This window comes from Camellia sinensis, chromosome 9 (genome assembly GCF_055761805.1).
Source record: "Camellia sinensis isolate YWXY chromosome 9, ASM5576180v1, whole genome shotgun sequence".
Taxonomy (NCBI): domain Eukaryota; kingdom Viridiplantae; phylum Streptophyta; class Magnoliopsida; order Ericales; family Theaceae; genus Camellia; species Camellia sinensis.
The window spans coordinates 46,265,691-46,326,638 of NC_138969.1; the positions used below are offsets into that span (position 1 = coordinate 46,265,691).

At 34.2% G+C, this 60,948-nt stretch overlaps 1 protein-coding gene and 1 non-coding gene across 6 annotated transcripts; one reads left to right on the forward strand and one right to left on the reverse strand.

Moving 5' to 3' along the window:
- Window positions 1-9,114: 9,114 nt before the first annotated feature.
- On the reverse strand, window positions 9,115-9,186 carry TRNAQ-UUG (transfer RNA glutamine (anticodon UUG)). Its single transcript has one exon. It is a non-coding gene; the product is annotated as a tRNA-Gln (tRNA).
- Window positions 9,187-23,090: 13,904 nt separating this feature from the next.
- Window positions 23,091-45,988, forward strand: LOC114287001 (splicing factor U2af large subunit A). Of its 5 annotated transcripts, none has more exons than XM_082888557.1 (18): window positions 23,091-23,413; window positions 24,758-24,909; window positions 25,186-25,329; window positions 29,234-29,301; window positions 29,924-29,997; window positions 30,599-30,652; window positions 30,766-30,825; window positions 33,518-33,578; window positions 34,521-34,633; window positions 35,218-35,333; window positions 36,099-36,197; window positions 36,398-36,473; window positions 36,666-36,754; window positions 38,294-38,360; window positions 38,447-38,545; window positions 38,660-38,741; window positions 39,798-39,868; window positions 45,598-45,988. In XM_082888557.1, the coding sequence occupies exons 1-18, from the start codon at window positions 23,327-23,329 to the stop codon at window positions 45,733-45,735; spliced, it is 1,650 nt and encodes a 549-aa protein (XP_082744683.1). In that variant the 5' UTR covers window positions 23,091-23,326; the 3' UTR covers window positions 45,736-45,988. The 5 variants fall into 5 exon arrangements, 4 of the variants coding, with proteins under 4 accessions (XP_082744683.1, XP_028086040.2, XP_082744684.1 ...); XM_028230239.2 differs by having other exon boundaries at window positions 29,924-29,994; XR_014340975.1 differs by lacking the exon at window positions 38,660-38,741.
- Window positions 45,989-60,948: the final 14,960 nt, after the last annotated feature.

A 60,948-nucleotide genomic window follows, 5' to 3' on the forward strand; every position in this document is an offset into this window, starting at 1 on the left:
AAAATAAATAAATAATGTAATTTAATCAAAAATTTCAAGCCCAAAAAAAAAAAAAATCCCACAAGTAAAAAAAAAAATTCAGTTAATCGCTGGTTGACGGCCCGGACGTCCGGTTGGTCAACTGGCTAGACCCAATTTTTTTTTTTCCTTTTCTTGTAGGGTCCGGACGTCCAGGGTGGATTTCCAACAGGATGCCCAAGGGGACTTTCGGCCAGATGTCCGGGAAGACTTCTCCAGGCATACATCTCTCTCTTCCTTCGCTAACTAAAACGCTAGCCACAGTTAACACACAAGTTAACAGCTGACACTAACATACAACACTAAACACCCACTAACACACCCATTGCAACACCCAATAATGTTTTTGGCTGGCCAAAAACTAACACCTAACACTAACATATTCACGAACGCATCCATTGTGGATGCTCTAAAGGGTCCATGGAAGATTAACACCTAACACTAGTGGAAGATTTTGAACTAACACTAACGGCTGGCCAAAAACTAACACCTAACACTAACGGAAGATTTTGAACTTTTATCAAATCACTGGTCGACTAAACAAATGTTCGATCGATTGACCGGCCAGTGTAAATTACCCAATGTAAATTGCAAAGAAGTGGATGTCTGGGGGACAACCATCCGGCCATCGAATACTCCTATACTAATAGATATTTACAGTAATTTGATAAAAGACTCTAGTCATCCTCAATTTGATGAAAAGTTTTAGACATCCTTAATTTGATACCAAATTGATGACAACATTGGAGCATCGTTTTCATCATTTTTTCATCAAATTTAAATTTAATGAATGATTTGATGAAAGGTTGAAGACGCTATTATATCCCACAAATAATCAACTCCATTAGGTACATGTTAAAAAATTATACATTTTTTATTATTTATATTTTTATAAGATTCTTAACATATACCCACGGTATGAAATTCCATATAATTCTTGTGTTCTCTAAAATTAAAACTAAATAAATGTATTCAAACTCAACTTGATTTGTTAAAATTTTATTTCAAATCAACTTATTATATAAATAAATAAGTTAAATTTAAATATATTTAAAACTTGTAATTTTTTAAAAATTTAATTCAAACTCAGTTCTATAAATTTATATGTATAATAAAATTATATAAAAATCAAATTACTCAATCTATAATTGATTAACACTCATCGATTGATTCAATATTTTTTTAAAAAAAAAAATCAATTTAATCAACATGTTATTCAACTCAATTTAACTCATTTAAATATCATTGAATATATTAACATATTATTAGATTATTTAATTAGAATTAAGTAAATCACTTTGTTGACTAAACTCGTTTGAAGTTAAATAAAATATAAAATCAGAAATGTTTTTTCCCCCGAATCCAACCCCCTCCGAATCCCCCAAATCAAACAGAGAAGAGAGAAAGAGAAGAGAGGGGAGAGGAGAAAGAGAGAGAGGGAGAAAGAGAGAGGAGAGGAGAGAGAGAAAGAGAGGGAGAGAAGAGAGAAGAGGGAATGGAGACACATACACACACAGAGGCCCCTGTATTCCGACCGATCGTCCGATCGTCGCAGCTCGGCGGATCTTCACAGCTCCTCCGGCTCTGCCTGCACCCGACCGCCGTCGCCTCCGCCTCTGCCTTTTTCTCTTCTTCTTTCTTCTTCTCTTCTTCTTTCTTTATTCGTCTTCTTCCTTCTGCTTCTGATTTTCTTATTGAAAAAAGAAACAAAAAAATTAAAACGACGAAACGACGTCGTTTCGTCAATTCGGGGAATTCGAGGGAGCTCGATTCGAGCTCTCAATCGGTTCTGATATAAAATATAGCTTCATTTTCTAATTAAATATATATATAAAAAAATGTAAGTCAATCATTTGGGGCGCGTGCTATTGAAATATTCGAAATCAGAATATTGTTAATTAATAATGTTTTGTTTTGTATAGATGTGTAAAAATGAAGACATTTACGTTGTTTTGTTTTCAATCTCATTAAAGAATTTTGACACATTCTTATAAATCGTCACGTTTTAGGAGTCAACTAAATTTAGTCAATTAATCCTCACCTGTTAATCGTGTTTAACAAGGCAAATAAGGCTACGTTTAGCGCACTCCAAATAATTTATCTTTTTATCTTTTTTTCATCACATCACTTCTTTATTTTTCTGCACATCTTTTCGTAAAAAGATAAAAAGTACACTTATTTAGGTCATCCCAAACAATCTTGACATTATTAACTTGAATTAAACTGTCACTTTGGTAAAAATAATGCTATATATATCAATTAATATACTAACTAGTATAATAACAGATGAGTGTCATAATTTTAAAAGGTTTTGAGTATTTGTAATTTGTATAATGGTGGAGTCAGTAATAATGATATAACACTAGTTGGTACATTAGTATATACATTAATTGGTGCATGTATTACCACTGCTTCTATAATAGTTAGGCTTTTTTTTTTATTTATTTTTTCTTAAAAAAAAAATGTTTTGAAGAATGAATGAGATTTGAACATTATGGTTCACTTTACATTCTATTTGTTTGTAACACATTTTATTTTATTTATTTATTTATTTGTTTTTTACATTTTCTATTGTTTAGTACAATAAAAAATAAAAGTCAATAAATTTTTTTTAACAAGCATAAATCGTTTTTAGGCAAAAGAATTATCAATATTATCACACTGTCACTGTCACCACTTTCACTATCACACCGCCACCTCTATTGCCCCCACCACCACTACCACTATTGTCATCGCTACTACCGTCACCGCCACCACGACGTCCACTTCTACCTTGTCACCATCACTAATACAATTATTAATACATTAGTCTAATATAACCAAACATACAAAAAAATATTGAAAACATTTTTTGAAAAAAGATTCTTATAGAAAATATTTCTCGTTCAAAAATATATTTCATCAAAATAAACCAAACTAACGTTTACAATAATTATCATGTTACATTAACTGCAATACACTAATATAGTTCGGCCTGTTTTTTGACATGATATGTGAGTTGGATGGACTTGGCTAAATGTTTTGTGCATAAATGTCTTTTTCATTAAGTAAAATAATGGTGATATATATGATATTAAGTTCAATGATTTATTTGTTTTGGTTATAAGAACAAAATTTTTTGAAAAATATTTTTTTTTTCTTTCTATTTTTACTCTTGTACTTTTTCTATCTCTATTTTTTTCTCTCTATTCTCGCACACTATTATCAATCATCACACATCATTGTTGCTTGCCCGTTGGTGGCTCATTGAAAAAGTCGTTGCCGGTGGACAAGTAGGTAGTTGGACAAATAGATGAATAGATAAAAAAATTGATAGGAGAATAATATGATCTTTTAAATTATTATTGTCGTTTTTGACAAAAAAAAAAAAAAAAGAATTTGGAGCCATTGCCCTCAAAGTGTCAAATTTAAATTTATGGCTCGAGTGCCCAAAAAAAAATAGAACTAGGCACAAATTTAAGGAAAATAAACTTGTAAGACTGACAGTACAAGAGAATAGAGGTAATTGTACCAAAGAAAAGTTTATGATGAGACCCAGATTTGTATTTGCTTTTTTGCAACAAAAATGAGGTCCAATTTTGTAACTGCCTCTTCTTGTGTTTTTTTTTTTTTTTTTTTTTTTTTGGTAACATCATTTTAGAACAAATTTTCAGGGTTTCAAGACTTAAAATCCATAGAATTTTTTTTTAAAAAATGAATGCTATCTGAGATAAAATAAAATTCTAAAAAGTTAGCTATTTTTTGGCAATAAATAGAAATATTTGTGAACTTACTTTCACAAGTTGCTGTGGAACGAAAGAATTGTGCCTTACTTGAAATTAACCAAATTTCATTATGAAAAACATTAAAAATTGTGAAACTTGTAACATAAAATTTTCATCTTTTAGAGGATGGCAATGTATATGCTATAAAATTCTCAGAAAATCAAATCCTAACTAATCACAATTAAAAACTACAAATTGAAAGTATAAAAAAAACAATACAGTTTATTTTACCTAACCACTTTATTCTCCATGTGTTCCAACACTACTCTTTGTTTTACTTAACTATTTTTATATAAACTGTTAAAAAAAACCTTTCAAAACACTTCCCATGTAGCTAGCTTGAAATTTTTTTATTAAAATAATTAGTGTAGTAAAATTAACCCATTGGAGGAGGTAAAACATCACGCGACAAGCTATAATAACTAACATATCTAATTTAAAGAGTTCATTGGAGATGCTCGGAAGATTGAAGAAGAAGAAATTGATGCAATTTCCTAAAAAGTTTTGAAATGAAAAAAAGAAAGTGATACCACTTAAAAAAATAATGAAACTCTATAATGCCTCCGTTTGAGAAGTGGGTTGGCTTTTTGACTTTTTAGCTTTTTTGGCTATTTTAGCCTGGGCTTAAAAGCTTGGTTTGGGAAGGGCTTTTTGACTTTTTGGCTTTTTTGAGTTTTTTTGTGAGAGAAGAATGTAATGATTATGGGTTGGATGTGATGTTTTGTTTGTTATTGCTAAAATAGCCTATTTTATTTTTTGTGGCTAAAATAGCTAAAAAAAACCTGCAAACCCACTTGCCAAACACAGGTTAGTGTTCTCTCTTTATATATTAGTATAAATATTGCTTTATGTTGATACAATCTCAACTGTCCATTTCCTATTGGGAGATATTTTTGTGCAATATATTGAAAAATCATAAGTTCTAACCATCAAACAAAAATACTCTTTGTATTAAAAGGTGGAATACTGAAAATGGCCATAAAAGCAGAGCCCAAAATAGGGTACATATTTCAGGACCACTGGAGATGGTTTATAGCCATATATCTTGGGGCTGTTTGGGAAGTGGTTTGGGCGGCTATTATAGCCTAAAAAAATTTTTTAGCCAAAAAAATCACTTTTGCAAGCTTTTTTTTTTTAAAAAAAAAAATGGGATTGCACAGCGGCAGTGTAGGCTGTGCCTACACTGTCAGCTACAAAATTTGTTCCATCAATGGTAAATTACGGTTTTATCCCTTGACAACAATTTAAAAATATATATTTTTAGGGGCAAATTTGTCATTCTAATTTCAAACATCATTTCAACACATTTTTCAATACAACAACTCAAATAAAATTCATCTCAACTTCCCAAACACAAAAACTAAAATAGCCTACTAAAATAGCCAAAAAGCCAAATAGCCTACTAAAATAGCCACTTCCCAAACGAGGAGATATTTTTTTAGAGGTCATGGTCATTGTGTTTAATTCATAGGGTTATGGCAGCTTACAATACATGTGTTGTATATAGCCCTGTTTGGTGTAATTGTTAAAATAGATTATAAATTATGAATTTAATCAAAAGTCATTAATTTGTTTAGTGTAACTGTTGGATTGTTGAGTAGTGTTTGTCAAATAAAATGTAAAGTAATTTTTTCAATTAACTTTTATTTTTTATTATTTACTACTTATCTACATTTCTCATAAAAAATAAGGCAAATTACACAAATAGTCCCTATAGTTTGGGACTCGTATCACTTTGGTGTTTGACTTTTCAATTGTGACACATTTGACCTTAAATTTTGAATCTTGTTCCAAATAAGGACAATTGAAGATACTATTGTTTAATTTCAAGGGCAAAATCGTCAATTTAATAAAATATAAACTAATTTGACAAAAATAAATGTCAAAATTTTTTTATTTTTTAAATTTTTTTTATCGGTGATAAAATTATGTAAAATTGATAAAAATTACATAATTAATTTTTTAAAATTAATTTTACATGATCATCATCCAAACACATAATAAAAATTAATTTGGTAAAAAAATAAATAAATGTTTAAAAGATTTATCAATTTTACATAATTTTATTTTTAGTGGGTAGAAATAATTTTTAAAAATTCAAAAATATTTGTTTGACATTTATTTTTGTCAAATTAGTTTATATTTTATCAAATTAACAATTTTACCATTGAAAAATCTAATGATATCTTCAATTGTCCTTATTTGGAATAAGATTCAAAATTCAGGGTCAAATGTGTCACAATTGAAAAGTCAGGGACCAAAGTGACACAAGTCCCAAACTATAGGGACTATTAGTGTAATTCACCCTAAAAAATAATAATAATGTATAATCCATTTGGGTCTTTTTCTATTTTAAAAAAAATAAAAAATAAAAAAAATCTAAGAATATAACCATAAATTAACATGTCTACAGCAGAAGCTGTTAATCATAAGTAAGGGGTGAGGAGCTTCTCAGAATCAGTTTTTTTGAGTTAAAATAAATTATTAGAATCAGAAATTGTTTGAAATAAGTTTAACTAAACAGTTCAAAATAATTTTTCGAAAGTTAAAAGGTATAAGTTAGCTCAAAAAAGCCCAAATAAACACCCCATAAAGGTGAAAAACTCAATCCAAAACTGTGAATCATCCTAATTATATCTATTTAAAATCATCTAAATCTATAAATGTGTGAATGGGTTGCATTTTCTAAACTCAAGTCGTCTAATTATTCCTTTCATATTATATAAAGTGAATATTTGAATTAGTGTGAATGCTATCATATTTTTTATTTTTTCAAAAATATCCTCCTATCTAGTAATTGTCACTCCTTTCCACCTTATAACTGTTACGTTTAATAATTATTAGAATGATTTTTCTCCATCATTAAACTATTCAAAACTGTTAATAAATTTTATTAATGCTTATATTATTTAAAAAATTTAAAATAAAATTACGAACATATCGGTTTGCTCAATGCTAATTTTGGTATAAGCACTTGAATTTTGTGTTGATACCAAACTTGTCCAGCAAATTCAAATTAGGTTTCAAAATCACAAGAAGAAGAGTGGAAATTTGCTTCTATGACTATGACCTTTGAAAAAGAAAGTTCCACTTTCAATATCTTCTCTTTCTATCAATATAAAGTATGAAAATGACTAAATGGTGGAGGACATTTAGAAATGTTTTGAAAACATTGTTAAAAATTAAATTTTTGATTTTTTTTTTTTTTTGACTTTTTAGCTCTTTTTTTATGAAAGAGAAAGTGAGTTAAAAGTTAGGATGTAACATTTAACTTACTTCTTAAAATACTCCTCATATATATATATATATATATATTTTTTTTGGGGTGGGGTGGGAGACAATGATAGACTGATCATAAATTTAAGCATATTAAAATGGTTAGTATTTTAAAAAATTTAGGAAGAGATTTAAGGTTATGAAAAAGCATATGGAATATTCAAATTTATTAACTCATTAATATCTTGTCAAGTGTTAAAGAAAGAAAGAAAGAAAGAAAGAAAGGGTTCATTCTTTTGTAATTAATTGTAGAGATATGTTTATGAACCAAATTGGTTCAATTTTGAGGTGAACCAAGAGCCAAATCTGTACTGCTCCTAAAATTTAATAACCAAACTAGGCCTCGTTTGGCAACCGAACTTTTTAGCCAAAAAGTCAAAAAGTTACTAAATTAGCCAAAAAGCCAACAACCCATACCAAAAAGTCAAAGATTCTCTTTTCTCTCTACTTTTTGCACATCTTTTCGTAAAAAGTCAAAAAGTTATCCCAAACATACTAGTTTTTTTTAGCTCATATTTTAGCCAAATAGCCAAAAAGTTACTACCCTCCGTTTGGGAAGTGGGTTGGCTTTTTGGCTATTTTAGCCTGGGCTATTTTAGCCTGGTTTGGGAAGGGCTTTTTGGCTTTTTGGCTTTTTTGACTTTTTTTGTGAGAGAGGATTGTAATGATTATGGGTTGGATTTGATGTTTTGTTTTTTGTGGCTAAAATAGCCTATTTTGTTTTTTGTGGCTATTTTAGCCCCAAACCAAGTTCCCAAACAAAGGCTAAATTAGCCTGTTCCCAAACGATTGAAACCTTTCTATCTAAATCAAACCAAATTGAAAAAAATAAGTTTGGTTGTGATTTAGTTTTTCTGTTCTAGGATCAAAAAATTCATCACTAAATCTAGACCAACCATTTTCGTAAAGTTTCATTCAACTGATGGAATCATTCTGAAAATTCCACAAGCCGACTTTAAAATTTTAGAATGTCATTATACCACCGGCAACCACCATTTTCATCCTTCGCCTTCAAACCTCAAATCTAATATTGACAACCTCAAATCTAAGATCTATTATCTCAAATCTATATTCTCTCCATCTCTCTCTTTGTCTCCTCATGATGCTCTGTTTTTTAGACAATAAAATTTTACTCTATCGAACCAAATTTGAGGAAATATATGTGCTCTCTTTATCCTTTTCTCTTTCTCTCTATATGTATATATTTTTATTTTACTGCATTTTTTTGTCATTATCAGTTTGAATATTAATTTTGAGATCTCATACGAAATGTTATTTTAGTATGTTCAATAGCAAAATAGTAAAATTTTACTATAATATAGAATAAAATTTTACTGTTAACGTTGTCAATTCAATGTTCTGACTGATTTCTCATTTATTATCTATATGAATAATGGTAATAATTATAGTAAGTGTGGTAGTTAGTGGTAACAATGGCAAAAAGTTAATGTGCAAACAATAAAATTTTATTGTCCAAATTAACAGAGTAAAATCTTATTGTCTAATAAAATAAAATTTTACTATCACCGGTGAATCTTGTCAGAAAATTTTTGCCGACCGACAATTGTCGCGCGGAAAATTGTTGTCAGCTAGGTGGCCGGTGGTGGTCGGTGTGGTGGTGGTAGTTGTGATAATGTAAGAAAATAATAGAAGTTGAGGGTATTATTGTTATATTTTTTAAAATATTTTGAATTTTGTCCTTAATGAATTAAATGTTTTTAGTTTGTCCTTTTGGCAATAAAATTTGAAATTGAGGTCTCGTTTGACAATTACATATTTCAGTCAAAAAATCATTATAAGTTGTCGCATTACTCTTTTTATTTTTTTGCACATCTTTTCGTAAAAAATTAAAAAATTACTAGAATAGCATGTTCTCAAACAAGACTTAATGAAATGTTTTTAGCTTATCTTTTTGGCAATAAAAATTGAAATTGAGGGACTTAATTACCCCAAAAAAAACCCTTTAATTTATTAGAATTTAAATGATACCTTCCCTCAAAAATTGGGATTTGGAAGCAGCATTTAAGAGTTTTAAAAAAGATATTAAATGCCAAAAAGGTCCTACCGGGAGTCGAACCCAGGTCGCTGGATTCAAAGTCCAGAGTGCTAACCACTACACCATAGAACCTATTTGTCATTCGCATTCTAATACATATTTAAAAAGCAATAGCTGTTTTTTTAAAATTAATTGCTTAAACTCATATACATGTTAATAAATGGCTATTAAATTAAACTAAAGTAATTCCACCAAGCTAGCATACGATCCATGGAATTATCTTTTTTGGCAAATGCTAAAAAACACATTTTTAATATACTTTTTGAAAATGTTTGTTAGTACAATTTTTATTTTATTTCAAAGCTAGAAGGCAATGCAAATTAAAAAAGAAATTGTACCAAATTATGAGCAGGGACTTGTTGAGAAAAACAAACACTTTTGTTTTGTTTTGTTTTATTATTATTATTATTATTTTTTTTGTGTCCAAGTGGATTTTTATTTTAGTTTTTTGGGTAAATTACACTGATATTCCTTAAGGTTTATATTTATTACAGTTTTTTCTTCACTTTTTGAAAATTACATCTCTCCCCTGATATTTAAAATTTCATTACAGATTCCTCTCTCAGTAATTTAATTTTTTTAAATACCAATTTTGCCCTCATTGGGTAAGTTACATTGACACCTCTTACATTTTAGAAATTACAATCCCCTCTCTAAGGTTTAAAGTAGCATTACCAATTGCCCCCTCGGTTAATATTAGTTGGAAAAAAATTAATTGAAAAAAAAAATAATTGAAAATTTTTTTTATTAGTAAAAAATTTAAATTTTTGTTTAAAAACCAACGTAAACTCATTTTTTGAATTTACGTTTTTTTCTCAAATTTACAAACTGAGACAACTATTTATAAATCAAAAAAATTATCAAACAAGTTTTTATGATAATTTTAAAAAAATTTGTAAATATAAATTGAAAACAGAAAACGAAATGGTTACCAAATAGGTCTCAGATAGTAAAAATGTCATAAAATTAACAAATAATTAAATACGTTACCAACATAAGAAATGACTTATCAAAAGATTCTTAGGCTATGTATGGTTTGATTTTTAGCAATTTTTTTTAAAAAATTAAAAATTAATTTGGTTAAGAAATAAGAAATAATTATCATTTAAGAGTAAAAAATAATTTTAATTTTAATTTTTGGGCAGGTTATATACATACGTATGGCTGTTTCAATTTTATTTTTTATTTCTTAACCAAATTAATTTTTAATTTAAAAAAAAAAAATTGCTAAAAATCAAACCATATATAGTCTAAGAATCTTTTAATAAGTCATTTCTTACGTTGGTAACTTATTTAATTATTTGTTAATTTTACGATATTTTTACCATTTGAATCCTGTTTGGTAACCATTTCGTCTTCAATTTTCAATTTATATTTACAAAAAATTTAAAAACTGCCATAAAAACCTGTTTGATAATTTTTTTGGTTCATAAATGGTTATCTCAGTTTGTAAATTTAAAGAAAAAACGTAAATTCAAAAAATGAGCTTACGTTGGTTTTTAAACAGAAATTTTAAAGTTTTACTAACAAAAATTTTTTCAATGATTTTTTTTTCAACTAATACTAATCGAGGGGGCAATTGGTAATGCTACTTTAAACCTTAGGGAGGGGATTGTAATTTCTAAAATGTGAGGGTGTCAATGTAATTTACTTAGTGAGGGCAAAATTGGTATTTAAAAAAATTAAATTACTGAGGGGGGAATTTGTAATGAAATTTTAAACCTCAGGAAGGGAGATGTAATTTTCAAAAGATGAGATAGGAACTGTAATAAACATAAACCCCAAAGAGTGTCAGTGTAATTTACCCTAATTTTTTTTATGTTGACTTCAAGTTAAGTAGTATCAGGGAAAAAAAAATATGATTAAAACTTACCAAATCATATCACCTTGCTTGGTTTCCAGTTTTTCAAAACACTTTTCAGAAAATTCTACTTTCTTATTTTTCATGTTTTTTGTTTTTACTGAATTTTTTTAATATTTTAAGCAATTTTTTTACTTTTTAGACACACCTAACATAAATACACCTAAAAAGTAAAAAAATTGTAAAAAAAAATCTTTTAAAAATTTACTAAATACCAAAAAATACAAGAATTCATTACATTTTTTGTATTTTTATGTATTTATTAATTTTTTAAAATATTTTTTCACAAATTTTTTACTTTTTAGATACATCTAAGTAAGATGCATCTAAAAAAGTAAAAAAAAAAATGTTTAAAATTTAAAAAATATTCACTAAAAATAAAAAAATACAAAAATCAAAAAAATCAATTTTTAAAAAATTTAATCTAAAAAACTCAAACCAAACACTGTGATTAAAATTCAATTATAAAAAATTTAATGTAATAAGCGCTACGTTTGAATTTTAAATTTAAAAATATATTTTATTTACTTTTCTCTTCCGATCCTTTCCTTTTCTCAACAAGTCCCTGCTCATAAATCCAAATATAATCTAATATGTGTTTAAATCTTAAATTTGAGAACACATTTAAAAAAAATAAAAAAAATGAAACATTATTAAATTTTTTCCTGTATTTTATTATTTTTTTTCTCTCTAGAGAGAGATATTCAACCAAGCTCAATGATAACATCAGCATGTAGCACCCCTGCCCACCAAAGTGAGAAAAAAACAAAAGCAAATAAACGAAGAAGACAAAGACAATATAATAACATTACCCACTCTTTTTGACTTGAACAGAAAAGGAGAAAGAATATTATAGGAATATTATGGGGTGTTTTAGAAAATTGGTAAAAAATTAATTTTTTTTATTTTTTTAACTTATTGAATCTTTTTGTGAATAAGTTATGTGAGAAGTGATGTGACTTAAAATAGGTAAAAAATTAAAAAATTTTAACTAACTTTTTAAAAGACTCCTATATATATATATATATATATATATATATTAACATAAAAAGTTGAGAAAAAAATGAACGGTTGGCCTCAGTTTTTCATATATTTCGCTTCATGATCACTCACCACGTAAGTAAAAATTTCAGTGAATATATGTATATCTAAAAATATATGCATGATGACACAACAAGACTCGCCCACAAATTTTTTGAAAATTTCACCCTCACTCATTCATCTATACTATATATTAAGTGGGAAGAGATTTTTAACTTTAAGGGTTGTGGGAGTTCTAATCTTTCAATATAAATTTTTTGATTTTTTAATTTTAAAAAAAAATCTTAATATATATTAACTTCCCTCAACTCTCAAGTCTTATTCTCATAATAACACTTTCATACTTTAAGAACAAGCATAAAAAAAATTCTTTGAAATTCAACACATATGCATTCCTTGAAAAGTCCCAACACATATGATTATTATTCCTCATAATAACATGAGCAATGCTAGAGATCCCAAATATTCTACCAAAAATTTTACCAAATGTCTCACATGGGTGTGGGACCCACACCCATGTGAGACATTTGGTAAAACCACACCCATGTGAGACATTTGGTAAAATTTTTGGTAGAATATTTGGGGTCTCTAGCATTTTTGTAATAACATTTTAATGTATTAAGAACAAGCATAAAAAAATTTTCTTGAAAAATCCAACACATATGATTATTATCAAAATATTAAATTTTAATATAATATAATAAAAAAAGACATTTAATTCCTTGAAAAGTCCAACACATATGATTATTATCAAAATATTAAACTTTAATATAATATAAAAAAGGAAAAAAAGAAGATATTTAAAATAAAATAAAAAAAACATTTAAAAATCACAATCTATCTATACTATATATTAAGCAATATGAGATTTTTAACCTCCAAGGCCTGTGGGAGCTCCAATATCCCAATCTGAATTTTCTAAATTTTTTATTTTTTTAAAAAGACCTCAATATTTATTGATTTGGCCAAACTCTCCTGATCAGCATTTATTAATTTTTTTCAATCCACATATCTTTCCACATGCTTGCATTTATTGATTTGGTCAAAATTCCATGATCAGCATTTAAAATCCCCTCAAACAAATAATTATAGATACAATCCGTACATAGTTACTGCAGTACCATTTTCAACTTCTCCTATGCACTATGGTTAATGATAAGATTGTTAAATTATTTTTATAAAAAATCTTAGAAAACATAATTCACACTTTAAAAAAAATCTAAAACAAATATAAATATTTATAATTATTCCGTGCATAGCATGGGTATAAATAATTCACATATATAGATAATTGCAAACACAATTCGTGCATGGAAGCTCCAATCTCCTAATCTGAATTTTCTAAATCTTTTATTCAAAAAACAAAAAACTCAGCATTTATTGATTTGGTCAAAATCCCCTGTTTAGTATTTATTAACTTTTTTCAATCCACATGTCTTTCCACATGGCTGCATTTATTGATTTGGTTAAAATTTACTGATCAGCATTTAAAATCCTTTCATACAAATAATTATAGATACAACCCGTGCATAATTACTACATTACCCTTTTTAACTTCTCCCATACACTATAGTTAGTGATAAGATTGTTAAATTATTTTTATAAAAAATCTTAAAAAACATAATTTATATATTAAAAAAAATCCAAAACAAATAAAAATATCTATAATTATCCCGTACATAGCACGGGTGATAGGCTAGTGCTATATATTAAGCAAAAGGGGGTTTTTAACCCCAAGGCCTGTGGGGGCTTCAATATCCCAATCTGAATTTTCTAAATTTTTTATTTAAAAAAAAAAACTCAGCATTTATTGATTTGGTCAAAATCCACTGATCAGTATTTATTAACTTTTTTCAATCCACATGTTTTTCCACAGGACTGCATTTATTGATTTGGTTAAAATTTCTTTATCAACATTTAAAATCCCCTCATACAAATAATTATAAATACAACTTATATATAGTTAGTGATAAGATTGTTAAATTATTTTTATAAAAAATCTTGAAAAACATAATTTCTATATTAAAAAAAATCTAAAATAAATATAAATATCTATAATTATCCCGTGCATAGCACGGGTGATAGGCCAGTACTATATATTAAGTAAAATGAAGTTTTTAATCCCAAGCCTTGTGGGAGCTCCAATCTCCCAATCTAAATTTTCTGATTTTTTAATTTAAAAAAAAAAAATCTTAGCATTTATTAACATCTCCCAACTCTCAAGTCTTACACTCATAATAACACTTTAATGCATTAAGAACAAGCATAACAAAAATTCTTTGAAATCCAACACATAAATTCCTTGAAAAGTCCCAACACATATGATTATTATCCCTCATAATAACACTTTAATGTATTAAGATCAAGTATAAAAAAAAATTCTTGAAAAGTTGAACACATGATTATTATCAAAATATTAAACTTTAATATAATATAATATAATAAAAAAAAGACATTTGATTCTTTAAAAAGTCCAACACATATTATTATTATCAAAATATTAAACTTTAATATAATATAATAAAAGGAAAAAAAAAGAAGACATTTTAAAAAAATAATAATATTTTAAAAATCATAACTAACATATATAGATAATTGTAAACACAATTTGTGCATAGCACGGGTGATATGCTAGTTAATATAATGCCAAAGTAATTATGTATAATCAAACCTTGTTCCCTGGAAAAAAGACTAAGGGATTGTTTGGGATGTCCTAAATAAGTGTACTTTTTGATTTTTTAGACTAAAAAGTTGAGGAAAAAGTTGTAGTTATTTGGGTTAATTTTTTAACTTTTTATGGAAAAATATGTATTAAAAAATTGAATAAATTAGTGTGTAGGAGAAAATTAAGATTGAGAGTTTTACAGCCATAATTTTTAACTTTTGATAAATAGTGATAACCTTTTAACTTTTTGAATAACTTTTTAACTTTTTAATTTTTTTTCAATTTGTCAAACTTGACTTAAACATTCTTGTACGAGAAAATGAATGAAAATGCAGAGTGGACCTTCTCGAGCCACATTCATGAACATGAGGTGGTGGTGTATGTGTGTCGACCTAGAAATATCTTCAAGGATAGCACTAGTTTTCACTATTACATTACAGCAATGGTAGAGGGCCCAAATTTTGTGGCTCAAATGTGGTTCAAATGGCCAAAACGACGTCGTTTTGAGTACAAAACAACATCAAAATGGCCAAAACGACGTCGTTTTGGCCATTTGAGCCATATTTGAGCCACAGAATTAGGGCCCCCAAACATTTTTCATTACATTAACCAATAGATTGTTAAGGAGAGTTTTTGACACAATTTTTAAAATTTTGTAATTTTCTTATATATATATTTATGGTGACAATATTACAAAGTTCGACTAATGGAGTAAGGTCATGTTTGATTGTTTCACTAAATGGGAAGACATTATTCGATGGGTCCAGCATTTCGCATTATTATTGTCCCAATCAGTGCGAACAATATTTTAGAAATTTTACCAAGATATTATTAAGCCAAAAAAATAACGACTGTATTTTTGTAAAATTTTATTAGGTTGACACAACACATCAACATAATGAGGTAGTGTACTTGACCTACTAAATAACTTTTCTTAAATGGAGGATAAGGGGTAAAGGGAAACTAGATCCCACCTTTGAAACAATTCATCGATTGATTGATGTATTTTTAAGGGGATAAGGGATGGAGGAAAGCCGTTCATTATTTGCCTATCATAATATTAAAATTTAAATAATTTTAATATTGTGGGAAGGATTAATGAGAAGAAAAAAAAAAAGGGAAAAAAAAAAGTAATACTGTAAAAATTGTGGTATTAAGGGGATTAGGCCTTACCATTATTTTTCTTTATCTAATGACAAAAAATAAATAAATCATTTTATATCGTCTTAAACATAATACTTCGCTATGTCTTTTGAATCCTTTATTTCATCTATTTATTTATAATCCGATTCTCCACCCCATCTAATTGCATAATATAATTTATTCCCGATAAGTGGTACAATATAAATGGTGTGAAGTGGACGTGGGTTCGGGTTGCTAAGAAGTCCATGAGGGTTTATCCCGTCTATATTTTAATGATTTGGATCGTTTATATTGTGGAGTACATTAAGGTGGTATTTATTTTAAAAAATTAGATTATAGAATTGGACTATTTGTCCCACCGGACTAATAGTCTCTTGTTTGGTTCATTTTTTTTGCCCTGGACTATTAGTCTCTCATATGAGGGATTATTGTATCCTAAGGGGAGGGGTGAGATTATTTCCATGAGATTGGTAACCTATGAAATTAATGTGTGAAATGTCCATTTTACCATCATGCTATTACTTAGTAAACAATTAGAAAATGGTAAAATAGTTTTTTAAACAATTATAAATTATTTTTTTAGTGTTGTTAATTTAAAATTATTTATTAAATAAAAATTATTAATTATAAATTAAATTTAATTAAAAATAATAAATTAAAAATTATGGCCTTATAAATAAATTTTTTTTAGTGTTGTTAAAAAATTAAATTTTTATATTAAATAAAATTATTTTTTTAGTGTTGTTAATTTAAAATTATATATTAAATAAAAAAATATAAATTATAAATTTAATTTAATTGAAAATAATAAATTAAAAATTGTGACCTTATAAATTAAATTTTTTTAGTAGTGTTAAATTACAAATTTAAAATTATATATTAAATAAAAATTATAAATTACAAGGGTAAAATAGTCTTTTGAATATTTATTCTTATCCAGTCCATCCAACCAAACATTGGATTCATTAAAAATAGTTCAATCTATATATCTAATCTTATGACTAAACAAACATAAGATACAAATCAAATCTAACCGAATAGTCCGGGGACAATGCATCCCATGACTAACAATCCGATGAATTACAATCCCCTTTATCCAGTCCGTCCAAAACAAACATGCCCCAAGTATATTAGTTTTTAAAAAAAAATCACATTAATTCATCTTCTATAATCCATAACATGACCACATTTATTTTTTAAAAAAATTAAATTATTAGTATGATTTTGATAATTTATTTAAAAATAATTAAGACATGGTCATGAGACTACATACATCCGATAAACATGATTTTTCTCATGAATGATATATTCGACAAATCTTATAATGGGTGTTTAGGAAGTGAATTTTTTTGTAGGTTTTTTTAGTTTTAGGATTATATTGGAGAAATTTTTTTTTTGTGTGTTTGGGAAGATAGTTAGGTTTTTTTGTGGTTGAATGTGATGTTTATGAGAGAAAAAAGTGAAATGATTATGGGATTTGATGTGATATTTTGTTTGGATTTGTTTTTTTCTTTTTTTTGTTTTATAACCAATTTGTTTTTTAGTGAAAAAAAAAAAACCAAAACCAAACTTCCCAAACAGCGCCATAATATGAACAGTTTCAAATCATCAAAATATACTCGGAATAAACCTCTATGAAAATTTACAACAAGGATATCAACCCCATATATGGCTTTAGGGGTGTAAACAGTTTGGTTCAATCTGTGTTAAAAGTATATTTAGCACTAAACTGATCTTTTTGATTTTTATGATTGAGAAACCGATACAGATCGTATGCTATGGTTCGTTTTTATCAGTTTGATGTAGAAGAGAAATTTACATGAAATTTTAAAAGGTTTTATAGTAGATTATAGAATTTTACATTGAAAATATATAAAAAATTGCTCTATAAATGTTTTTCTCCCTAATTTTTATCACAAAGTATTCTCATATAATGTTCAAAAAATTACAATATAAAAATATTTAAATATAATATTCAGTTGGTTCGGTTTGCATCAGTGTAAAAAGTTTCAAAACCGAAACAAATCGTATGTTATGAAACACAAACTGAAAACTAAAATTTGGGTCGATTTCGATCGGTCGGTTCAGTTTTATCGATTTTTCTTACATCTCTATCCGGCTTGGTGCTTCAAGACTGCCAAATACACGATAACTCTTAACCTATATTTTTTTGGCTAAAATTCTATCCAAAATTATTAATCAATGGAATAAATTTATTTCATACACAGACCGACGCAACACCGTTTCAAGATTAATCGTACAATCACAATCTGGATAATCTTTTGAAACCGCTTTCTTGGTAAATAAACTTACTACCATCCAGATAGGGGTGATAAACTAGCTCAAAAATAACTATTCAAATTTGGTTGTTTAAAATTTTAAAAGACCTTAAATGAGCTTTCTTCGAATTAAACATGAGTAGTTGAGATTTTTTATATAATTTTACACTTTTATAACTAAGTCGAACGAATAATTGTTTATTTAAATTTGATTTAAAAATTTTAATAAAATTCTAAATATTATTAAATTAATTAATTTATTTAACAATTGAATTTAAACAAATTTTAACGAGACAAAGATGAACCAAGCTCAAAGTATTTGGTTTGTTTGTGACTGTTCCATCTAAATAACATTAAAGGCCGAGTTTGGAAAAAAAGTTTTAGGTTAAAATAATTAATAAAAATAAAATCTGTTAAGATAGTCAAAAAAAAAATAAAGTATTATATTTAAATTATAATTATTATTATTATTTTTTTACAATCATCAAATTAATCAAAAAAGTAATTTCCTTTCTAAATATATATACTTTTTTAACTAAATTAAAAAATTAAAAAAACACACCCCAAATGAGTCAAAAGTGAATGGGGCAAGGCAATCTAGTGATTCGTCAGCGCTGACGCTTGTTGTGGGGATCGGCGTTTAATGGGGCCGTACATTTGCGGCAGGATGAGACAAGAAGAGAGTACTTGTGCTGTGCTGTGCTGTGCTGTGCTGTGGGGGGACCTAGGAAACGGACAAAAGGATGGGCGGCGGACAGTGGGAGGGACACACACGTGAGTCCGTGTGGTTGCGATCGAGTAAGCAGTCAGTCAGTCCGTATCTGGTCCGCGTTACTATGATCTGATTTTTGTGGTGTTCGGATTTGCGATCGAGAAACCAACAACACGACAATCGCCTCATCTCTCGTACACGACAATCGCCTCATCATTAAACCTTATCCGTACGCGTCACCGTGCCTTACCCCGTACAATCGCCTCATCTCTGTTATGTTTTTAAAAAGTTGATTAAAAATTAATTTTTTAATTTTATAAATATATTTTTTAAAAAATAATATAATTTAAAATACATTAAAAATTAATTTTAACTTTTAACAATTCTCAAATTAAGGTCTCGTTTGGGAATAAGTTATTTTAATAATTTTTTTTATTTTTTAACTAAAATATGATGTAAAAAAAATTATGTTTGGGATATTTTTTATTTTTTTTTCAAAAAAATATACAAAAAGTAGAGAAAAAATAGGACTTTGATTTTTTGGTATAACTTTTTGGCTTTATAATTTTTTTAATAACTTTTTGACTTTTTAATTAAAATCACTACTTACCAAACGAGGCCTAAGTCTCTGTCCTAGCTTACGTTCGACTAACAATAGTGTGTTTATTTGATAAGATTAGTTAATGGAGTTTTTTTTTTTTAGATCTTATTTTAATGATTTAAACGATTAAATTTTATAGAAGATATTAAGTAAAATATATTTGAAAAAATTTAAATTAATTGGATATCAATATCATTTCATCAAGATATATGTGTATCTAAAAATTTGAATGATAAATTTAATTTTAAGTATAAATCTGAATACAAATATGACTCGATAAAGGTGTGGTTTGAAAAGTGGGTTGGTTTTTTTATTTTTTGGCTATTTTAGCCTTGGGTGAAAAAAAACCTTATTTGGAAAGGATTTTTGACTTTTTTGTGAGAGAAAAAATATAATGATTATGAGTTGGATGTGATGTTTTGTTGGGTTAAAAAACTTATTTTGTTTTTTTTGACTATTTTAATCAAAAAAATTCTCAAACCCAACTTCCCAAACCATGGCAAAGGGATATTGATATGCGACTAACTTGAATTTTTAAAAGTATGTTTTAGTTGATATTTTCTAAAATATGAATGGTTCAAAACCTTGAAATGAGACCCCCAAAAAACTCCATTGATTGCAAAATAGTGACCGTTGCACAGCTTCTCTAAACTCTTATATAATGAATTTGAATAAAAAATTATAAATAAATAAGAGACAAATGGTAACTTAGGCGTTATTTAGAATGATTTAAATAAATATATTTTTTGATTTTTTACGAAAAGATATATAACATATAAAGATGTGATATAATCTAAACATATGAGTGTGCCTAACATGTTATTATTTTTGTGTAGTGTTGCACCAAAAAGATTAAACAAAATTCAATCTTACCTAATGTAACCTAAGCTCGTTGATAACATTGTAATTTCCTATTTTCTTATTTTTGTCTCCAAATTTTTGAAAATATATAATGAAATATATTTTGGTAATTATTTATGTTCAAAAATATTAGCTATAATTTTCACACTTTTGGAAAGAAGTTTCCCCCATTCCAAGGTTTTGAAAATCGGACCGGACTGGCCGATTCAACCGGTTGAACCGTCGACCGGGTGAGGTTCCGGTCCAGTCAACCCTTTCGAACCGTTCAAAGTCAAAAACCGGTGTATTTAAAGAGAACCGTTTGAACCGCCGGTTGAATCGCCGAATCGTCCGACCCGTTCACGGGTCAATCAAACTGGAACGGTTTTGTTTTTTTGTTTTTTTTTTAAAAAAAAACCTAAATCTATCTCGTTTCTCTTCAGTTGTAGCAGATCTTCTTCAGCAAAACCTTGCACAGCCGCATCTCTCTCTCTTTATCAATCATCATCACCATTAACGAATCACTCAACTCGACTCAAGCTCTCAACTCTTCTTGCAATAAAGAAGAAGACACCCACAGTCCAAATCCATTGTAGACAATCAATCTTCTTGAACAATACAAATCTTGCGAGTCTCGATCTGGTTCTTTGATCAAATGGGTTTCACTAATTCCTGCTGGTGCTTGCTCGTTGAATGAAGTAAATTTTGATCTCTCTCTCTCTCTCTCTTGAATGAAAGACCACTATCAAGAGAACCCATTTTAGAGAACCCATCGTTTTGGCCCTCTGTTTTGAGGCTGAGCAATGGGGTTTTCACCTTTATGAAAATTGAGAATGAGATAAGAGAGAGTGTAAGTGGGGCCTTTTTTTTATTTTTTTTGAGTAATGGGTTTTTCTTTTCTTTTTTTTTTTTAATTTTATTTGTTGTTAGCATGAGTACTATGACTTATATCTAGAATGCTTTTTTTTTTCTTTTTTAAGAAAAACATAACTGAAAAATATTTAAGATTTTTTAAAAAATTGAAAATTTATTATATATTATTAATTTATATTCTAAAAAAAATTATTTATGACGTAATTATGACGTCACGGTTCGATTCGATTCAACCCGACGGTTGAACCAGTGACCCGTCTGCCCAATCCCTTTTCCGGTTCAATCACCGGTCCAGTTTCTAAAACATTGACCCATTCCACTTCCGATATTTCCTACAACTATCTCTCCTTTAGCTCTTCTCTCCGACATTTTCCCTCCCCCAAAACTTCCTCAAAAGCAAATAACTTACATTTGGACAATCAAACAAAATATTTTTAAAATTTTATCTTCGAAAAACTTCCTCAAAAGCAAATGACTTACTTTTGGACAATCAAACATGTGGATGAAAACATCGGGAAATGACGTTTGTGTTGTACCTTATAGGCATAGTATTGTATTGTGAGTCCGTGCATGCATGCTTTAAAATTATTTTAATAATTCGAACTGTTCATCATATAAAGTTCGTTGTGTAGATCATTCATGAAAAAATTTAATTTAATTAGGCATTTGTAATCCACAACAAAATCACATTTATGTTTAGAAATATAAATGGTTAACACGATTTTTATAATTTTTTAAGATTATTATTCGACTTGATCATGGGGTTATACTTGTTTGATTAATTTTATTTTTTCATATGGGTAATATACTCAACGAATCTTGTAGTATAAATGATTCAGATTATCAAAATATGATCAGAATAAATCTCACGGGGTGCTATCAGAACTAGGGCTACAAATGAGCTGAGCCGAACTTTGTTGAGCTCGAGCTCAGCTTATTTATTGAGATTGAGCTTGACTCGTTTATATTAATGAAACTCGAGTTCGGCTCGACTTGATAAGATTTTTTAAATTATTATTAATATTATTTAAAATATAAATAGTGTATTTATACTATTATTTATATATATTTATATGTTGTTTAATATATAAATAATATATTTATTATATAATTTAAATAAACATAAATCAATCAACCCCTTAGCTAGTTGAGCTAAGCCTATTTGTGAATAGATTGGTTTATAACCCTAGTCATAACATCCACCCCCAATCCCAAAACATTTTTTTAATTTTTATTTTAAAAAAATATTTCCTATTATATATTGTCAAAAAAAAAAAAAAAAAAAACTGTAATACTATAGACCAAAAAAAAAAAAGATAACGAAAAACATATTGAAGCCTTTTCCAGTCAACTGGCTGGTTGATTCTAAGTTTGTTTCAGTTATCTAGCCACAACTTTAAAACACTTTTTGTGAACACATTTTTTGTTGTCCGTAATAGGGGTGTACATGATGCGGTTCAGGTGGTTTGAAAGTAAAATTATAAATTTAATGACAGATCGGCTGATTAACAAATTACTGTTTGAGCAATTTTAGGCGGATTGGAGGGTGGAAAAATATTCTAACCAATTATCAAATCTTTGCATAATATATAACACTAACTTACATAATATTTTTCATATATATAACATGAACTAATTTGACATAATATATTATATATATATAACCACTAATTTGTAATAAATTTCACATTTTAAATCTGTCTTGCACTTATTTTTACTTTGATATTTCATTATAAGTTACAAAAAATTATATATATATATATATATATATATATTAATTATAACAAAGTAGAGCTGTTTTGAAGGCGAATTATAAATTTTAAAGTTTAAACCATGGTTAAAGAATAGAGTGGTGCGAATTGATGTAGATCGATACGATTTTAGCGGATTTGATGGTATTTTGCACCGCCCTAATCGGTAACATTTATGAAAATAAAAGCCAATGGGCCCTAACTATGACCGGAAAATGAAGAGTATTTGTCACAACAAACTCTAATGGGCCAGTTGATCTTACTGGGCCCCTGTACATTTTTTTGGGCTCTACGTTTTAAGCCACCCCTCAAATCAACCAACCCAGTCAGTAGCAAAAAAACCGTACAGCTTTCCAACAATCAAATACCAATGGCAATGGCGAACTAGGGCACAGAAATCAGCGAAGAAATCAGGCCTAGGGTTAGGGTTTCCAATACCAGCTTCAATGTCTAGTTACGACGACGATGGCGATCGGTATTCCAGCAGAGGAGGTGATCGTGGTCATGGAGGATCGTCACCGTATCGTCACAAGGTTGTTTTTATTTGGGTCTTTCTTTTGCTCATTGAATGATTAGAAGTATAATTAGCAAATTTGAATTCGGTCGCACGTGTTGATAATTGCTACTCATTGGTGGATATTGATTGTGTAGATCGAGGCAATACAGAATTAATGGGTTTGTGATATTGGAATTTTATTCATTGAATTGTTAACATTCAGGGATACATATAATCTACCAAAGTTTTAGTTTGTGAAATGAGAATTAGAAGCTGACACTGTCAAATGGGTTTGTGAGAATAATTAAGATGAGTGGGGGGATGTGGATCTGAATTAATGCTTTCTCATTGCTTGTTACACTTTCAAAAGGGAAAATTTCATCTTCAAATTATCAAATAATTAAATCAATTTTGGCTTAAGAATGAATGTACGACATTTCTCATGTACAAGTTGGTTTTGAAGATGTAGGAGAAGGCTGTCTTTTTGGTTGCTTAGCTGTAAAAATATACCGTGTAGAATCTCACTATTTGTACTATGCATTGGATAGATGAACTCCAATGGCATGTGAAACCACAAATTTATTCAATTAAATAGAGCCATCTAGGCAAACGGACCATTGTCTCCTGTGCTTGTTGAAAGGTTTGGAACACTCATTTGATAAAATGAAAAACCCATCACTATATACAAGCTACTTATAGACTCATTGGGATTTTTTTTGCAAATACGAGTCGTCTTTCTAAATGCGATGCAAAGTAAAAAAACATTTACTGGTCAATTATTGTGATGATTACATAGTATGTGTGGGATAGAGACTACATGTACCCGGGGCTTAGTCGAGGTGAAGCCTGGACACCCTTGTGATTAAAAAAAGAAACAAAATCAAGTTGTTGTTTGTGCTAAATGATAATGATATTTATGATGTTAGTTTATTTTAAATTTTACCCTTAATTTAATTCCCACTTGCAACCCATCTTTCAATTTTTGGTTATCTCCCCTTATGTAGTGTATATCTTAATTTATATTGTTCTTGTGCCCTATTCGGAAAGCACTTTTTTAGCAACTTTTTTGTTTTGTTAGACCAAAATTCAAATCTTCTTTGACAATATTTTTTAGGTGACAAACACAAGCCCTATATAAGCTTAGTTTTTTTAGTTGTTTTTTCAGATATAAAAGCCAGCAAAAAAAGAAGTTTTTTTTTAATAGTTTACCAACTCGTTTTCCAGCAAATTTTTTTCTGCCGCCAAAAGCAAAAATGCTCCTAGAAAAGCATTTCCCAAAAGCTCATTTAATTTATAGTTTATTTTTTAAGTTTTTTCCTCCCTTTTCTGGTAGGCCTTGATTATGTATGCAAGCTAATGACTGACTGTTAATGGATTGCAGCACAAATCTCGTGAATCAACCCATGAGAGGTCGAGGGAAAAAGAATGGAACCGGGACCGTTATTCCGGGGACTACAAAGAGAGAAATGAGAGGGACAATAGGGGAAGGCACAAAAATAGTTATGGTCGTTCCATGAATCGCGATTATGAAAGGTTGAGATAGGAAATTATTGGTTTCTTCATTGCTATTTTTTATTTTTTTTCATAGTTTGTTATTGCTTTAGAGACATGAGTTTCAGTCTGTGGCATTTTGTGGTCAAAATTGTATGCCGCTTTTCCTACATGATTACAGGTGATTAGGAACTGAAGATACATACATATTTGTTTCTTGATGACACTTGTGATTTGGGTTATATGTTACTTGCAAATATCTGCACCACATTTTTCACTCTTGTCTTGGATGTCGTGTAATAGTAGTTATTTTTGCAGGCATCGTGATTATGATCAAGATAGAGAGAGGCATCATAGACATAGATCACGTTCCCGATCAAGTGAAAAATTTAGGAAGAGATCTAGATCTAGATCTCGTTCTCGTTCTCGTTCTCGTTCTCGTTCACGCTCTCCTTCCAAAAGGTCTTTAATAGCTTGAATTAAGCTTTTATTTATGATCTCTTTGCCGATGACACATTTTTAAAGCTTAGAATGTTCCATTATGAATTGACTATGTATATGCCTTGCATACATTAATTGAAAAACATATAGTCCTACAAAAGGTACACTGTGCACTGTTTATGGATCTTACATTGTTTTCTCAATGCACAAAATAATGGTAGTTTGAGATAAACTGCTGGTGATTTTGTGTTTGTTCATTGACAAATTTGATTACCCTTTGGATTGTTGACATTCTTCGCATAGTCTGGCATTACCTTTTGTAAAAAATGAAGTATTATTGATTGATGTATTGATTGTTCATCTTCTGTATATTACAAATGGTTCCTTATATAGATGTAGGTGTAGTGGATGGTGGTGGTAGGTGAGTGTAGTAGGTGAGTGTGTGGTAGGTGATGGTAAGTGTGTGGTAGGTGATGGTAAATTTTAACAGCCCCCCGCAAACTCAAGGAGGATAGGAACTAACCAACTTGAGTTTGGAGAGAGTTACAAAACAAGAAAATACATAAAAATAAAAAAGGATAGGAGACACTGTATGGTCGTGTCAGACCATTGGTGAAGACACTGAATGGTGGTGTCATAACGTTGTAGAGGACACTGGATGGCGGTGTCAGACCGATGTAGAAGACAGTTTATGGGGTCATGTCGGACCGTTGTAGAAGACAGTTTTATGGGGTCATGTCGGACCGTTGTAGAAGACAGTTTATGGGGTCATGTCGGACCGTTGTAGAAGACAGTTTATGGGGTCTTGCTGGACCCTTGTAGAAACTAACCGGAATCAATGTCGGGACAGTTTACAAAGTCTTGTCGGACCCATGAAGGAGCTAACCGGAATCAATGTCGGGACAGTTTACAGAGTCTTGTCGGACCCTTGTAGAAACTAACCGGAATCTATGTCGGGACAGTTTACAGAGTCTTGTCGGACCCATAAAGGAGCTAACCGGAATCAATGTCGGGACAGTTTACAGAGTCTTGTCGGACCCCTAAAAAATACACTGTATGATGGTGTATATAAGCTGCCCAAATATATATATATATATGGATATATATAGTGAGCCCTCAAAAGTCGCGCCCTCAAAAGGCGCGCCCACTTTATCAAAAGATGTGCGATGAAAAGGCATGCCAGTTTGTCGGGCGTCAAGAGGCGCGCGATGCGCGTGGCTGCTTTGGCTATTTAATCAAGACATAGGCTGAGGCCGAGGCAGAGGCTGAGACAAGAAACTGAGAAAAAAACTCTGTGAAAAACCTCTGAAAAAATTCTTCGTTTTGCTGAGAGAGATAGTTCCTTTTGCTGAGAGAGATAGTCTGTAACACGCTGTTGCCCAGAAAATGGCTTCGTCTTCCCGTGGACTGCTCACCCTCTTTCCCGACCTCAACGAGTCAACAAGAGAGAGAACTAGTGCGGTGGCACTGGAACCTCAACCAAGCGCCCCGGACTTTGCTCCGTTGAACTTTCCGATGCGGTCTGTGGAGCAAAGAATGGCAGTGCAGACGGATGTGGAAGCCAATCAGTATACATTGAAGTCATGTGTAGAAACCATGACTGCGGTTACAAACTTGTCGAACCGGCTGCAGAGTAGGGCAAATGAGGTGCAGCAGTTAAACTCCCAGCTGGCTCTGCTTCAACGCATGTATAAGGATGCGCGAGCAGAGATAAGTGTGCTGAAGGCAGAAAATAAGGAGCTGAAGCGGAAGGCCACCGTGATGTTCCGATTTGGAGGTCCGCCATATGCTGCAGTGGAGGAGTATGGGGGAGTGAACGTGCTCGGCGGCGTGGAAAACACGGAGGCAACACCGTCAAGGACCGCTCAGGACGGAGGCAAGAAAAAGAGACCGGCGGCAGAGTAGAGAAGAAAAATCCCACTGTTCCGATTTGTGTTGGTTTTGTTTTGTTTGTGTTTTTGGTTGTTTTTTTTTTTTTTTTTTTTTTTTTTTTGTGTTGTGTAAAATGGTGATCGGGGTGAACCCCGATATGAATAAAATGAGTTTGGTGTGTAGATCTTCCTGCGTCTCCTTTTTTTTTTTTTTTTTTTTTTGTATTTTAAAGAAAATAAATAAAGAAAGCAAATAAAATAAAAGAAAGAAAGTTGAGCAGTGCTGCCGAGAGGGAGAAATAAAGAGCCCTTTTTTTTTTTTTTTTTTTTTTTTGAATGAATAAAAAAAAAAGAAAGATAAAATAAAATAAATAAAGGTAAAGTGGGGTGAGTGCATGTGAGTAGGCTCGTGGGTGATATAAAAAAAAGAAAGAAAAGAAAGTGGAAGAGTGTGGGAATATATTGATGAGGAAAAGGGAAACCAACCCATGTGGGTGGAGGTGGTGTGTAAAACAGTTAATTAAAAGGAAGAGAGAGAGGGAGACAAGGCCCGAGAGAGAGAGAGAGATTGTGGGTTGGGAACAGTGATTAGATGGGGTACCATAGCAATGTATGACTATGGGAATAAGTTCGAGAACAACCAGCACTATGGGCAGCCGACTCCACCAGTTTACAACATGGCAAGCATCCCAAAGGAACTTCCTCTGTTCCTTAGCCATGGATGCCAGGACGTGCTTTCTGAAGTCAAGGATGTCAAGACACTTCTAGCTACTCTCAAAGGTCATCGTGCCACTAAACTTGTGGTGCAGTACAGGAAGGACTATGCACACTCTGATTTTGTTTTTGGGGTGTTAATGCTAATAAACTTGTGTACAAGCCTCTCATGGCATGCTTCAAGCTCCACTGCAGTTCCATTTGCGGAGGTTCGCGAAGAAGACCAGAGGAGGCTAGGGTTTGAACTTGTCGTCGTGTGGCGAGCTCGGAGAGGGTGACGATGTGGAGGAGGGGAGTGAGCTCCCTCGGCTGTACGAGGTCGTCGGTCTCCGACACCGTCTTCAGCAGCGGCGGCGTGGGATTCAAGCGGCGGCGAAGGAGTCGCCGGGGTTCCAGGGCAGCCCAGGAAAACCCACTGGACGGCGGGAAGGTGAAGGAGTCTCCGGGGCTCCGGATCTGAATTTGCCGGAAATGGAGTTCATCAAATGGAGGTCTGTGGGTAGTGGTTGTCGCCGGATTTGGAGAGCTTCCATCAACATGGAGAGAGAGAGCAGGTTGAGAGAGCTAAACCTCCCACCACAAATGATCAAGGTATGTGTTTGTGATATGTGTTGAAAAACTCCTGCGGGCAGCGAAGGCAAGGTTGCCGGCCGGCTGCCCGCCGGAAAGAAAGGAGGATAGGCCTAAATCTTATAGCTCTGATACCATGTAAAAAATGAAGTATTATTGATTGATGTATTGATTGTTCATCTTCTGTATATTACAAATGGTTCCTTATATAGATGTAGGTGTAGTGGATGGTGGTGGTAGGTGAGTGTAGTAGGTGAGTGTGTGGTAGGTGATGGTAAGTGTGTGGTAGGTGATGGTAAATTTTAACACCTTTCATCTTTCTAGAAAGCATCAATTGTTGACATTTTTTTGCATGAATTAGAGTTACCTTATAGCTTTTCTGAAAATCTTCTGATGTGAGAGTGGCTCTGTTCAATAGGTGATTATCCTTACCAGATGATGTTATCATGTATGAGGTTTTGTGCGTGCTAAGCTCAATATCAGTTTGTTGTCTTGTTTCACCCGTCTTTTGCTTTGCTTACGTCTCTTTTCTTGTAAGCAATCGCATATCATTAATTCCAACTTTTCATTATATTAGTTCTGTTAAATCCCCATTGTGTAGTCCGAAAAACTAAAAAGAAAGAAAGAAGGAAAGAAGAAAAATAGGAAATAAAGAAAGAAGAAGACAGTTTGTCATTTGAAAAAAAGTTATCGGAAAGTTGTGCTGTTTTTATCTTGGTTTTGAAGTTGTTTAATTTGATTGTGACTTGTTGCATATGTATGTTCTACAGCAAGCGAACGAGTGGTTTTGACATGGCACCACCTGTTCCTTCCTTGTTGCCTGGTGGTGCAGTCCCAGGTTAGCCATTTAGCAATCTGATATACAAGCAGTTTCCACTACTTTTTAGTTGTGTAACATCATTACATTAGAGGATTATATGATTTATTTTGCTGTTTGCATATTTGTATCCTCTTTTTTAATCTAAGTCTTTATTCTTTATTACCAAAACTGAGAACCATTGTTGTGTTGTTGGCTGTTGTGTGTGGTTGTTTGTTGTCTTTTTGTTTATCATATGGGTAAGAAGGCAATGTTGGGCTACATGTCCCACTGTGCTACCCATGGACGTGACACCACTGTAGATTTTATGTGCAACGAGGAACCAATGCACCGAATAGCTGGATCTTGTTCGCTTTCAACCGGCAACTCTTGTATTTGGTAGATTTACGAATATTTCTCCAGCCATATGCATTGATGAAATTAATTTCTTACTATATTACCTGAATGATAGATAATATTAGGTATGAAATAGATTTTTTTATTTTTTATTTATTTCTAATGTATTTGTGATATGATGATATAGATGGTTTTAGGTTTCTGATGTGTTGCTTCTTGATACATAGTAGCAACACATTGTAATATTTCTGCTGTTTGATGGTTCATGCCATATTTACTTGTTTTATTTTTGTTCTTAATTATGCAGGTCAATTGCTAGGTGTCCCTCAAACAATGCCAGGAATGCTCCAAAACATGCTTCCTTTTGGGACAACACAGGTGGTAGTGTTTATGAACATTAGTTCTTGGCTACCTATGAAGCATGGACAAAGACAAACATGGGATACGGGCACGGCAGGGATAAGATAAATTTTTGTTTATTTGCTATGTATATGAATATTAGATCCATAAACAACCAAAATTAATGAAAACTAGCACTAATTTAACATGAAATTTACTAAATTTAAATCATCCAAAGACTTTACATTGAGGCTTCAAAGATCGTTAGAAGCCAGTCTCTCAACTTGAGAATTATGGTTAGATTTGTGTTGTGTTGTTGAGTGTTTGATATGAATTATATATATGTATATATATTTTAAGTTCAACCCTAATGTTTTTAAATATTATAATATGACCATCGAAATTAGTTTTGGAAAATGAAAATAAGAACCCATCGTGTCCCGCCATGTGCCTTGACAAAGATTATTAAAAAAATGGACAGAGTTTGTGGCTTGTTGGACTTGTGTCCCTGCCATGCTCATGTTCCATATGTGTGACACAACTATGACCCCTATTTTGAAATGTCAATGCTTCATATTTGGCTACTTTTGTAACTTCTTTCAAATTTAATTCTTATGTTAGTAACTCGAGTAGATTTGTATAGGTTAATCAACTGGGAGCTCTTTCCATGATGCCATTCCAAGCCATGACTCAACAGGTAGATATACGGTGTTGCATTTATTTTATGTTTTTTTTTATTTAATTTATAAACATGCCTAATTTATTCTATGTTCTTTCGAAATGATGGATTTTTCTACCTCCTTTCTATAGGCAACAAGGCATGCACGCCGAGTTTATGTTGGCGGTCTCCCTCCTCTAGCAAATGAGCAGGTTTATTGTTAGTGAAATTAGGGTTATTAATTATCTACTATTGGTTCTACCCCTCAGGGGTTACTGCTTACAAAATTTGCCATGTTTGACATTATTGACGTAATATTAGGTGACAATTTCCATATTATTTTTTCTTTGTTTTTCCTCTTATTATTTTGTAGTTGTGATGTTCCTATCAAATTTGATGCTGCATATTTTGTCTTTCCTATACTCTTTGTTTGGTTCATGGATTTCACAAGGAAAACATAAAAGGAAATGCCACAAAAATAATTATCCTTTTTTAGTTACCATGGAAAACCATGGAAAACAATGAGGGCAAGATAATGGTGTTGTTTGGTGTAGCTTATAGAGCTTCGTATACTTTTTTTTATTTTACATTTTAGGAGTCTGTATCAGTCTGTTTGGTGTAAGTTTTGCTTATAGCCATGGTTATCAAAATTGCAATCCGGATCGTAGGATCCTACAATCCTACATTGCTAAAACGATTTAGATTGTTGTAGGATCGATGTTATAACAGGATCGCAAGTAGGATCGTATGCGATCGTGTAGGATTGTAGATTTTTAATTTTTAATATATATCATTCTAATTTGTATTTTATCTTTTTTAGTAGAAAGTATGATCTTACAATCCTCGATCTGATCCACGAGACTCTTTCACCGATCCTACCTAGGCTCCCAATTTTAACAACCTTGCTTATAGCTTATGAGGCAAAAATAGCTTAATAAACTGAAAAAAAGATGATTATCTAGAAGTTAGGGGAAGGTTGTGTTTTTGATAAGGAAAAAGAAATTTGTTTCCTTGTACAATTGTAACATAGCTTGACATTGCTGGGTTTACAAATTGTTTTGAGTTTGTTCTTTGTTTGTGCTTCAGTCCAAGTGAACATGCATTATACTATGTTGTATTTAATTCGAATTTGAACGCTTACCTACTTGAAAACGTAGTCAATCGTAAACACCGTGAAGCTTGTTGTTAATGTGGCACTAGTACGGGAGAAGGAGAAGAAAAGAAGAGATAGAAGTGGAAAAAAAAGAAGGATGGAAAAGGAGAAAAAGGGGGTGCACAATCCCAAATCTATATCAATTTTTCAGTAATCAATCAATGCCAAATCTAAGAGCTTGTTACACAAAATCCATGTAATATGTACGCAACCCAAAGAAATAAAATTCAACTAGGAACTAATCAAACTAAAATCCAATAAGGAAACAAATATAAACTAAGGAATAAAGTCTTGTAACTACTAGTCGTTTGTTTGGAATGTTTATTTGTGTTGTGATGTTCAAGATTGGGAGCTGGATGGATCAGTTGTTGGATCTTTTGGGATTTTTGCATGGAGTGCATTTTGGGGGGTTTGGTGTGGGATGGGCCGAGGTCTAAAGGAATTTTTTCAGTGTCTTTGTTCTATGGCGTGCTTGCGGGTGGTGATGATGTGGGGTCTCCATCCAAGGTAGCTTTCTTTGTTTGGACAGTAGCCTTAGGGCACATTTTGACTATAGACAATTTAATTCGTCATCTGCATGTTATGGTTAATTGGTGCTGTTTGAGTTGTGCAGATGCGAAATCAGTGGATCACTTGCTTATTCACAGTCCGGTTGCATCTCGGCTTTGGATGTTGGTTGCGACTTTTGGTTTGGTGTGGGTGCAACTGGGCTCAGTTTGGATGTGTTGCAAAGTTGGGGAGGGGGTAGGGTTGGGAAGAGGCATCGAAGGGCTTAAATGCTTGCTTCCCATTGTTTATTGTGGTTGGTTTTGTTGGAGCATAATAGGCATGTTTTTTAGGGTGTGGTTCATTTAGTTCCTTGGTTAGAGAGTCGGCTTCTTATGATGTTGCATAGTTGGGTTATGGGTTCGGTTGATCCTGATGTTTTGCCTTTTGTAGATTTTGTTGAGGATTTGATTAGTTAGTTGTGTTGGGCCCTTTGTGGCTTTATTTTTGTATTCTTTTTCATCGCCTTGATGCTTTTCAAATAAAGTTTGATTATTTCCCCCCCCCCCCCCCTAAAAAAAAAGTGTTAACAAATTCAACTTCCTATATAAATTAATTTTTTTTTTTTACTTATAATTTTTATTGTCCTCAACCAAAGCCTAGTCATTCTTCATCAGTTTGCTATGTGCATTATGTGTTAAGTATATAGGGAGGCATCAAAAAAACATTATGCTATCCTTATAACTGTTTAATGGACACTACTTTCAATTTCCCACAAAAGCAAGATCCACCTTTTATCTGCAAACTGTTTTTTTTTTTTTTTTTTTTTTAAATTTCTTTTTCTTGAATGGTAGATTACTCTTACGGGCTAACAGTACCTGATGATTTCTTGATAATCTGAACAAAACTGAAGTTGACATGGAATCTATTGTCTCAAATAAAAATTGTGTGCTAGTTTCTCTTGCTTGGATTCTGATTTGCTTTTGAAAGCTACACTAAGCTGATGTTATACTTCTACTTCAGGCACATGTCATAGCTATAATTAACATGCCAATTGTTCCATGTTTTGAAGAATTTAGGTTCATTCAGTCACTGTATGGGCTTACTCTAGAATCATGAAGTATATGTAGTTCTTGTTTTCTGCTGTTCCATGACTTGCTGTTTTTTGTTACATATGTTTATGATTTTTGAATTATCATGCTTTTAAGGGTGCTTTTCTTCATTTTCTTTTCTTCTCTTTTTTGACCCTTGTATTTTTCAAGCAGACAATTGCAACATTTTTTAGCAGTGTTATGGCTACTATAGGAGGAAATTCTGCTGGTACAGGTCAGTTTGGTTCATCAACTTAAGATATGGTAACAAATGTCTTTCCATTTTTTTATAAGTAAATATATTATTTAAAAAATAGCACCAAAGGGTGCTATCCTCTACACTACAAGGGAAAATAAAAATAAATTGACGGGTCCACACAACCTGAGAACTTATACAAAATAGACATATATCTACTCTTGAAGGTGGGTTGCTCTTTTAATATGATAATGGGATTTTCCTGGCATTCAAAGTCCTTCGATTACACTCCCACTAACTGATCCACTTGAAGGCCAAAACCATCAACCGATTGTCAGATTCTCCATCTTACATATGCATACATCACCAGTTCACATGAAGCTGCCTTCTAATGAGATTGTCGATGGTATGGATCTTGCCACGAGCAACAGGAAAAAAAAAGAGCTACCTTGGAAGGAGCCTTAGACAACCAAATTCTCTTCTACGGAAAAGTTCCCCCATGCCCCACCAAGGCATTGTAGTTAGATTTTACCTACAATCTATCAGACTCAAATATCAACCAGAGCAACTCTCTTTCCACACTAGGCAAAACATAAAGAAAACTCATTTATCAAAAATAAATAAATAAATAAATAAAACTCAAAAGTTCCACCAAGTGTTCCATCTCCCAATCGTTCAACTCATGTCTGCAGGCAATATCCCAAAAAAGGGTACTTTCTTCCAATCTCGAATTTTTTCTGACAACAGCTCATTTATAAACCACAATCCTAAAAGGAGATGGATAGAACTTCTCAACCTCTCCTCCCCGCACCAAATATGGCTTTAGAATCTCACGCTCACACTCTTTGCAAAGAATTACACCCTTTTGCAGCAATGATAAGATGTTTCACCAACTAAAACTATGTTAAGGTCTTCCCATTTTCCTCCTGTGTCACTGATTTTCTTACAGATCATAAGGCATTAATCTATATTTAACTGCAGGTGATGCAGTTGTCAATGTGTACATTAATCATGAAAAGAAGTTTGCATTTGTGGAGATGAGAACTGTTGAAGAAGCAAGTAATGCAATGGCATTGGATGGTATTGTATTTGAGGTATGCTAAATTCCAACTCTCTCTCTCTCTCTCTCTCTCTCTCATTGATATGCACTCACATTAGCCAATTGCCTTGAAAATGTGATTAAAGAAAATAGAGATAAATGAAATATACACATTGATGGCAAAACTTCCATAAGTATTCTATGTTCTCCATTCTTACATAACATAAATATAACAACTATATCAATAGTGGAATGGCAAGTGTTATAACTATAATATATTTTTGTGATCATTGTTAAGACTGTTTGGCTTCTATTATTACCAAACTTTGTTATTTCAATTGAATTATGGCCCTACTCAAATAGGAAGTTTGATAGTAAGCAACAGTCATTATTGACTTGAAGTTTAGTTTCTGGGTTGAATGGAGGGAAAGAGATTCTTATCCGCTGGATACACTCTGTATGAAGGTCATTTCATTGACTTTGAATGATGACACTGTTCACATATTTTGCTTAGCTTAAAATTTATCTTATAGAACATCGAACTTGATGAATGGAATATTAGTTACTCAATGGTTGATTTGAGCTTTGTATATCACTAGTGGTTTTCTGTCTGACTTGTCTCCTTTTCAATCTTTATAGGGGGTGTCTGTGAGGGTTCGAAGACCTACAGACTACAACCCTACATTAGCTGCAGCACTTGGTCCTAGCCAAGCAAACCCTCACCTTAACTTAGCTGCTGTTGGACTTGTACCTGGGTAAGTTAGTATATTTATCTATTTTCCCTTCACTATTGTCACATGATTCAATTCACTAAGGTAATTAGTGGGAACTTGGATTTTGTGTTTGATTTGTTAAGGAATTCACAGGATTCAGGAGTTATACTAGGATGCTATTTCTTAGTTTTTATTTATTTATTTATTTCTTAACAAAACATGAAGTTTATATTACGGGGAAGAGAATTCCGTGAGGATGAGTGAAGTAATGAGAAACTCGGACCTGAATAATGCAATCTTTCCTAGGCCTGAAAGATTAAAGAAGAAAAGTAGGATATCACTCCCAGCAAAGTCATATGCTTTTTACCTGAGTAATTAGGAATCTATGTAAAGAACCAATTGGGTTGTTAGAGAAGAGCTATTTACCCATTGAAGGATTGGAATAGGTCCATGGAGATCCCTGCTGCTGCTGACATTCAAAACCTGGAGTCTAGAGGCAATTAAGCGAAGGGATATCATATCATCTAGGGGGTCCCATACCTATACAATTGAAACCAAAAAACCTTCACTGGGGATATCTGTTGTCTTTTAATCTTTCTAAAAACAAACTTTTGCTTAACGCCGAATGTCGTACCTTTTGAGTGGTGATTATTTATTTATTTATTAACCAAAATCTGAATTATCATTACTCTTATTTTAGACGTGGACTATGATTTATCGTTTACTCTCATTTTATAATTTTTACAGTTTAAGTTAGTCGTTTATTTATTTTGATTCTGGAATGCTGGACTTTGGATGGATTTGTAGCATGGTTGGCGGAGTTGAGGGACCTGATCGTATCTTTGTTGGTGGCTTGCCATACTACTTTACTGAAGCACAGATACGAGAATTGCTGGAGTCATTTGGGTATGGTCTTCAATCTGACATTTTTCATTTTTTTTACTTTCTTCTTCTAATCTTCAGTATATTCTGTCATTTTGTTTTCTTTTTGTGGCTTATGCATGCTCTATACTTTGTGAGGCATCAAGATATTCATTACGTTGTCATTGCTATATTGTCATTTATGATAATTACGAGTTCTAGTGATAAATTGTTGACCGATGCAGACCTTTGCGTGGGTTTGACCTCGTGAAGGATAGAGACACTGGAAATTCCAAAGGATATGGTTTCTGCGTCTATAAGGTGAATGAAGCTAATAATGTTTTTTACTAAAATTTTAAACATTGTATACCTGTGAAAGCAATTATTAAAATACATTCATGTTGGTACAAAGTCTCAAATTGAAGCTACATCTATGAATATTGAAAACTCTGCCCTTCATTTTCTACCCTTTCCTATATAATATGTTCCTTCTCTGGTGTACATTCACTTTAGGATCCTGCTGCAACGGACATTGCTTGTGCTGCTCTTAATGGCTTAAAAATGGGGGATAAGACTCTAACTGTCCGGCGCGCTACCATGAGGTTGGTGTTCTTGAATAATTTGAACCTGTATCGATATGAAAAGATAACTTTTCTGTAACAACAGCGGCTCTTTGTCAAATTTTGTGGAAGGTTCATTTTGACCTGTTTCATTGCATTGCTTTAATTGGGTCTCTCAGTTGGTAAGCTCCGGGGAAGTCTATTTCCAATTCTCTCAAAATTGTCAGATATATATATTGGTAAAATTAAATTACCAGTATGTATTAGCTTTGACAATGGAGAAGATGATGTGTAAAATATTAAGTTCTATACCATTTCAGTGGTTGGGAAAGTTCCGGGCCACATCGATATAGAAAGAGAATCGGCTTATTACTCTCTTCCAAGTTATGAGTTAAGAATCATGGACACTTCTAAGAAAGTGGTGTCGTGTTGGACATGTCCAAACTTGTCTTGTTAGTTTTTAATTTTTTTAGGCCCTAGAAATAATATAACTTCTAGACTTTTAATATAATCATGCTTGGGACACTTGGGGACACATGTTTCCCTCTCTTAGACACACATGAAACACATTACAAGTTTGAACAAAATATCTGGATCAATTGAAAGTACTATTATGCTGTGCTTTTTATTCTCTTTGAATAAAATATGCATATATATGATATATAATAAATATATGCTATATATTTTGTGCATGCCCTCCACACGTCATGCCCCGTATTTTTTGAAATTGTCATATCAGTGTGTTTGCATCATGTCTTGTGTCTGTGCTTCTTAGTTACAAAATTTTTGTGATTGAGCTTTCACAATTGAATAGACAACTTTTAATGGTCTTGGCATTTGACTTGTGTTCTTATTTATTGTCTAAGAAGCTCAAATACGGGCACAGACAGACACAAAGGCGGAGATGGGACACTACGTTTTTTTATTATAAAAAAAATAGGATACGGACATGGGGGAATATAACAAAAGAAAGGGGAAAAAAAATTATTTGCTAATTTTTTATATAACAAAAATAATGAGTAATTAACACTAATTCAACATGATAAACCCTCCAATTTGTAATTTAAACATCTTTCAACATCTATACTATGTTATAAAGTGAACACCCAATTTGAACACTTTTTGGAGCTATGTAATGCCTTTTTGGGTTTCCAAAATTGTCCAATAACTGTAACCGTTAGTTGAAGTAGAAGGGCATACATGTTAAAATGATGCATGTTGTTTGCATTGCATGTTTTATTTGATATGACTTTCTGATAAGTCTACTGGGAATTACTTTACTAGGCAATGAGATTTTTTTTGTTCACCTTGTAGTAAATTGGTTGGGATCTTTTGGCTTTCTAAAAGTTATGATTGGCAATTACATACATACTTTTTAAATTTGATTGATTTAGTGGCATTTTACATTAAGATGATGTCTGTGGCATATGAAGTGTGAAACATCCTTGAAAACTTTTAGCAAGGTTGTTTGACATGCAAATCCATCTAACATAGCTGACAACTTCATTGTAATTTTTCAGTAATGAGGTGGTAAATGCAAGTCCATTTAACATAGCTGACAACTTCATTGCAATTTTTCAGTAATGAGGTGGTAAACACAGAACATGAAAGTATATTATCTCAGGCACAACAACATATAGCTTTGCAGGTAGGGGATAATGCTATTTTCCCTCCCCTGTTCGATTTCTACCTTTTCATCGCTCATACATTTTTCATTCCTGACTTGTTTTGTAGAAAATGGTCTTGCAAGCTGGTGGTGTGAATCTTCCTGGAGTAGGGACAGGACCCACAACAACTGCAGAGACTCCAACCAAAGTTCTATGCTTGACTGAGGTATGATTAATAGTAACCTCTGTAGTTCGACTTTTTTCTTCCCCATGCCAACCCCCTTTACTGTAATTATTGTCTATTCGTGCTAATGGTGTTTCATTTTGGGGTACCATGAAGCTAATTACTGCTGATGAACTGATGGATGATGGAGAGTACGAGGAAATTTTAGAGGACATGAGGGAAGAAGGGGAGAAATTTGGTGAGTGTTTCATCCCATAATAGTTGCTGTTGTGTTTTAAATTTGTGTGTACACTCTAATGTATGCCTTCCATTAAACAATCATCTCTATGAATTAAATAGAAATAAAATGATTTGGACATGTGTTGTACAAAAGTGCTTAGACAAGGACCTGATTACACCATCTTGTTATGTAGACATTGCATTCATAGCAAAAATGCGAGTTCACATCCCACTAGTCATAATATTATTTAAAAATCAGAACATATTCTCACTTGACATGTCAAAAATGGACCTAAAAACTCTAAATATAGTAGAATAAGACTTAGAAAATAAGTGGCAGCCTTTTATTTTAAAAACTAAAATACTTTAATTTAAACAATAAATGCTTATTTAAATAAATAAATAAAAGAAAGAGAAGTTGTGGAAGCATTGAGTTTGACTGACCTGACGCTTGTTATATTATATTAAATCATGTTTATTTCACTAAAATAGCAATAGATAATTCACGGTCCAAGTCACTTTAGCTTTAAACATCCTTAGATGATGAATTATGACATTTTTTGTTCCTGAGAGGAAAAAAAATGAAAAAAAGGTTAAGAATCTGTTGGGTCTGACTAGATCTTATTATATCCTAATTAAACAGCCTGATCACCAACATAACATCAAATTATGATTAGGTGTTGGTTACTTTTGTATTAAACTCTTAGAATTGTATTATGACCTTTTCTTGGAATCTGTCGGACCTGATAGTATCAAAAATTCATGAATTGTAAAACGTGAAACGAATTGTAAATTGTGCAATTCACCATCGATTCTATTACAAAATAGATTTGCCCATAAATTTGCATTGATGTAGGCATGAATCATGAATTTAAGCCTACAACCGATTAATGTTTATGAATCATGATTAAGCAACTATTCAATTATTATTACACATTATGTACTTGAATGAAAGTTGCCATTGTGTTGTGCTCATGTCTACTGCTTCAGGACTTGTATTTACAGCTGATTGTTTCTTTATGAATTCATGGATGTCAATACTGCTAAATATTCTTCTACTTGGGTGAATGTTTAGGAGTCTTGGTGAATGTCATTATTCCCCGCCCGTCACCTAATGGAGGAGAGCAGGTCCCAGGTGTTGGAAAGGTAGATGGATTTCATTCTGTGTAAATGATAGGTTTCTGTTTCGCTTTAGTACATTGAATCCAGAGTTTCTGTTTTCTATATGTATATATTGTTTTTAGCTCAGCATTCTAGGTACATATAATCTTCTGAAAACATCATTAACTTTAATGCTATATTTGGATCTTGGATTTGTCAAAGGAATCGGAAAATGAAAGGGAATCGAAATTACTTGTAGATATTTCATCTTTTAGTAGCATCTAAACAAAAAATGACTATTATTTATTTATTCTTATTTTCTTAACGCAAAAAAGTAGAGAATTTTCACTTTACTATATATATATATTTGTGTGTCTTTACCCTTTTCTTCTCCCTGTGCAAGTCCAAAATCCAAATATTAGCGTAAGAAGTGTTCTTTTTCTTCTTTTTTTTGGATAAATAAGTAAATTTTATTGGGAAAGCATCAAGACGATGCAACAAATACAAAAAATCAGTTTTTAAGCTAGCTGACAAGAAAAACAAGGTCCTAAACAAAAACAAAAACCAAAACTACTAACTAAGCAAGTCCTCTACAAAATCTACAAAAGTCAACATATCCGGATCTACTGATACCATAATCCAACTATGAAGCTGAAAGAAATAAAATATAGAGAAAGAGAGAGAATAAATTGTATGTATTATTATTGATTGATATATTGATGATTCTATATTACAATTACAAGGATTCCTATTATATAGGAGTGTGTTTGGGAGTAGGTGGAGAGTAGGTGAAGTGTGGTAGGTGGTAGTGGTAGGTGGAGAGTAGGTGAAGTGTGGTAGGTGATAGTGGGTGAATTTTAACAGCCCCCCGCAAACTCAAGGGGGATAGAAACTAACCAACTTGAGTTTGGAGAGAGTTACAAAACAAGAAAATACATAAAAATAAAAAAGGATAAGAGACACTGTATGGTCGTGTCAGACCATTGGTGAAGACACTGGATGGTGGTGTCAGACCGTTGTAGAGGACACTGTATGGGGGTGTCATAACGTTGTAGAGGACACTGTATGGTGGTGTCATAACGGTGTAGAGGACACTGGATGGCGGTGTCAGACCGATGTAGAAGACAGTTTATGGGGTCATGTCGGACCGTTGTAGAAGACAGTTTACGGAGTCTTGCTGGACCCTTGTAGAAACTAACCGGAATCAATGTCGGGACAGTTTACAGAGTCTTGTCGGACCCATAAAGGAGCTAACCGGAATCAATGTCGGGACAGTTTACAGAGTCTTGTCGGACCCTTGTAGAAACTAACCGGAATCTATGTCGGGACAGTTTACAGAGTCTTGTCGGACCCATAAAGGAGCTAACCGGAATCAATGTCGGGACAGTTTACAGAGTCTTGTCGGACCCCTAAAAAGTCGCACCCTCAAAAGGTGTGCCTAATCTTTCAAAAGGCGTGCCCAATCCATAAAAAGGCGTGCCATCAAAAGGCGTGCCCAATCCATAAAAAGACGTGCCATCAAAAGGCGAGCCCAAGTCATAAAAAGATGTGCCGGACATGATGGCGAGGCACGTGAGTGCCTTGACTGGCGTGCCCGTTTGTCGTCTGGCGTCAAGTGGCGCGCGATACGCGTGGCTGCCTCGCTATTTAACCAAGGTTGATGCTGAGGCTGAGGCAGACAAAAAAACTTCTGAAAAATCCTCTGAAAACAACTCTTCCTTTGCTGAGAAAGAAACTCTGTAATACTCTGTAACCAACCCGTCTCTGAAACACTCAGCAACATGGCCTCTTCTTCCCGTCCAGCTACCCAGAACATGGCCTCCTCTTCCCGTGGTCTGCTCACGCTCTTTCCAGAACTGAACGAGTCCACAAGAGAAATAACTGGTGCGGTGGCTAGTGAACCTCAACCAAACACCTCTGGTTTTGCTCCGTTGAACTTTCCGATGCGGTCGGTGGAGCAAAAAATGGCGGTGCAGTCGGATGTGGAGGCCAATCAGTATACCTTGAAGTCATGTGTGGAAACCATGACTGCGGTTACAAATTTGTCGAACCGGCTGCAGAGTAGGACAAATGAGGTGCAACAGTTAAACGCCCAACTGGCTCTGCTCCAACGCATGTATAAGGATGCGCGAGCAGAGATAAGTGTGCTAAAGGCGGAAAACAAGGAGCTGAAGCGGAAGGCCAGTTTTATGTTCCGATTTGGAGGGCCGCCATATGCTGCAGTGGAGGAGCAGGGAGTAGTGATCATGCCCAGTGGAGTGGGAAACACGGAGGCAACACCGGCAAGGGCCGCCCAAGACGGTGGCAAGAAGAAAAGACCGGCAGAATAGGCGAGAAGAAAAATCCCACTGTTCCGATTTGTGTTGGTTGTGTTTTGTTTTGTTTTGTGTTTTTTTATTTTTATTTTTTTTATATTTTTTTTATTTTTTTTATGGTGTAAAATGCTGATCGGGGTTGATCCCCGGCATGAAGAAATGACAAGTTTGTAAAATGTTGTTTTTTTTTTTTTTGTTTTTTTTTTTTGTTTTTGTTTTTGTTTTGGGAGTGTTTTGTTGAAAAAATAAAAATAAAATAAAAGAAAACAAGGGAGAAAGAAAATAGATAAAAAATATTTATAGATGGATTATATGAAAAACATCAGTGCGATTGTTTCAAAATAAAGTGGGGTATTTAAAAAAGAGGAAAAGTGACTTGGAAAAAATAAATAAAAATAAGTGATTTTTGAAATCAAATGGAGGAGAGAGAGGGACAAACCCATGTGATAAAGTGGAGAGAGAGTCGGTGAGTGGGGTGCAAAAGGTGAAGGAGAAATGATGGATTGAAAATGGTTTGGGTCAAAAGTGGACACTGTTAGTGGGGAACATGAGTGCATTGATTATTTGATATAATAATAATAATAATAAAAATAAAAAGGTAGAACAGTTGGAGAGAATGAGTGGAGTATGGTAAGGGTTTCATCCAAAGCCAAAATTCCTGCAGCGAATCACTTCGCAAATCCTAGCATGAGCTTTTTCTCTTTCCAGGCTTATTCATGAATTTCCTGGTGATTTCAAGAGCCTCTGGTGGCATTGTGGCAGAGAACACCCCAACCTGGATTTTGGGTGGCAGCAACTGAGAACACCCCAACCTGGATTTTGGGTGGCAGCAACTGGAAAATATCATAGATCTGATTTTTAAAAACCTCGTGACAGCATTTCATCAGCTTCATCCAAGACAAACATTTTGATGTAAACAGGGCGAAGTGATTGTCTCCGCAACATGTCAAACACACGACCAGGAGTACCAACAACAACATGAACCCCACTGGAGAGAATGCGCTGATCTTCGCGCACACTAGTCCCTCCAACACAAGCATGAACCTTCACACTTTGCTGGGCAAGTTCAAGAGTGGGTGGAAGAACCAAAGCTTGGCACTCAACCAAGCTATAATCTAGCTGCTGCAGAATTCCAGTTCCAGACTGTCTCGTCATATGAGGTGAAGAATTCTTCTCCATCAGCCTCACACATGACTACAGTTGCACAAATCTTTGTTGATTTTATCAGCGGAATAGGTTGAGGTCCGGCGGGCGGCTAAGGTGAGGTTGCCGCCCGCCGGGGAAGCGAAAATACTAGGTTTTAAACCAGCTCTGATACCATGAAAGAAATAATATATAGAGAAAGAGAGAGAATAAATTGTATGTATTATTATTGATTGATATATTGATGATTCTATATTACAATTACAAGGATTCCTATTATATAGGAGTGTGTTTGGGAGTAGGTGGAGAGTAGGTGAAGTGTGGTAGGTGGTAGTGGTAGGTGGAGAGTAGGTGAAATGTGGTAGGTGATAGTGGGTGAATTTTAACAGAAGCACAATAAACAAACGTCGTTCCAACTAGGGAACTGATTGAGTCACACCCAAAAAGATACGTCTATTCCACTCCAACCAAATCAATCACGTCAAACAATGGCCAACAAGCAACCACGCATTTTGAAGTCTCTTCCCAACCGTTCCCCCAGCCCAACCTTGCAACACCTCCACCATTGAACCCGACTAAACCCAAACCAAACCAAAAATTGCAACAATGAACATCCAAAGACGAGAATCAACCAAGTAGTGAATAAGTAAGTGATTCACCGTTTTCGTATCTCCACAACACATGCAACACCAATTAACTAGAATATAACGTTAGTGGATCAAATTATCAATAGTTAGAATATGCCTTAAAGTTGCTGTCTACACAAAGAACGCAACTTTGGACGAACAACCGACCACCCAAACACACCTTCACGGAAATGGAATACCATCCCCACCCACAAGCAAATGAAAGAAAGAAGACACTAAGAATATCTCTTCGGACTTCGGGCAGCCCACATCAAAGTATCTGCCCCCCCCCCCCCCCCCCCAAACAAAAAAAACCAAAGCCCGTACAAAAACCCTAGCAAGTCCACTAATTGCCCAACACCCAATCATGCACCTCACGATGCAAGCCAACATTCCAAATCACCACCTACCACTGCACATGCGCATAAGATGCCAGCGTCGCCTCGCGATCAATAGCAATACGAAAGATCAAAGGAAACATCACCTCCAAACCCACCGCTCCATGCCGCCTATCCTTCCAGAACCTGACCCGATCACCCAACCCCACTCGAAAACAAACCCTCTTCCAAAACTTCGCCCATCCTAATCAAATCCACTTCCACAAACTCCACCCATGTATTTGCCTCACCTCACCTGTGCTTCACTCCCCCCACCCCAAACCATACTTAGCCACTACCACTTTCCTCCACAACCACTCCCTTTCCACCACAAACTGCCACAACCACTTCCCTAGAAGAGCTAGATTAAACAGAACTAAACTGCGAATCCTCAACCCCTTTATAGCCTTAGAAACGCAAATTTGATAATGATAATGAAAAGCCTCTTCCCCTATCCTCCCACATAAGAAATCTTTCTACAACTTCTCCAACCGCTTCGTAATTGACATAGGAATCACATGAAGTAACATGAAATAAGTCGGAATATTGGAAAGAATACTTGGTTTGGGAACAAGTTATTTTGGTAATTTTTTGACTTTTTACGAAAAGATGTGTAAAAAAGTAGAGAGAGTAATGTGACAACTTATAGTGACTTTTTGGCTAAAACTTCAAGTTGCCAAACAAGGCCGCATCCTTTTGACAAGTACTACTGCTTCCAACCCGCCAACCGCCACTGAACTTGATCCACCACTCCATCCCATACTCCTTTCACCTTAAAAGAAGCACCCAATGGTAAATCCAAGTAAGATATGGGCAAGGCTGCCACCTTGCATCCCAAAATAGATGCCAAAACTGGTAGCCGCCCCACCTCACCCACCGGAATCATCTCCGACTTCCCCATCCAAGATTAAGCCATTTTCCTAGTTGTTGATATCATATAAGATTAAGGGTACCTTTTGAATGTTTATTGAACAGTTGCAACTTACATTGAATTTTAGGGTAGAAGTCCATCATCTCAGGTGGATACAATTGAAGAGAAATGGGGGACTACATATTTTCTTCCCATGTGTTCTGTTTAAGGTTTCATAAAGACGACAAAATTCAAGTTTTAAAAAACACATTTTTTTTGTGGTAGCCATAATTCTTGCACACAGGTCCAGTCAAGATTATGAATTTGTACATTGAAGTGTTATGTAAAAAGCAAATGAAACAATAGCATTAACATAACATGTTTGAGACATCCAAATCTGTGCTTGTAGTGTGCATTACTTTCTTCTTTTTAGGTGTTTACCGACTTATGGTTTTGATTGCAGGTGTTCTTGGAGTATTCTGATGCCACTAGTTGTGCCAAGGCAAAGGATTCGCTTAGTGGCCGGAAATTTGGGGGCAATGTTGTGACTGCTGTGTATTATGCTGAAGACAAATTTTACGATAGAGACTATAGTGCTTAAGCTCTTTTCATTATTATTATTACTCATCTTACTATAGAGTTTTAGAAGGTTATTGCTGCGTGTTGTATGAATAGCAGCTTTCACTTTACCCGTTCATTTATAAACTCGTATATTTGATTCTTTCAACTATAAAAATGTGTAACTTTTTATATCTGCAGACCACCTCCACAATGGGTGTATTTATACAATTTTCATAATTAAAGGAGTCAATATGTATTGATTCATAAATGAAAGATAAAGTGATATTCGTTAATAGTTGAGGGCTCTTCAACTCTTTCTTTTTTTTCTTTTCTTTTTTTTACAACATAGGTGGAAAAGGAGAATAATTTTTATTATTTTTCATTTCTTTTTCTGGTCAATTGAATGCAGTCTTTGAATAAAAAATGTGTTTGGAAAACATGCTGTGAAGGCCTTTTCTGTTTACAATTTCAGTATGTATTTCTCTATGCTAGATAGCACGGCTAATACGGTACATGGACTATTCTTTTATCTGCAAATTAAGGTTGTATTTGAATTATGAATTTTGGTAGGGATTTGAAAAGGAAAATGAAAATTGTTAGTGAAATGTTATTATATTTTATTTGTTTATTTCTATTTTCCTTTTCAAATTTTTACATAAATCTATGATTCAAATACAACTTAAAAGGTAAACATACAAATTAAAATGATAAGAACCAAATTGACATAGAAAAAAAAAATATATTTGTATTTTATTATAAATTGTTAACTTCTTTGGGAGTCCGTTTAATTTAAAAGTACTTATAAGTTAAAGTTGTTTATTTGTTTAAATTTTTTTTTGATTAAATGGTGTTTAGTTACAATTTCAAATCATAACTATTTGATTTTTTTCAATTTATTTGAACAAAAAAGTGAGAGTTTCATTTTAATAAGAGTTTTTTTTTTTTTTGGGGGGGGGGGGGGGGGGGGTGTGGGGGGTTCCCTAATTGTAACTTTTTGCCTGCATAATGAAAGTAAAATAAAATTATGTTACAATTTATTTAGATTGTTGTCAATAGTTCTAACCTTTTTAAAGACTCTTATTACTCACCCAAGTCACCAATAGCTCCGACTAGTACTTTTATTAATACATATTTGGAATGAGGGTGCCAGGTGAAAGTATGGCCTTGTTTGGGAAATGGATTTAGGATTTTTTTTTTTTTTTTTTGGGGGGGGGGGGGGGGGGGGTTGGGGGGACTAAAATCTATAACAACACAAAATAAGTTAAAATAAAGGGATTTTTTTTAAGGTCTTTGGTATTAAGATTTTATAGTATAAAAGACACTAAATATTTTCATAATGTCTAAGGTCCCTCAACATTGATTCAGAGAAATTTCTCTGGACTTTGGAATTTCTCTCCAGAGAAATTCTGGATTCTCTGTGTTTTAACCAAATTTCTCTGGACTTTAGAATTTCTCTACAGAGAAATTTTGAATTTCTCTGGATTCTCAGTTTGTGTTTTAACCAAATTTTTCTGGACTTCGGAATTTCTCTGGATTCTCTGTAAGTGAAGAAAACTGCTTTTTAGCTTCGTCCTTTATTCTGTAGTCAAAGTTCGAAGTTGTGGGAATCTTGCCTCCTGCGAAACCATGTATGAAAGAAAACAATATATACGCGTTACTAATTACACCACATTTGTAGGAATATATGCATCTAATCTTATCCCACAATAATAATATACTTCTTGAAATCAGGTTAAACACACAGTCATGCACCACCACTCAATTCACTTCTGAAACCGCCATGAACTACAAGAAAATTAATTGTGGCATAAGAGGGATTGCCACCCAACTCACCTGCTCATATGAAGGATCCTTGTGTGCTGGTATCAACCGAGAAACAAAATATCGAGCCCGAGAGCTCCCCTACTCTCACAAAACCAGTCTCCTTCAGATTTTCATTTTAATTCTCAAGATCGAGAATGGAGAAACGGAGTTCCGAATTTGAAGAGGGAGAAGTTTCGAGTGAGAGATAGAAAATAAAATTGAGGGACCTTAGACATCATAAAATAAAATTGTGGATCTCTTCCATTACTAAATATGGGAGAGGGACCTCAGATTAATTTTTTTTTAAAATAATCAATAACATAAAATGTCATATCAAATTCATAATCATTTTACTTTTTCTCTCACAAACATCAAATTTAACTACAAAAAAATTTAACTATATTTCCAAATATAAAAATTTTAATTCATTAAAGTAACAAAAAATTAAAATAATTTATTAAAATAATCAACTTCCCAACCGAGGCTTATGTTATAAACAGGGGCGATGATAAAAAAAAAAAGTGGATTATGGCGGGGATTAAAAAAAAAAAGAAACAATTTTGGTAGGTCTGGTTCATTAAAGTAAGGGAGTCAAAGAAGTTTTAACTTATTTTTGAAAAAAAAATAATATAATATTTTTATATTACGTGATAGTTAATATGTCGCTTTCTATCAAATTTTGGATATAAATTAGCTTTTGGAATAAATTAAGAACGATCGCGCTACGTAGCTCGAAAACGGAGCCCAAATGGCTCGATTTTTTTTTTTTAAATTCTTTTTCTTTCTTCATTCTTTCTCTTCTTCCTTCCCTTTTTGTTGACTCACAGCCGTCTCTCTCTCTCTCTCTCTTTTCTTCTTTCTCTGCTTCCTTCCCTTTCTTTTTCCTTGTGGGTTTGTTGAATCAAAATCAAAACACACAAAATCAACACACTTTGCAAAATCAAAATAATAAAAAAAAAAAAAAATCAAAGAGTTTGCAAAATAACCCAAAAAATCACAAAAAAAATAAAAAATCAAAACAAATCAAAACAACCACAGTCGAAGAGTCCGAAGATCAAGCTTCGTCCTCTCCGTCCTTGGCGGATCAAGCTTCCCTCTCCGTTCATGGCGGATCGAGCTTCACAGATCTGGAGTTTCGGATTTCAGAAATCAGGATGATTGGAGTAGGAATTGTTTGTAGAGAGAAAGGAGTTTTGAGGATGATGAATTGCAGATTTGAGAAAGAAGAAAGGAAGGCACATCGAAGATGGAGTGAGACACTTTCCATTTGGTCTCTCCAGCGTCCTCTCTTCCTCTTCCTCCTTCTCCTCTTCCTTCTCCATTTCTCTCTTTCTCTCTGTTTGTTTGGGTTTGGAGTGGAAGGGAAAGAAAGAAAGCAAGAAAGGAAAGGAAAAAAAAAGTCAAACGACGTTGTTTCCGAAATCGAGCCATTCGGGACAAATGAATTTCGTGCTACGAAACATTTTCCAATTAAGAAAGACTTGAAACATGGAGAGGAGACAAATGTAAGAGTCAAAGTGAAAAAACAACTAACTATAAAAAGGACAAAGTGCAATTTACCGCCTAAAAATTATACCAAACATATTCACAGTTCATTTTAATATATTGATGTGTGATGGAAGGGACTTAAACCTCATACCGTTGATATGATAAATAACATTTTTACCACTTAAATAGTAGATACTATAGCAATGTTGGGTTTGGTTTTCAAAATCTAAAAATTTAAAATTAATTTAGTGAAAGAAATAAAAAAAAATCAAAATAATTATCGTTTTTACACTATTTTATCTTTTGAAAGGTCAAAAATAATTTATAAAAATTTAAAAATAATTTTTTGATATTTATTTTTACTAAATTAGACTTACATGTTTTTAATTTAAAATCAAATTTTATATCTTACAAATTTAATAGCATATTTATCATAAAGAGAGGTTTATCTCATATTTTGAGTCGATGGATTCCACAGACTCCTCAAGTTCTATCACGTATAAATATAAGCAATATTGATTGATAGCTCGAATTTGAGTTTGTCCGAATAGCCTAAATTTTGGCTTATCGGTCGTCCAGCTAATCATTCGGTAAAAGAAGATGATAACTGCAGTCGACAAAGATAACAACCGCAGCAGATAAGTGTTGCATTGGTCGTCCAGCGCAGTCGTTCAAACATTTGACTGGCAAATATAAATTTGAGTTTTCATTTGGGTTTGTTTGGAAAGTGAGTTGGTTTTTTTACTTTTTTGACTATCTCAGCCTAGGACTAAAAAGTCTAGTTTAGGAAGAACTTTTGACTTTTTTAACTTTTTTATGAGAAAAAAGAATATAATGATTATGGTTAGATGTAATGTTTTGTCTTATTAGATTAAAAAATTTATTTTATTTTTTGTGACTATTTTAACCAAAAAAGCAGAACTTTTTTCTTTCCAAACGGAGCCAAACTCAAATTTAAGCTCCCAATCATCTTTCAAACATGAGAGAGAAGTTCAATTGTATTTCAAATCAAAATTGCTTTAGAGCTCTAAAAGAGCACCTCTAAACTTAGCATTAAATTGTCTTCTTCTAGCCAATGTTTTGTCTTTTTCTGTTTTTTTTTTTTTTTTTTTTAATTGCTATTAGAGCAGCTCTACTAGAGCTCCCAATGACTGCTGATTTCAAATACCCTAATATCAGTTATATGGTGAGTTATGTCTTAAATTCATTTGTTTTTTTTTTTTAAATCCATGAATTTTCAATTTTTTCAAATTCATTTCAAATTTAAATCACATCTTAAATTTCTATATCAACAAGTAAACAAAACCACATTTGGGTTCAGAAGAAGCCAGAAGTCTAGAGAGAGAAAGCCCTAGAGAGAGAGAGAGATGAACAACGGAGCGGGAAACGAAGACAAGGGTTTGCTATGGAGGCTTCCAGTCATAAAATCGAAGGAATTAGGTAAGCTAGGACCTGCCTTCGGAATCGGCGCCGGCTGTGGTGTCGGCCTCGGCATCGGCCTCATCGGCGGCACAGGATTCGGCCCCGGAATCCCCGGCTTACAACTTGGTTTCGGACTCGGAGCTGGATGTGGAGTCGGCCTAGGGTTCGGCTATGGAATGGGCAGAGGCATTGCTTATGATGATAGTCGGAGATACTCTAATGTCGGCAAGTTTTTCAACGGGAAAGCAAATCTTCATTCGAATCTTCCTTCTCAGGATGAGATTGGTGCCCTAATTGATGAACTTGTGATGAACACCAAGAAGCTAATCAAAGCCACTTCCACAGAGGTTGATAAGTGGAGGAGGTTCTGAATTTTGATGTATTTGTGTTTTTAGGGTTTATATGTTTAAGATCCAAACACAATCTTATTATACCTTTACAAAAATATGTTTGTGTGAATTGTTCTGAGTTTGTTGAATTCCATCTACTGTGTTTGAATCTTTGATTTGAGTATGTATTTTTTTTTTCCTTTTTGTTTAATTTTCTCAACAAATGCTTACTCAAACACAGAATTGTAGTTTTATAGATAAAGAGCTATACAAAACGTGTATGAATGTATGTTCAAATTGTTTCTTGATGTGTTGTGTTTTGGAGTGTAGAATTACATCTATGTTTAAATTTTTGAGTTTGATTTTGTCACTTTTTATGTTTGGTAGTAAAGGAAAAACAAGGGGGCACATTTACCTTTACCCCCTTCAACTATCATCATTTTTCACATTAGCCCTTCAAATTAAAAATTCATACAATCAATATCCCTTTCAACTTCTGAAATTTTTTAATTTAACTCTTATTTTTCTATTTTATTGGCAAAATTAATGAAAAATGGGCATGTAATATGAACATTTCATATTTATGATGAAAATATTTTTTAAAAATGTCATAAATATGATATGTGTATATTATATGTATTTTTTAGGTCAATTTTGTTAACATAATGAAAATATAAGAGTTTGATTGAAATTTTTCAGAAGATGAATGGGGTTAATTTTTAATTTGAGATAATAAAGTGAAAAATAGTGGTAATTGAGAGGAATAAAATATAATATGTCCAAAAAAAAAAAAAAAAAAATAGTAGAAAGTGAAAGTGAAAGAAAAGTAGAAAAGCACTTGATTAGAATGAAATTTCAATTATAGATAAAACCTTGCATGATAAATTGTGTCTTCTTACAATTTTTTTTTTTTTTACAAGAAATTCGAAAGTTACAAATAATGTCATTTTTTTGTTTTTTGTTTTTTGGGATAGTTTCTACACTTTTCATGCCAAACAAACTCAAGAATTCTCTTTCATTCCTTTTCTACTATTTTTACTCTTTTATTTTGAGGAATTACACGCTAAACAAACTAAACCTTTCAATTTTTGTTTACAATTTTTTATTCAAAATCAAAATTATTATTATTATTATTATTATTTTTATATATATACAAAAGCATGTATGAATTAGCAAGTATGTTGTTTCTAATGCAAATGTTTTGAGTGAATTAGGTTACCATATTGTCACGTACCGACTTATTGGGGATGTGAGTTCTACACTAAACATCTTGCAAACGAATTAGTTTGTGAGCGGCAAAGTAGACAAGGTAGATTCCTATCACATCTCCTGAGTTGGTCTTTGGGCATAATTCACACGATATGTAGTATCACTCGTGGAGCTGGCTTCTCGGGAGGATGACAAGCGCCCAGTCCGTAACAACTGGTATCAGAGCTAGCCTAGGGGCACTGTAGTGGGGACGGTACGTGGAACTTATACCAAGCACCTTCATTATGAGGTCCGCACCAAGGGTGGTGTTCGCACGAGGCGGGTTCCCATAGGTAGGGGAACGGACAAGTATGAAAACAAGCAGGGTAATGTCTCCCTGACGAAGGCGTCAAGGACTGGCGGTGGTAGCATATCACATACCGACTCATTGGGGAAGCGAGTTCTACACCAAGCACCTTACATGCGCATTAGTTTGTGAGTGGCAAGGCAAACATGGTAGATCCCTATCGCATCTCCTGGGTTGATCCTTAAGCATAATTCACGTAGTATGCAGTACCACTTGTGGAGCCGGCTTCTCGGTAGGATGACAAGCGCCCAGTCCGTGACAATATGCTCTCATTTCCAATGAAATAAAAATAACAAATGGTTGCTATATTATATGCTCAAGTTGTAATTTATTCTTGTTAATCTACAAGACTAAAGTGTTTGTTTAGGTCAAAGTCCATACCTTTCTTGTTAAGGAACTCATCTACCTTCATGATTATAAAAGGACTCAAAAAAACTTACAAATAAATCAAAAAGTTTATCAATTTTAATAAATTAAAAGTTTTTTTTTTAATGAATTTGTAAATATTTTGTAGAAATATCACTTATTTACAAGTTTCCAACCATTAAATTTTGAGAAAATTATCGGAAAATCCTGTTTGGCGAACATTTGCTGTGTTTGGTCCTACGTTTGTTTTTTTACTCTATTTAGTCCTATGTGATCCTGTTAGTTGTGCAATCAAATCCTTCTTTGGATTGTTTATGATTTTGGCTGGCCGGTTTTACCCATATGTAGTCTACTGATGGGGTTTATTAAGGAAACACGTATCCCACATTTTTTAGGGGATTAGGATATATGCGACGCAAGATGGAGATGGCAGCCATGTTTCAATCTTTAACAAACCACCATTGCTGAAAGGAGAATAGAGTTTTGTTGTGTGAACGCCGTCGTTGGCTGCCAGGAATGGTACGTACTTCATACCACCATTTTTTCTATACTTCATGATTGTTTGTGTAATTGCAATTTCAAGGTGTGTCCATTTTTGTTGGAGATTGATGGAGGGACGGGGAAATCCGTGGTTTTGGGGGGGCCAAAAAACACATTCTGTTGCCGTTAGGGGTCTTTCACGATTTACTATTTCGCAGTTATGTTTCCTCCTAGTTACACATTGTCGACTTCCCAGTGTTATACGTTTGGTCATTTTGGCATGTAACACATAAAACACCTTTCACCCCTGTACCTATGTACTTCATGAATGTGTACCCATATGTGGTTTGGTTGCACTGATGTCGTGCCGATGTGTCAATGATGGATGCATTTGTCTCTTAATGGTTGATAGGTGTGCCTAATTCACTATAATTGTCCTCGCAACATAAAAAACATAAAGTATTACACCACAGACCACCGTTTGACGTATTACATAAAACAAAATTATTGCTGTTATTGGTTCTCATGTTCGTGCACTTCATTGCAGGTATGGAATGTAGTCTGATGTTGCTGTGTTCACACCGGAGTACGAACGTTGCGTACAATATGGAACCTTCGTTTGTGTTTGTGGATCTGGGGTTGGTTTTGTTATCTCGAAATTTAAGGAATTGACACTTTCAAACGTAGCATTGTTTTATAACATTCCCCGCTTTGACAACTTCACATTGCAGAATGACGTGGACATGCAGAACATGGTGTGCCTCGCTTTGTCTTTCCATTTGCAACATGTAGTTGTCATTATCCACAAGAAGCTGAGGTAGTTAACGCAATTGAATCCGATGCGCGTTACATAACGAACGAACCTGCGCCACCCCAGTGTAGGGTGATGCGCCCATTGGATTTTGATGATGACATTGACTTGCTACCAGATTTTTGTCCTCATACTGAGAAGGTGCTGCTGACTGCCCCATGGGCCAACGGACTCACTCACATTGGTTAGTATTTCGAAGGAAATGCACAACTATTCCGGTTTGTGCTTTGCAAATATGCCGTGGAGTATGGCTTCCAGTACAAATATTTGAAGAATGATTCCATTCGGGTGACAGCTGTTTGTGCTGTGAAGGATACAAAAGGTTGCATGTGGTATGTCCACACGCGGGTGTTAGTTGCTAACGACTTCTTCTACCTTCACAAATGGAATAGTGAGCACTCATATGGTGTTGCAATTCGTATATCTAAGCACCTAAGGGTGGGGTCAAAATTGGTTGCTGATATTGTGTCATCACGTGTCCGTGCCAGGCCACTCACACGCCTTACCAATGTCATGTTAGATTTGAAGGATGACTACGGATTGGACATTACGTACCGTCTTGCATGGTTAGGTGTTGAGAAAGTGAGAGGCGAACGGTTTGGCACACATTCAATATCGTTTGACCAGTTATGACGGTATACCAACGCCGTAACGGAGTACAACCCCGGAAGCTACACTAATCTTGACTATGATGTCAACACGCAGCATTTCCTCCGGTACTTCATATTATTCAAGGCATGTATTAACGGTTTCCAACATTGTCGACCGTTACTATTCCTCGATGCCACTTTCCTCAAAGAGAGGTGTAGACACCCCATTTTTGACCGACCTTGAGACTCAGACGTCACCAGTTGAGCACTTGGTGATATTGCATGTTGTGCTTGTTCAGAAGTCTCAGAATCGCGGCTGCAAGCCCTGCCTCCGGACTTCCGAACCCTCTTCTGTGCCTTGCCTCGGTTTGCGAACCAGGCTCGGTTTTCTTTCTTTCTTTTCTTGAGGGGAGAGAGAGGTCCTGTAAACCATCTCTCAGTGGCCGTGGGCTACATTTTGTGGCCGCAGGCCATTTTGCCCATTTCGGAGTCCGATTTCTGATTTTTTCGGGACCGTTGGCCGTGTGCCTCGGTTCAGGACCGCCTAACCACCTCCGTTTGTTCTGATTTTTGGCATACATCTTATTTTCTCCCTTTTGAGGGACACTGGGGGATGAGAAACCCACTTCGTGGCCGAACGCCACTTTCGGTGCTTGGCAGCCCATTTTCGGGACCCCGAACTGCGTGTTTTGGTCCCCGAGCATTCGTTTTGCAACGGTTTTCGTTCATTTTTGGTAGGTACCTCTGTTTTATCACCGGGGAGGTCACTGAAGGGTGGGAGGCCAGCAATTGTTGCAGCAACCAGTTATACATCCTCCGACGCCCTCTAGCGCCCGTTTTTCGCACTTCCGGGCTAATGTTGAACCCCTTGGACCCTTTTTCTTGAACTTTGAACCACATATTTGTGATGTACACACATGAGAGGACCCTAAAAGTTCATGACCGGCCATTAATTCAACTTGACCCTTTTGACCCCCTCCTTCTGGGCTAATGTTGAACCCCTTGGACCCTTTTTCTTGAACTTTGAACCACATATTTGTGATGTACACACATGAGAGGACCCTAAAAGTTCATGACCGGCCATTAATTCAACTTGACCCTTTTGACCCCCTCCTTCCGGGCTAATGTTAAACCCCTTGGACCCACTTTCTTGGACTTTTAACCACAGGGTTGTGTTGTACACAGATAGGAGGACCCCACCAGTTGGTGGCCGGCCAGAAAATCTGATTGACCTTTTTGACCCCTAGCCGACCGGCCACCTGCAGCAAAAGTACCAGGCCGGCCGTATTCCTTGCACTGTGCACTTTACAGCTGTGGAGCTTTATCCCCCAGAAAAGATCTTTATCCGGGGGATATTTTGTGGGGGAAAGTTACTCTCCTTTTCCCCCACCTTTACACCCCCTTTTTGGCCCTTTTAACAAGCAAGCTAGGTCATTTGTTGGGGTTAGAAAACTTCACCTTCAAGCCTCCATACACAACTCCATCTCCATACCTCTCATTTCTTTAAAAATCTCTAAGTCCCTAACCACCATTTCTTCTACACCACCAAGCTCTACCACCACCTCCTCATTTCCAGCAACAAGGGAGGCTTCTCAAAGGCTAAAGGAGCTGCAAATTGGTCCAAGAAGCAACAAAAGTTTTAGTCTTCAAGGGTGAGTAGCTCTTCTCCTCTTTTGACCCTTTTTCTTGATCTATTTGTAAGCCTCACTTGCTTTTTGTTTCAAGCTCCGGCCCTAACTGAAGAGGGCCCTCTTTTGAGCTCATTTTCACTTTTCATTAAGGGCTCAACCCTGTTTGAGCCTTCCATGATACACTTGCTTCATTGATCCTCTTATATGTCATAATTTTGCATGCTATTTTTGGCCCATGAGTAATCTGTTTTTGAGCATGTTGTAAACTGATATTAGGCTTATTTTGAGTCCCTCTTCAACATTGAAGAAGGGCTTAACACCATTTGGGACTTCCATGTTATACCTACCTTTATACTCCTCTTTTCTTCCCCATTCTTGCATGCAATGGCAGCCTATCATACTTTTGTTTTTGGCCATTTTACAGTTCTGAAAAAGTGCTTATTTTGGTCCATTCTTCATGTTTCATTTAGGTCCTTTCATGGTTTGGGGCCTCCATAGGTCACTTCATGTTATATCTCTCTTTTATTCCCCATTCTTGCATGTTTAGTTAGCCTATCATGCTTTTGTTTTTGGCCATTTTACAGTTCTGGAAATAGTCCTATTTTGACCCATTATACATGTTTTATTAAGGGTCTTTGGCTGTTTGGTGATTATTTTGCATACTTCATGTTATAGCCATTTTTGAGCCTCATTTTGCATCACATTTCTATCATGTTTGTATACTGATTTGAGGTTTTCCATATACTGTAAATATTCATATTTTTAGTCCCTCTTCAATGTTGTAGAAGGAAATTTTTCAGTTTGGGTTTTGCTTATATCACTTGCTTCATTACCCCTCTCTTGGCCCCTATTCTTGCATGCCATTTTTGCCATACCTATGCTTGCTGTTTGGCCATGTTTATAACTGTGAAAGTGCCTTTTTTGGGACTGTCTAGCTTCTGTCTTTGCATTGCATGTCCATGTTGTGCATGTTTGGCATAGCTATAGGCCATTTCAGGCCTAAATTCGCATTTCGGAACAATTCCATGCATTTCATGTCATTTCGCCTCATTTCGGGACTGTTTTCCCCCATATTTTAGTACTGAAATTCCATTAGAATGATTGCATGCCATTTCCATGCCATTGCATCGCATTCCGCCACTGCCTCGGTTTGCGTGCCCGTGTGCACGCATTTCGAGGCACCTCATTTTTATCCAACGGCATCCTATGTGAATGTGGCTGAGTCTCACTCATGTTGGTATAAGCCCATATCATGTTTTCATGTCATTACATCGCATTTTGCCATTGCCTCGGTTTGCGTGCCCGTGTGCACGCATTTCGAGGCACCTCATTTTTATCCGACGGCATCCTATGTGAGTGTGGCTGAGGCTCACTCATGTTGGTGTAAGCCCATATCATGTTTTCATGTCATTGCATTGCATTCTGTCATCGCCTCGGTTTGCGTGCCCGTGCGCACACATTTCGAGGCACCTCATTTTTATTGCATTCTGTCATCGCCTCGGTTTGCGTGCCCGTGCACACGCATTTCAAGGCGTCTCATTTTCATAGTGTTCTGTCATTGCCTCGGTTTGCGTGCCCGTGTGTACGCATTTCGAGGCACCTCATTTTCATTGCATTCTGTCATTGCCTCGGTTTGCGTGCCCGTGTGCACACATTTCGAGGCACTTCATTTTCATTGCATTCTGTCATTGCCTCGGTTTGCGTGTCTGTGTGCACGCATTTCGAGGCATCTCATTTTCATTGCATTCTGTCATCGCCTCGGTTTGCGTGCCCGTGCGCACGCATTTCAAGGCGTCTCATTTTCAGTGCATTCTGTCATTTTCTCGATTTGCGTGCCCGTGTGCATGCATTTCGAGGCATCTCATTTTCACATCATAGTACATACTAGGTTGTATTTTAGATCGCGTTCTGTATTTTCTCGGTTTGCGTGCCCGTGTGCACGCATTTCGAGACATTTCATTTCCATAACATTGTATATGTTAGGATTGTATCTTAGTTGCATTTCATGCATATCATGCATATTGCATCATGTCCGGAATAAGAGTTAGCCCGGGCACGGGAAACGAGGTACATTTCGTACTCCGAGTGACGGAATGTGTCTCAATTCCCCAGTCATCGACACTCCGGATTATCCATGATGGAGTTAGGTTTTAGCTGTAGTTTCATGCGCATTCATCCTATATTGAGTTGTGCATTTCGACTCCTCAGCCATCATGCCTCGATATGCGTGATTGGTGGCACGAGGATCGAGACATGCATATATCTGTGCAAATACATTGCTATGCCCCTTTCCTGCTCTCTGTTGCAGCAAAACGAAGAATCAGCAACTTTTTGGGGCTTGGCACGCATTTCAAGAACAGGTGTAAACAGAGGCTAATTGGGGCATTCCGGTGGATTTCCGCGCAAGACAACCCGGACATACATCATCCATCAGAAGCAAGGCAGTCCCTGGCTTGCATGCCAGTTTTATTTGCTTTCTTAGTTAATTTGTTAATTAATTAGGATTTTGTAATATTTTGGACTGTAATATTCTTTTATTCGGGACTGTAATATTTGGACTGTATTATTTATTCGGACCCTCTGCGCGAGGGCACAATTGTAATAAGTGTGCGTGTGTGTGTTGTATGTCTTCCAACCCCACGTCTTTCTCCCTTTTATTTATCCGCTTACGATGGTTAGATTAGGGCATATTTCAATTAGCATACAGTATGACGGCATGTTTGCATCATTCATCTGTTTTGCATGCACCGGGCTCGGCGCATCATACTAATTGCATTGTACTTTCAATTCCAAATTGAATACATGATAGCTGTAGCATTTCATATGCCATCTTAGAATAGCCGAGCCTGCTATAGTTGCATTTTGCATGTGTTGCATTAGGCATTTTTGTATACTTAGGATTCATGCATGATTTCTAATGTAGTTTCTGTTTTTGGCTTGGAGTACTCGGTAAATTTTATGCTTTAGCATCCTTGCATGCGTGTGAGTGAATGCCATGATAGCATGCTTACCATGAGGCTATGTGCTTATCTGATATATCTGCCTGAATGCCTGTGGGTGAAGGTTGGGTTATCTGAATTGGAATAAATCATCAAATGTTTCAAGCCTACCTGCGGGTAGCAAACCATTTTCAAAAACAAACACGAAATGTTTTGTTCCAATTCGGGCGACCCAGTCTATACTTATATGCTGTGTGCATCACATAGTAACCTAGGCTAATAACCGGAATAAGAACACACAAAGTTTTCAAAAATAGATATCACGGTTAGTAGAGGCCGATCTTTGATCGGGCGAGCGGGGGTGCTCACGAAGTGACCTTCCCCAATCGTACCCAAGTTCCCGAGCCGAGGCAACTTTGGTGATGACGGACACGTGGCCTTTGGCACCGAGTCAGGGTTTCCTAAATTTCCCAAAATAAAATATTTAGGTGGCGACTCTGTATCTGGCAAAGCAGTCCATGTTTGGCACTTCTTTCAAAAATCTGTTTTTTCTCAAAACGATTTGCCGGATTTGGACTCTTTGGTTCAGACTTAGAATCGTGACAACAAATCGAGTCCGAACTGTAGCGAGGTCCCTCGCGGGCTTGTTACAAGAGGTTCAAAAGGTTTTTGCTTGCTGCCACTGCAAAAGATAAAAACACAGGTACGTTACAACCTCCACACAAATAACAAAAGGCAATATCCCAAGCACGCCCACCCTATCAACGAAAACCACATTCTGCAATACCATTTGTACATTACAATTTAAATCTTACCATTAATTCACTTACCCCTTATCCCATGCACAATGTGTAAATAGGTTTGTTCCCTTTGGCATATGTAATTGTGGACTTCGAAAACATGGCAAACTGGGCATGGTTTTTGCAAAACATATCCAACATGTTAGTTGGGGGAAGGCCATTAACATTTGTTTCGAATCGAAATGCGAGGCTGCTTGAGGTGATGCCTACTATTTTCCCAGACGCACACCATACGTTCTGTCTCCAACACTTGCAGCGCAACTTGAAAGACAAAATGCGATATATGAACAATGTGCATCGTGATGGATTGGTAACCAAATTTCGGTCTTGTGCGTAGGCACCAACTGTTCTCGCATTCAATCAGAAACTAGAAAAATTCCAGAAATCTAGTTGTAGCTCGACTTTTTCACGCCCCATTTCAGAAGGCGAAATAAGCCCTACAGTTCGGACTCCCGCGGTTCTGAATCTAATCTCACAAGTGCAATGTGAAATAGATAATCACCAAAGAGTCCAAATCTAGCAAATCTTTTGAAAAATCGATTTTGAATTAAATTGCTACAAATAGACTGCTTTTCCAGATACAGAGTCGCCACCTAAATATTTTAGAAAATTTAGGAAACCCAGGACTCGTGCCAAAGGCCACGTGTCCGTCATCACCAAAATTGTCTCGGCTCAGGAACTTAAGTACGAGAGGGGACGGTTATGAATGAATTTGAGCACCCCCGCTCACCCGATCAAAGATCGGCCTCTACTAATCATGCTATGAATCTTATGTACATTATATGCTCTTGTTTCAGTTTATTAGGCTAGCATTACTATGTGATGCGCACACACAAGTATAGACTAAATTTGCAAGAATTGGAACATTTCGATTCATGTTCGTTTTGAAAATTGTTTCGAAATATGTACCACTTGAAAAAGTGATCGCATATGAACATTGCTCAAATTATTCCAATTCAAGCAACAAGCCTTCATCTATAGGCATTCAAGCAATTATAGCACTTAAGTAATTAGCCTCATGGTAAGCATGCTAGACATG

What these genes read in the sequence shown, in the direction of transcription:
- LOC114287001 (XM_082888557.1), top strand. Translation starts at nt 23,327, where the DNA reads ATGTCTAGTTACGACGACGATGGCGATCGGTATTCCAGCAGAGGAGGT. An exon ending in TCCAAGCCATGACTCAACAG is followed by an intron (nt 30,653 to 30,765) that starts GTAGATATACGG and finishes TCCTTTCTATAG; the next exon opens with GCAACAAGGCATGCACGCCG. An exon ending in CTCCTCTAGCAAATGAGCAG is followed by an intron (nt 30,826 to 33,517) that starts GTTTATTGTTAG and finishes TTTTTCAAGCAG; the next exon opens with ACAATTGCAACATTTTTTAG.